This window comes from Panicum virgatum, chromosome 9N, assembly GCF_016808335.1.
Source record: "Panicum virgatum strain AP13 chromosome 9N, P.virgatum_v5, whole genome shotgun sequence".
Taxonomy (NCBI): Eukaryota; Viridiplantae; Streptophyta; class Magnoliopsida; order Poales; family Poaceae; genus Panicum; species Panicum virgatum.
The window spans coordinates 56701036-56761983 of record NC_053153.1 but is presented as its reverse complement, the minus strand read 5'-3'; the positions used below and the strand labels follow the sequence as shown (position 1 = coordinate 56761983).

Genomic DNA, 60948 nt, shown 5'->3' with positions numbered 1-60948 from the left:
TTTATTCACATGTCTTCAGCCGCCGAATGTTGCAATAACCTTCGGGTACCTCCGGGAGTTTGGGCCATGAAGGTTCCATCAACGATCGACCAGCCGTCATCCTCGTTCCCGGTCGTGGGCTCTGTTCCCAAAAGTCTTGATCTTCGAGTTTGTGCTTCCGGGTGGTTGTTTGACACCTTCGGCGCGGCGGAAGCGGTACCCTTCGGACCGAAGGCCTTGATGTTTGCGCTTGCGCTCCTGGGCAGCCATCTGTTACCTTCGGCCTTCAGAAGGTGACATCCTTCGGCTTGAAGGTCATGGTTTTTGAGCTTGCGCTTCTCAGTGTTCGTCCGATACCTTCGAGTATGCTTGGCTCCATTTCGTAATGGCCCTGCAAACAGGTTAGGGAGCATTTCTGAGGGAGGGGGCTTGACCCGAAGGTCCAATCCCCAACACAGGGCATGAGTGCATCGCCTGCACGTACGCAATGTCCATGCATGCAACCATGAAAAAGAAGGCTACCGGACAAGTGGAGCCACCTAGCTAGCGGAATGGGAGGGAGGAGCAATAATAAACAAGAGCCAAATCTACAATGCTGAAATTACAACCGATCGTAACCTTCTTCTTCCACCGATCAGTTTTTTCTACCCACCTGCGCGAGACCCACACTGTCTCTCCGCCTCCCCCTCTCCCTTCCCCTTCACTTTTTCCTTTCTGCATCTGGATCTCATCCCACGCGCCCGCGGCTCCCTTCCCCTTCCCCCTTCCTCTCTCCCCTCCCCTACTCTGCTCCATGGCGGCCAGCGAACGGAGGCGCGGTGGGGCCGGCTGGCCGGCGGCAGGAAGCGGGGCCGGCAGCGGGAAGCGCGGCGCTGCGGGGCCGGCGTTCGCCCCTAGCGCCGCCCGCTCCCAGATCCAGTTTTTTTTCTTTTTTTCATGCAAATTTTTTTTACGCCCTTGTTTTTTTTCCCTTTTTTCTTTTTTTATGCAATTTTTTTAAAAAAGCTGTTTCTGCCAAACTTTTTTTAGAATGAAATTTTTTCCTTCAAATTTCTGCCAAAAACTTTCTATCCTTCCAATCTTCGAGAGATAGAAAAAAAACTTTTTTGCAAAAAGTTTTTCTTGAATTTTTTTCTGCCCTTCAAATCTCCCTTGAAAAATTTTCTATTTCTCGAAAAATTTTCCTAAATTTTTTTAATCGCAAAACGACAAAAACCTTACTAAAAAAGGAAAAAACCCACTGTCGGAAGATCGACCGTAAGGAACTGTCCTTACGGTCGACCGTAAACTAGGTAGACCGAACCAAATCAAAACAAGAACTAACATACGACCAGATAGAGAGAGATCCGTGGAGGCGTGGCCCAAACCAAGAATAACCACTTGCTCAATAGAACCGTAAACTGATCTCTTCAAGGATGCAAATGGAAATATAATAGTGGGAGCATGCATGTACTGCATCACGCCCAGGGGCGGATCTAAAGGGGGGCTGAGGGGGCTCCAGCCCCTCTACTGCCCAAAACTCCATGGAGCCCCCACCGTCCCCCACCGTCCCTCTAAAATTTTGGAGGAAGGGAGGGAGTAAGAAAAAAGAAGGGTCACCAGCCCCCTGCCTTCCATTGCTTCGCCACTTATCACGCCTGACCCAAACTGGTTCTTTCCGCTGCGGGGCCATGGAGTGGCGGCTGTGGGCGCCGGCGCCGGCGCTGGTCTGCGGCGGCAAGCGGGGCAAGGGCGAGTGGCTGTGCCGGGCCGCAGCGGCCTGTGACGGCGCGTCGAGTGCGGCTCCGCGACGGCCGCCACCTGGCCTACGAGGAGTCTGGCGTGCCAAGGGAGGCCGCGCGCTACCGGATCGTCTTCTCGCACGGCTTCACGGGGTCCCGCCTCGACAGCCTCCGCGCCTCACATGTCAGTCAGTGGCACTGGCCTTCTTCTTCCACCTACGACTACGACTCGACAGGGAATTGCGTTGCCCTGTTCATCTCTGCATTTAGAACACCAAGCTCCAGCATCCAGGGCAATTCGGCATCCCAATCATCATCACGAACTAGCTGTCCTCTGAAACAAATGATATAAAAATGAAACGCGTGGTAGCTGTCCCTTTTTTTTGAAAGATCCAGGAAAGCTTCCCGGTATTAATTAATAAGGAGTAGCAATACAGACGCCACAGGCACCAAAGTTAACCTAGGTCGAACTGACATAGGCTGGAGTATTGGAATAGCCCCACAACAAAAAAAAAGGAAGAAAAACGTTTACAGATTACTCGATTATGCGGCGATCAACTAGAAAGGCCAAGTGTTTAGCACCAGCCGATGTCCACAGCCTTGAAGTCTCCTTCATTTCATCGATGATTCTTGCTGGCGACTTCACTTCGTCATTGAAAACTCGACAATTGCGTTCGCACCAGAGGCTCCAGCTGACCAAAATCGCCAAAGAACGCCCTTCGCTTCAGGACTGTTGGAGTTACCCACAAGATCAAAGAACCAGCCTGCTAGATCATCCGTAACCCTCCAATTTGTCGGGTTCATCGCTGGCCAGGAGCACCTAGAACTGATGCTGCTCCAAATGATACGAGAGGTCGGACATTCAGAAAATAAGTGCATAGTAGTTTCCAGGCTCCTCCAACAAAGTTGACAGAAATAGCAGTTGGGCCATTCCCTTAGGAGCAATCGATCAGCAGTCCACACCCGATTTTGCAGCATGATCCACATAAAGAACTTGCATTTGGACGGAGCCCATACCTTCCAGACCATCTTCGGAAAGCTGTAAGTGCATTTGGCCCCCTAAGTGAGTTTTAATGATAATAACACTCACAATTAAGGAGCTAACATGTTTATGAAGCTATGAGCAGGATCTAAAATCATTGAAATAAGAAACAGCAATTAACGACGCCGTATTTGCTAAAGAGACGGTGGATGAGCTTCAACGAGGATCTTTTATAATTTTTATATTTCGAAGTTGAGTATAGGATCATTGTACTATTAAGAGCGACGCGGAAAGGTAGTGTGGAGATGCTGAAGTGCTTAGAAGAACTAACAAAAATCTTTCGAATCACAACACACACTCCAAAAATTGCATGGGTCGGAAGTTCCGACCCCCCTCGGGTGTTCACTATTACTTTCGTGAAAACCCTCTCGGCCAGCAGAAATTCACTTTGTCGGAAGTTCCGACGTGGGGTTGGAAGTTTTGACCCCCCCCCCCCCCTCCCTCGGAACTTCTGTGTTAGTTCCAGCAAAGGGCTCTCGGGCAAATTCCTGTCTAACAGATTGGAAGTTCCGACCTAGTGTCGGAAGTTCCGATAAGTGCATAGAACGCCCAATAACGGCTAGTTTTGGGGGCTCGGGTATTTATACCCCCTCAACCCCCCTTTCATTTGTTGTTGCTTCTCCCGACTTGAACACACTCTTGAGCCTTCATAACCTCTCTGCATTCCCTCCAAGAGCAAATCCTTGAGTTGATTCAAGCTAGGGCTTGGATAAGAGCAAGATTCAAGTGTGAGCTTGAGCTTTGACTTGTGATAGCAGCCATCACCATCTTGAGCGCACTAAGAGCATCTCCATTCTTTCGATTCGTGTTTGTTACTTTTGGAGCTTGGTCCTAGACGGTTCGGCGTCGCCCGTGGAGCGTCCTCTCGTGTGTGAGCGCCCCGGGAAGTTTGTATCACCCCGTCCTTTGTGGACAAAAGCTAGTAAATACTCAATCCTCCTAAGTGGTTGATTGGGTGAGGAAAAGAGTTATAGGGCAACCCGGCTCTGTGTGAGCTCCTCAACGGAGACATAGCTTCCTTTGTGGGAGTGAACTTAGGGAACAAATCTTGTGTCACTTGTTCTTCATATTCATATCTTGTTATAGTTGACTTTTATACTTGTTTTGTCCCGATCTACGTTTGTGTAGCGTTTCTTTGTTCAAGATCACTTGCAGGTTGCTCTAGAACACATTTGTGAACCTCTAGTTCAAACACAATCCCAAGTTTCTCTAAAAACTTTTGAATTCGTTCAAATTATTATCCTTCTCGGAACTTTCTACATAGGGTCGAAAGTTCCAACAGACTAATCCGCTGCGACGAATTTTCAGATTTTTCAAGTTCACCTATTCACCCCCTCTCTCTTCCCACCTCTAGGCATCACCAAGGTCCTTTCAAAAACGATACAGCAAGCCCCCCTCAAACTGCATCTCGTAGGCTGATCCCACGGAGTACTCGCCTGTAGCGGTTCTGGTCCAAATTATGGAATCTTCCTCTGGACTGCTGATGTCAAAATGGATTGCACCAATCTGCTCCCATAAGCGAACAAATTCATCCAAAAGAGGGACTGTCAGGTCATAAGCAACATCCCGTATCCATTGTTCGTTGTGGAGAGCTTCAGCCACTTTCCTGTTCTTTCTTTTGCTGTGTTGAAAAAGCAACGGGAAGAGTAGTGCCCGGGGTCTTTCCATTTAACCAACTTGACCACCAGAAACTTGTTGTCCGACCATTGTTTAATGTGCCACGTGTAGTTTTTGCAAAGAGGGCGACATCCACTTCATCAACTGGAAGATCCATGCCCACCCAGGGTCGTTCTGGGAATTCCCACTGGAACCAAAGCCGGCGTAATCTTAGTGCATGGCCGAAAATTTCCAGGTTTGTAATCCCAAGGCCTCCTCTCTTGATTGGCCGTTGCAACCTTGCCCGACTCACTTTACACTTGCCTCCATGAAGCTGCTGGTTCCCGGCCCAAAGAAAGCGACGCCTAACCTTGTCGAAACTTTTGATGAACTTCTTTGGAGGTTTGATCACCGTTAGCAGATAGACCGGTAAGGAACTGAGTACTGAACGAACTAGTACCCTGCACCCTTCCGGGTTCAGAAGTTTGCACTGCCAGCCAGCCAACTTCGCCAGGGCTTTGTCCAGAATCGGTTGGATATGGACCAGACGAAGCCTGCCAAGAACACTTGGTAGTCCAAGGTAGGTGATCGGGAAACCAACACGCTGCCCAAGAAAAGCAGATAAGACCTGGTCCAGGTCTATGTCTTGACACTGGATGGAAGCCGCCGAGCTTTTCTCCAGGTTAATCCGCAGTCCAGTTGCGTCCCCAAAGGACCTCATAATCTGGATGACCGTCTCCATCTCTTCTTTGACTGGGTTCAAGAAGATCACAACATCATCAGCATACAGCGACAAGCGGAGCTTAGCATGCTGTCCCCTAAGCGCAGAGAGAGAACCATTTTCCATTGCCAATTGGAAAAGCTGCTGAAGGGTGTCAATGGCGAGGATAAACAGATATGGTGATAGTGGATTACCCTGACGGAGTCCGCGCCGGTGCTGAATTATTGGGCCAACCAATTCCTCCATCTTGAGGGGAAACCTCGATGCTCTAGTAGTTCGAAAATGTATTCCCAAGAAACCGAGTCAAAAGCCTTAGAGATGTCCAGCTTGATAAGTAAAGCCGGCGTCTTTGTACGGTGGTAAGCTCTGGCCAAATTTCGTACATAGAGGAAATTGTCCTGTATGCATCTTTTTTGATAAAAGCACTTTGACAGTTTGAGATCAGCTTGTCTATCCTTGGAGCCAGCCTCAGGGCCAGTACTTTCATCACAAGCTTTGCAAACGAGTGTATCAGACTAAGAGCAGCTCCAACGGGCGTTGGTTTGCCGTCGGTTTGGAGGTAAATTTGCAACAACAAAAAAATCCCTCCTATCACCTGCAGACGGCCGCACCGTCGCGTGGGGAGGCGACGGCTCAAGCGCGAGCTCCAAGGAATCACCAGCAGGAGTGCACGAGTTGTAGCTCCATTCCCAAGCAGTCGTCGGCAGAGACGGATCCGCTGCGAGTGGGGGATTTTTGGCGCGTGCCATGGTAGTAGAGAAGGAGAAAGCGGGGTAGGAGGAAGCCGGCTGCCGCGCCGTCGCCTGCGTCACGCAGTTGCCGCGGAAGGCAGGTACGCCGGCGCCAGGCCGGAAATTCGTCCTGGCGGCGCTGGGTCGTAGAGGCACATCGCGGGTGGATTCCATCCCTGTTGATGCGTTGCCGCCGTCAAGCTTCCCCGCCGCCCCAGCCAGCACCGATGGCTAGTTCGCCGCACATATGATACATAGCTACACAACATCCTACACAAACGGTATTCATGGTCATTAAACAACCAAATAAACAGCAGTTGTCTGTGGGTTGGAGAAGCTGTCTGCTAAGCTGTATGTGTTGCTAATTCCCAAAACTTACCGACGGCATATATCTGTGGGTTGGAGATGCCCTAATAGGACGGTAGTGCTTTACCGAAACAGCAAGTTCTTTCTTGGGTAGGAGAATAATAGATGCTGTGTTCAGCTTAGGCAGTAGCTGTCCTCTAAACGCGCAGAAATTGGAGTGCACACGAACTAGCTGTCCCAGCTGGGCTTTGAGTTGTCAATCCGGTCGGCCACCTGATTACAGATCAACGGCCGAGATTAGGGATGCTCGGACCGGGTTCCTATGTAGTAGAATCGTTTTGTTTCGTCAACGGCCATGAAATTTCACTCTGGTGACAGCATGTACGCTGAAACGTTCCAATGATCACGTCCGTTAAACATAAACGTTCATTTCATTAATGTGATGACTATCAGAAGAACGTCACCAACAAGAACAGGTCGAAATGACCAACAATGTTTGGCTTTATTTTGTTCTTTTCTTTTCTATTTTCACTGTGCTGGGCCTAACAGCCATGACCAATCGATGCTCAGGAAGTGGCCGAGGGAGCTGGGCGTGTACATGGTGGGCTTCGACCGCGCCGGCTACGGCGAAAGCGACCCCAACCCGGCTCGCTCCGTGCGCTCCGTGGCGCTGACCGTCCAATTTAATATTATTTTAGATAAATTGTCGGTCATTATCATAAATATGAGAGTTAACACGCGCTCGTCCGAGAGCATGTCATGTATTAACCCACATCTAAAGACACAAACAACTGACACGTCATTTTACCAAAATAATATCAAATCTGATAGTCCCGGTACATGTTTGCCACATGCCCAGGATTGAACACACGTACCGTTTACAATAAATAGACCACCAATGAACCATAAAGAGTAATTTTAGTCATTACAAGAATTCAACATTAAGAATTACAAGTTCATGACAAGGATAGTTCAAATCTGAAATTAAAGGTTCCAATTACAAGGCTTGGGCTCACGATTGATATAAAAAAGATAAGAAACTAAACTTTAGTGTTTCAACATGCTCTCACATACGCAACGGATAAATTGATAAAAGCATAACAAGCAATAGCATCTTGCTCAAGGGCACCATTGCGGCCACATCAACCGAACACAACTTCCGGCTCACCTGCTACTTAGTTTTAAAATAAAAGCAAGATGAGTACAAAAGCTACTCGCAAGACTTACGCAATTATAGAATCAAGGATCATGTAAGAGGCTCAAATGAGACTTTAAGGTTAAGTTGTTACTGTATAAGCATAAGCTCTCTAGACTATCACCTAGCAAAATTAATTAATGTTATCCGAAACCCCAAAAATTTTAGTTAATTACGAGTATAAAATACAACATATAATTGATTATAGACATGACATGAATCCAAAGTCAACAATACCGAAACTCTCTACGAAGAATTCGACGAACCAAGAGTTTGCTCATATCCAATAGCGCGGCAATTCGAATTGATTATAACCTTGCAAGGGTGTACTACTTTACCCACACGACATAAGGACCATGCGACTCACCCAACCGGCCAAAGTTGGATAAGGGGGTACTCGCGTCAACCGTTCCCAATAAGGCTCAACCGTTCAGGGTACGCCCAGCTTGCGCGTGGAGTAACTTAGGTCCACCGAGGACACCACTAAACCTATCAACATAGCCCACCGGGAACACCCCTAAGCCTTCCTACATAGCCCCTTGGCCACACATCTGGGACTGGACCTCAATGATCAAGTCAAAGAAGGTAAATGGCTCATTCGTACCATTATATTGGATATGTGGTAGCACAGAAAGTTGCACAAGGCTGATAGCATCCACGGACGGTCCTTAATCGATCCAAGCGGACTATGCCCATGTGATTTCTTTCTTTAGACCCTACCTTTCCGCTCAAATCTCGATACTTCCATTCTGCCATAACCAAGATGTACATGTGCGATCAAGGATAACCGATAAGTGTGATGACTCTACGCCATTCTTTCTTTTTCTACAAAGTGGTACAAAATATTCTAAGCATGGCTAAGCATCTAATCAAGTTAAGTATTCAATTAACTATCATGTGACAAGGACAAGGGTAAAATAAACTCAAGAAAGAGTAATGCATAAAAGTAGGTACAAAAATGCAATAAATAATATAATATATAAAACACAATAATACCAAGTGAGATAGTTAAATTACATCAATTTAAATAGGCACAAGGAATCATGCTTAGCTGTTTGTCTTGGTTAGCTTCGGGCTCAACCACAAACTCGACGTCGGGCTCGATTTCGGCGACTTCGGTGGGATCAACGGGTTCGCTCTCCGATGGTTAAGTCACTATAATGCATGAATGAATGCATGTATTAGAATGATGTCATGATCGTGCATGAAATGTAATGTCATGAATAAAAAATAGTACCACATGTGATGATGCACAACACAAACATAAACAACACCAATCATGCACATATAGCACTTAAATAAGAACACCATAAGTAAGAATTGAAAAACAAATTCTAACAGCAATAATAAATCATGAAATAAATTTAGAGCACAGAGAACACCAAGATATACTCCTGAGAGTTAGATTTGCAGCAAGAACATTTTTCTATAATTACTTATGAATATTACAAGTTTCAGCTACTCTAATCAAGATAAATAAAAAAAGACATACAAACTTAGTTTAACAAACCTAAGAAAATTACTACAGATATTAGACATGAGTAAAAAGCTAACAAAACTTCACTATTTTATCATTTTTCAGCAAATATATATGCAATAAACAAGGTTTCAGATATAGAACAAGAAAACACATTAAAACCCTACTAAACAGTAAGGATGCATGACAACAAGTGGTACCAATGGAAAGATAATTTCATAAGGAGTCGGCAATGGAGATGGGGAGGATGGGGAGGGGGGCTAGGGTTTCGAAGCAAGGGGCCGACCACGCTTAGGAAGGAGGAAGGAGGCGAGCGGCGTGGCGCCCAGTTGCCCGCGGCCACGCTGGACCAGCCAGCGGCCGACGGCGTGCGCACCGCCCCTGCTGCCCAATCCATGGGCGAGCAGGCACGGGAGAGGCGGGTGGAGGGGATGACGGATGGGCCCGGGTGCAAGGAGAAGGGTGGAAGTTCAAAATCGAATTCAATGTCTTCGCGGGCTAAAAAATTCACAAAAATTTTACTAAAACTAGATAAAATCACAAAGAACATTTTCAAAGAAGAACCACTCTAAAATATTTTGTAGATTGGTCGCAGTAAAATAAACAAGACAGCTGTTTTTCAAATCTTCCAAGAATTTTATGGCTCGGTTCAAAGGCGATAAAATTCCAAAAAAATATTTTAAATTCGACACTAGAAATCTAGTATTTAAATAAAATTTTTGGAGCCACAGTTGTATTGAAAAAATTTAAACTTCCTTCACAAGCATTCACTTCAAGCAAGCACAAATATTAAATAAATATATGCAACACATGCACATGATGCTCCATTATGCACTAATGATGCTCATGATGTTCTTGATTATTTTATAAGCATGTTTATAAAATTTGGGTCGTGACAATGGAGGAGCTGGCCGACGCGCTGGGCCTCGGCGGCAGGTTCCACGTGGTCGGCTTCTCCCTCGGCTGCCACGCCGTGTGGGGCGCGCTCAGGTACATCCCGCACAGGCTGGCGGGCGCCGCGATGCTGGCGCCCGTGGTCAGCTACTGGTGGCCCGGGTTCTCGGCGGCCATGGCGGCGGAGGGCCGGAGGCGTACGCCCGGCAGGCGCGCGGCGACCAGTGGGCGCTCCGCGTGTCGCACCACGCCCCCGGGATCCTCCACTGGTGGATGGACCAGCGGTGGCTGCATGCCCACCTCCACCGTCGTCGGCAACACCACGCACCTCCCCCAACAAGCGCGACGCCGAGGTCCGCCGCGCCCTCGCCGCCGACGGCACGCTCTGGAGGAAGCGCGCGGGAGATGGCGACGCAGCAGGGGATCCACGAGTCCTACTACCGGGACATGACGGTCATGTTCGGCAAGTGGGAGTTCGACCCCATGGGCCTGCCGGAGCCGCCGTGCCCCGTGCACCTGTGGCAGGGCGACGAGGACGGCCTCGTGCCGGACGTGCTGCAGCGCCACGTCGCCGGGAAGCTCGGCTGGGTCAACTACGATAGTACCACGAGCTCCCCGGCACCGGGCACTTCCTCTCCGCCGTCCCCGGCCTCGGGGACACCGTGCTCCGGACACTTTTCGGCTGAGCCGTGGCGGCATCAACGAAGTACAGCGGAGTTGGTAGTAGCTTAGCGGGTTATGCAAAGTAGTACAGAACACTGAAAAGATGGTCATGATACATGGGGACACGAGATTTTGCTCTTTCTTTTTGATTTGTAAAAGGAAATTTTGCTGCTAGGAAGCCCCTGAAATTTGGAGACAGAAAGTGATGTTCTACCATTCTATTTCAGTTTTTTAATTCTCCGTGTCTACATTCTTGTGTTTAGGATGTACTATGAGTTAACCATTGAGTTAGCGGTACATGGTGGGTTGTTAGATTATGAAAAGCTATAAAATAGTGTGATGGAGCTGGTGGATTCTCGTGTAAGCAGGGTTGTACTCTTCTCTTAATGAAAAACGTGCTCAGCCAGTCTCGAAAAAAAATAGGCTTGTATTCTTATAATTAACGAGATGGCCCGCGCAAATAGCGTGGTTGGCTAGTTTTTATTCCAGTATTTGTAATTTTTTAGTTCAAAGTCAATAGATGCATATATATTAGTTTAATCATCCAACTATAAATTTTTTATCCTAATAGTGCGGCGTCGATAAGAACTATTATTTATATTTTTTTTCATCGTCATATTCTATAACATATCTTTATGGAATATGAATTTAAGAAAAGTTACCTTATAAAAATACATTTAAAGTTTTATGTATTTTTATTAAGAATATATTTGTTTATTTTTGGACTAGCTATGTACATTTTTGTTTGAGAGTTTTAGCTATGACGGTAAGTTTATTTATTTATTTTTTTGAGAAAAAATCTACGTAAATGATTCAGTGTGTATGACCAAAACTATTAAATATAAATAAATTTGAGTTTACATTGAAACATTAGTGAGTAGTGGGGAAATCCTCTTTAGTTCTTATCATATCAAAATCTTTTTCTTTTCCTTTCCTTTATTCTTCGATCCCTACTTACTACAGCCCTATATATGCATGTTTCCATATTATATGTCACTTACATTACATTTTCTTTCCAGAACGAACCATGTGCCTGAGTCAACAAATTCATTGTAGCTGGCAACGTGTAGTGTTATTTTTTGTACTCCTCTCTCCCTCCCTCTCCCCCTCCATTTGGAACCGTGTGTCAGTATGTACGGTGCCAAGAGCACAGAATATAAAAAGCTGGAGAGTGGAAACATTGAGGCTGCGATTAGTTTATGAAAAAGTTTGCACAGTAACCATCACATCGAATTTTCGGACACATGCATGAAGCATTAAATGCAATTGAAAAAATAACTAATTACATAGTTTAACTGATTATCACGAGACGAATCTTTTAAGCCTAATTAATCCATGATTAGACATTAATTGTCAAATAACAACGAAATGTGCTACAGTACCCAAACCAAACTTTTTCACTAACTAAACACCCCTTGAAGACTATTACATTTGGAACAGAGAGCTCCAGGTATCGGCGACGCTCGTTAGCGCGGTAGGGAAGCAGCATTGCCATAGCCGGCAATCTTCCTAGCAAGTTTTAGTTGTAGCAGCCGGCTGATGCTTGGGGGCGCCCTCCGGAAGAGCACAGCACAATTTGGTTTAAAAAAATACCTGTTTGTTTTAGCTTCAGCTTGTAAAAACCAGAACCCAGAATCTGAAGCTAAAACAAATAAGGCCTACAAGCCCAGTGCGACTTGGGCCTTTGTGACTCGCAAAGAGTGTGGACGTGGAGAACTTTTCAACACGGAACAAGAGTGGATGCATATTTCACCAAAGTCAGTAAAGTTCATACAAAACAACGCTTGCCACGAACTGACTTAAATTTCAGAGGAGGATTCATTCTTTTCGTTGAAGAAATCATTGGTAACATACAGTTCAATGGCCGAATGAAGACTATGCAAAACATGGTCAAGGATTAGTTCAGGGAATCCACATCATAACTGGTAAACTGATAAAGCATGCCATTCTTCAGTACGAAATGTCAACACGTGCGCCACTAACGTAACTGACTCTGTATCCTTAGAATCGAACAGAGTATTTAGTGTTAGGAAGACTAGTCGATGTGAAATCAGAAGAAAACTGACATGAAACTAGGAGCTATCGACCAATGACCATGTCGAAAGAATGATTCCAATACGCAAGCAAGTCACTGAACCCAGGTGCGTGCCATTGTACTTGTACCACAAACCACATCCACCGAACAATGCCCCATTGACGATAATGCTGCACACAACTTCTGAAACAAGTCTTCACCTACCTACCAAGATCACTACCGACCCACAAAAGGCTAGCTGCCTCGCATTGGTCCAGTCTACAGGGTTCCCCAAACAGGTCAGCATTTGGAGTTGGTGAGGAGACTCCAGAAAGGTGCTTTGGCACGAGATGCCAAAGGGATGAAGATTGTTCTCCATTCATACTTCAACACCAACCCCCCAACTCCAAAATTTGAAGTACTACTCCTGAAAAAAAGAGAGGCATGACAGATGATTGAATCCAGAGGAAGCTATGCTCAATAGGTGCTTGGTGTGGCGTCACCCCCTTCACAAAAAGAATCAGAGGATGCAACTTTTGGCAAAACATCATCACATATCTCGTCATGCCCATGTAAATAGTGTTTCCCCAAATTTTTTATCAGGTCCACAGGTTTATGGAAATCTTCACCAACCGCTGGAAAATCCGTAGTCACCGGTATGGCACCTATAGATTGTGATATCATAGGTAGAATCTCTGAAATGACCATAGAGTACTCAGTAAGGACTAGAACTCGTGCAAACTGAATCTTTCTGACTTTCTGAACTAAAAGAAATGTGTAATATCTAATATTACATGGCCCACACACATCTAGTGATAATGAGAATAAACGTGTGCCTGAAACCAATTCTTTTTTTCAGAGCGTTTTCAGGTAAGATTGTGAGAAAACCACTTTGAAAAGGGTGGTAGGTGAGATCTAACTTATTGGCAATTTGGCATGACCAAGAAAGCACATACGCACCAATGAGGTCGATAGCTTACATATATATGTGTGCACTCACACACACACACACACACACACACGTCGGTAGGTTAGTGAAAGGGTTGCCCTCTTCCACCACCGCATTCCGGCAAAGCGTCACCACTGCTCAGCTCGCAGTATATAGCTTAGCCCAAGACCACACGTTTTAAGAACAACCACCCTGCGTCCTCACAAAGCCTCTTCTTGTAGCCTCAGCAACACCACCACGCAACCCAATCCACTCTTCCACATTCAGAGAGCTCCAGCTCCAATGGCCGCCGGTGAAGGCAAGCGCGAGACGCGCACGGCCAGCGCGGCGGCAATGCACGCGTGCGTCGGCGTCCTCCGGCTCATCTGCGTGGCGTGCGCGATCGACCGGCTGTCGGGGACCGGGAGCGCCCCGGCGGCGCTGGCTGCGCTCATGGCGGCGGCGGCGCTGGCGGCGTGGCGGTTCGCGAACGCCGCCCGCCCCCCGCCGCCGACGCCGTGCGGGACGCCCGGGGGCCCGCCGGTGACGGCGCCGAGGGCGCGGATGCGGGACGGGCGGTACCTGGCGTACGCGGAGTCCGGGGTGAGCCGGGACAGGGCGCGCTTCAAGGTGGTCTACTCGCACGGCTTCTCCGGCGGCCGCATGGACTCGCCCCGCGCCTCCCAGGTTGGTGGTCACCTCACGTACGCTTCATGCTTCCCAACTTTTTCCTTTTCCATTTCTTGGAAAGGAATGGCTCGCGCACGACACACGGTGCACGGCCACATGCGCGTACGTGCTTCCGGCCGTGGCAACCACTGCCCCGATAGCGCACCGGCACCGGAGCACGTTGGTGGCCCGCACCAACTCCACCACCAACCCCGTGCACGGTGCGCGCGCTTGCGTTTCGTCCATGAAGGCAACGTTCACCGACGACGATGCGAGTTTTTTTCCGGCCGGCTGACGGCTGCGATGTATCCCGTGCCGGCGTAGCGGTCGCTCACCAAACTTCCGTCTAAATAAAGCAACACGACTCGAAAACGACAATCCCACGCCGTATTTTGAGAGAGTTATTTTCTTAGTCTAAAAAAAGTTGTGCTTAGTTTTTTTTTGCCCTTTTTCTCTTAAACTTGGCTATTTGGTCTTAAAACAATTTAGTAATTTATTCATAATAATATTTACTTTTCAGTAGCTTAAATGATATGTTAGTGATTTTTGCTGGATCCAGCATGTTTAGATATGACTCCAGTGAATTTTTCATAGTTTTACCGTGTTCCTATAATTTAAAAACTGAAAATAAATTTATAAATGCCTAGAAATTATTTTACTAGTGGGGAAAATATCAAAAAATTATGAAAAATTCCTTTATATTATAGTTTTTCTTGTTAAAATTCTAAATTGATGTATTTGAATATAATTAGACTTTAGACTTAACTGCAGGTAACGGAAAGGAAACTAAATGAAACTTGTTATGGAGGCTAAATAGCTAAGTTCAAGAGAAAAAAAGCCAAAAAAAACTAAGCACAACTTTTTTTAGAGCCAAGAAAATAATTGTCTGGTTTTCCTACCTGAAGCGCGTCGTGTGAACGGCGGCCAATCATGTCCAGGGGTTCACCTCACGCCGGCGTTGAAATCGCGGCGCACCTGACGGCGAAACTGATCGAGCTGCCGAACGATGGGCTGACACGTACCCACGTTACGTGCAGGAGCTGCTGGAGGAGCTGGGGGTGTACATGGTGGCGTTCGACCGCGCCGGGTACGGCGAGAGCGACCCGGACCCGCGGCGGTCGCTCCGGAGCGCGGCGCTGGACGTGGAGGACCTCGCCGACGCGCTGGGCCTCGGCGACAGGTTCCACCTCGTCTGCTCCTCCCTCGGCAGCCACGCCGGGTGGGCGGCCATCAGGTACATCCCGCACCGGCTGGCCGGGGTGGCCATGATGGCGCCGGTGGTCAACTACCGCTGGCGCGGGCTGCCGCGGGGGCTGGCCCGGCAGCTCTACCGGAAGCAGCCGGCGGGCGACCGGTGGTCGCTCCGCGTCGCCTACTACGCGCCGTGGCTGCTGCACTGGTGGATGAGCCAGCCATGGCTGCCCACCTCCACCGTCATCGACGGCTCCGGGACCTTCCCCAACGAGCTCGACGAGAAGAACCGCGTCATGGCGCTCTCCAACGGGATGTTCCACCAGGTTCGTTCGCTCATCCGGTTGCCTGGCGCATCTCTTTTCAGGAGCTAGCCGTGCTTATTTACAGTGAGTGACGTCATGTGTTTCTTCACCCCGCGTGCAGAGGGCGAGGCTGGCGACGCAGCAGGGGATCCAGGAGTCTTTCTACCGCGACATGGCGGTCATGTTCGGGAGGTGGCCAGAGTTCGAGCCGACGGACCTCGAGGAGCCGCCGTTCCCGGTGCACGTGTTCCAGGGCGACGAGGACGGCGTCGTGCCGGTGCAGCTGCAGCGCCACATATGCCGGAGGCTCGGCTGGGTCAACTACCACGAGCTCCCCGGCGTGGGGCACTTCTTGTCGGCGGTGCCAGGGCTCGGCAACAGGATCGTCAGCACGCTCCTGGCGGCGCCGTCGCCGGCGTAACAGCTCGAGGACGGCAGCGTCTTTCGCATCTTGCATGTGCTAGTATATGACTGATCTGCTGTAGGTACAAGTGTAGAAGCAAAGGCTGAAGGCATTTCCTGTGAGCTCAGGCACAGGTTTAGCCTCTACTGTATTTGCACAAAGAAACTGAAGAGCAGAATGGGGCTTTTTATATATCATGAGAAGGGTATTTGACTCGGTGTACATAAATATATCATCATCTGAATCAGAAAAATAATTTCATCCAGCTTCTGTAATTTACATACAGCTACAAAGAACAGTAACTGACTAGAAACTTTGAAGCTATCTAGATTCACAGGCACATGACCACTTGTAACAAAATTGTTACAGTACAGTACACACGCTACGGCAGCAAAGGCTGCAGGATCTCACCAAACAAGAAAATGTTGGCTGCAAATAGGAAAGGAACACAGCTGGGGAGGAAAAATAGCCGGTGCCCGTCTCCCACATTGAGCTGCTACGAATCCAAATATATTCACAACCAGAAATAAAGAATCATGTGTTGATCTCGGCATCACACTGCTGCTCCCTGTGACAGCTTCTTCGACTCCAGAACATGCCTGAGCAGCTGGTCCGGTCGAGATCCTCTCCCCTCTTGTCCAGCTCCATACTAGCACTGTGGGAGGGGCGTGGAGATTGGTCCTCGGAATCCTGTGCTTCTGTAGCACCACATGGATCATCATCGCTGCACCTGCAGGTTGGGAGGGCGGACGACGGGAATGGGCTGCAGGTGATTGGACAGACTAGCTCCGAAGAGACAGCTGCCACCCGGTTGCGCCTGATTTCAGCTCTGGAGACAGTGGCTGGCGAGTCCATAGATCGGGTGTTTATTATGCATGGGTTACAGAATGTGAGGGCTGAACTTGATTTAAGCCCTTCCGTTGGTGTGCTTGGCAACTTATTGAATGACATTATTCCATTCCGACAGAGGGGGCATGGGATCGATCCAGGTGGTCCTGTGAACTCGACACGGATGTTGCTGGTTGAGCAAAGGTAGAGAGCACATTTGATGCAGAACTCATGACTGCAACCTGAACAGACAGAAAATAATGTCAGCATACCAGCATGATACATTACACATTGAGACATACCGTACCATGATGTACATTACCACGTGTTCAGCTAAAATCCTATCCAGAAAGCACTTTACCGAATAAAGGTTGCATATACAAGTGCCATCAGTGTTTCGGTATTTAACTTTCATCTATAGCTTTATGTTACTGTTCTTTAACATTTCACAAAAGCACAACTAGTAATAGTGTCATGTTAACATATTGAAGAACCCTCTCTAAGTAAAATTTAAGCATCTAATGTTATAATGGGCTCACCTTCAGCAGCAACAGAACAAGACCTTTCCAGACAAACTGAACAGAGATCACTATCATCCACTGAGGGTACGCTATACTGCAGCCCAAATTCTCTGCAAATGCACATTAAATAAAATATATAAACAAACGTTCAAGGCACATTAAATTCTAATCATTTGAATAACTCTTTTTAACACCAAACACCATTAGTGGTAACGCTATTGGTGAAAAAAGAAAAACACCAAACACATCCAAGGAGGAATTGCAAAGCCAGCTTAAGTAGGTGAAATTGCATAGTCAGAAGTAACTAAGTTTCAATCTAGCGGTTTAACTCCAAGTCTCCAACATACTTAATTTCAGATTATTGGAAACAAACATGATAAAAAAAATTGGAGTATGAGATCTGACTATAGATGACAAAAGAGAGGCAGATTCTACTCCTTTCCAACAATCCAACCGAAAAGAGACCATAATTCAGTTGTTGCCTTAGTAGAAGTAACAATCTCAGGAAAGATTGCAATTCTACTAGAGATGTAAACCGGCCCAATTGTTTGCAAATATCGTTTCCACTATATACAGAATGAAACTGCTTTCATTGCATCCTCCTTTACTTTCCAAAAAACAAAGGGTATACGTTAACATATCAAAAGCCTTCTAGCATAGCGATAGTTCATATATCAAAAGCCAGCACTCATTGTTGTCTATGAAAGTAAGAAGTGTCGTTATACTTTACTTCCAGCAAAAGAAAACAAGTTGTGGGTTATTGAGCACCAACCTGGCTATATTAAGTATGCTCATGAGTGGCAAGGCAAGATAACTGGACGGTTGAAATATAGGGACAATAGAGTGTGAATTTGGAGAAAGTAATGGCTCCAAAGAGCGCCGTCCAAATATCCTAGCAACATCCATGGGAAGCCACCTACAAACAGGATAATGTTAAAACAAATTACGATTACTCAGAAGACTAAAAGAGTTTGACCAATAGCTACAATGGTAAGATTACGACCACTGAAAATTACCCGAAAGGGAAAAACAGCTTACCCATTACAGTTGAGTGTCAACCTGCTAGCACCCTTTGATATTAATAGCTGCAGCAACAGCATTATCAAATATCAGAACAAGTAAATTCCTCAAGAGACAACTAGAATTGAAAAAAAGCTACTTGTTGAAAAGGTGATGATGCTTTTTGATATTGAATTACCTCACAGCACTCCAGCTTCCCCCCACCGGCTGCATAATGCAATGGCGTACTGCCAGCTCCTGCTCCACCAGTGCATTGTTAATACCTCATTTGAATGAAGAAATATAGCATTGTATATTGTGCTCTATGAGGTAAGAAGTAAGAACAAACACTTGCCTATCAAATTTGCAGTAGTGCCATAGGGGAATGTGACGGCTGAGACATTAGCACCCAAATCAATCAACAACTGCATGCAATCTAAATGACCATTCAATGCCGCCATGTGAAGTGCTGTTACACCACCATCAGCAGGCTTGTTTATGTACCTCACACGAGCACTAAAACAAGCATGATGTTAATGGCTAGTTCTTTGAAACAGTAACTGCTATTCATCGGAAATACATACGGTTCATTAAACTTCTGCCCCAATGAAGAATTGGGACTGCTCCCGCTGTTTGTCTGACAATCACCATCCGCTACCGAAGTGGCAATATCCTCCAAGGCCACACTAGGGACAAAATCTGCAAGCAAAAGCCTTACACACCGAACAAACCCATCATGTGCTGCAAAATGCAATGCCGTTCGGCCACTCAAGTAATCTGCCCTGGTAACCTGAAACAACAAAAAAAAAAACAGGAAACAGTCGGCAACCAGCTTGTGTTAAAGCAGAAAGGTAATAGACAGAAAAGCTATATTACAAAATGCCATACATTGCATCTGAAGAGAAGAAGCATCTGAACCACCTCCCAGTGCCCATGCCGACATGCGTGCATCAATGCAGTCTTTGATCCATCCATCCAAACAAATGAAACAAATCAACAAAGTATTCGGTACAGATAGAAACTGAAGAAATGAACAGAAACGTAATGCATATGCCACGTGCAGGAGTGTCAGAACAACGAAATCTAATCCAATCTTGATTCAGCTCTGAAGCATAAGGCGACAATTATATAGAAAGGGTCGAGTCTTCTCACGCCATATCACTATATGAGCAGAGTACATAAGTAATCCCCTAAAAAATGAATCTCCATATCACTATCTATTTGCATGCTGTAAGAGTTGCCAAATTCATGACTTGTACACGCAGATCTTAGCAGTCGGTCGGTTTGCAATAACAAAGATAGTAGAAGCACAAGGATCAAAACTTTTGAACCCAGAGAGCGCACAAAGATCTACCTGGCCGCAGTAGTTGCGCGCGTTAACGTCAGCACCTTTCTCCAACAGCATCGTGACAATCTGCACGGGAAACCACAATTTGTGATCCAAATCGAAGGAGAAACACCCAGAAGACGGAAGAACCCGCACGCACATCGAGGTGGCCCTTGGCGGCGGCGAAGTGGAGCGGGGTGTTGAGGCTGCCGAAGGTGGAGTAGCGCGCGAGCGCCGGGCTGAGCTCCAGCAGCATCCGCGCCTCGATGGCGTCCCCGTCGCGCGCCGCCGACACGAGCCGCTCGCCAGAGGCCGAGCACCCCAGCGAGTTGCCCATCGCCGGCGCCGGCGAGGCGGGCCCTCCGCACCCACTCGGCGCGCAGGCAGAGGGCGGAAGCGCGCGCGCCCGTGGCTGCTCGCCGAAGCGCCCGCCGCCGGCGATGGACGCTTCTGCAATCTGCGGGAATTGCGGGGGCTGGTGGGGTTGGGTGGGTGGTCTTCGCGTCGTCTGGCTGGGGTCTCAAAATTTCGCAGCTCCGGAGGAAAGGGAAGTGGACATGGAACTATGGAAGGCCTTTATTAACTTTTTTTCCCTTCCTAATTATCGCATTTATTATTCTCTTGGTTTCGATTTCTTTATTCACTTTGGATTTAACAGCACATTTCTTTCTTTTCTTTTTTTGCTTGGCTCACTACTCAAGTAGGAGTAGGAGTGAGTAAAGCATGTGTTGGATGTGATCATGTGAGCTGCGATTGTGCTTAGTGGCTGACACAAGTTGATTTGCATAATAGCACTCACGTGCCCCCAACGCTTAGTGGCTCACTGCTTTTTTTTTCTTCTTTCGCCTTTTTGTTTTCGGTGGTACAAGAAGTGGGTGTGTTCTTATCTGGGAGTAGAAAAGATGAGCCGCAAAAGTCCTTTTCATTATGAGTTCAGTTCAACGGAACTTCTTTCTCCGCATGCTGCCATCCTCGGCTAATGCTCTGTCAAATCAGTAAACGAAACAGTTTACATGCAGCCATTTTATTTTGTTTAACTGTTTTTGAACTACAATATGTGTATTTATAGGGGAGAATGTTCGTAGGTTGTGAGTAACTGAGTTATACTGCGTAATCGTTAAAAAAATATAGTACGCACTTGCATACTTGGACTTGAGATCATGAATTTTGGGATCAAATTCTGTTTCTTCCACGGTAAACAAAACAACCAATTCACCCGCAAAAAAAAAACAAAACAACCAATTACAACATATGAAAGGAGAATGGAAAGGGGAAAGGGAAAGGAGAAATCCAGAACGGGGTCAGTGAGGTTGGCGAGTGGGGCCTGCGTGGCGTGTTTGCGTTTCTGCAGGTCACAGCACAGGTTTTGATATGGACGGTGGGTCCGCCGTCCGCCGGAAATGGGGGGCCAGCCGCCGACGAGCGAGAGGGTACAGGAGGGGAGACAAATTTTTTGGTCGCGCCATGGTTTTGTCACGGAGGCCGGTGGACGACGGCACCTGCTGCCGGACGAGCGCTCGGGTCCAAAGATGACACGAAATTCTAATCGATTTTCTTGGTGGTGTAAGCGTGCCTGCTAAACAAGAGTCGCCGTCGCTGATGGATACTAGCTCTGGAGCAGGCGCCCCATCATGCGTTTTGTTTAAGGAGAGCCGAGCGACCCGTTGCATCACGCCGATAGGCACCGCGCCCACCGCTGGCCCGCGTCTTTCAGGCGAGTTCGGCACAGCGCATCAGCACTTCTTCACCAGATCGCAGCGCAGGTCGCAGCTCGTGTGGTCTCCATGGGCGGTGGTTGACCAGACGGGAACTCAGGCCCTTGATCTGGGGCGCATGTCCGGTGAAAAAAAAAACACGCTGCACCTGCAAATTTGACACATGCGGTTAGATTACCGTATAATCTAGCAGGAGGAAATATCTAGCACTCGCGTGTCAACGTGCCACATTTTAAACTGAACTTGTGTGGAAACACCTTGTAATGCCCCGTGGCTGCCGGTGAGTCGCCGTCGACGTGAGATACACAGACAAGTCGGAATCGAGGGAGGAGGACCAGGCGGCGGACCCTGGCCTCACGAGCTATGTTTTATTAAGCAAAACGTTCGCGTTTCCTCTTTACAAGCCAGCAGGATTATATCCCCAATGCCCACACACACTGACCACATGGTCCCACGCACACAGACGACTACCCTGCACGTTTCACGCCTTCACGTTTACACCTTCGTCTTCCTCGTTGGACCCGTGGTCACAACATCTTCCCCCTCCTGGAGAACGAGCATGTCCCCATGCGAGCGCTGTCGGAAAACGCTACTGAAGCACATGATAATCTTCCTAGGTAGCCAACGCTTCAGGTAATTTGGTCCACTTGATCAAGACTTGGGGCACCGCACGATTACCCTTCTTCACCAGGCGACGATCAAGTATAGCTTCAGGAACAACATCAGACCCATCCAGATGGACTTCTTGTGGAAGGTCAGAGAACACCGGTGTATGATCTGGAGTGTAAGCTTTTAACTGCGACACATGTAAAGTAGGGTGAAGTAAACTAGAATCAGGTAAATTCAGAGTATAGGCGGCCTGACCAATCTTCTGGAGAATCGTGAAAGGTCCATAGTACTTCATGGACAACTTGGGAAATGGTCGATTGACTACGGAGGACTTGGCATATGGTTGCAATTTAAGAAGCACTCGATCACCCACTTGGAAGGAAGTGTCAGTTCTCAACCGATCTGCTGAAAGCTTCATACGAGCCTGAGCCTTGTCCAAGTGATCCTTTAACAATTCAGCAAGCAGAGGTGGAGTGTCTGAAGCCACAGCAACTGGAACTCCCACAAACGGATCATAACCATATAAAGCTTTGAATGGGGAACAGCCCAGCGCTACATGATGAGTAGAATTATACCAGAACTCGGCCTGTGATAACCAGGACTTCCATTTAGCCGGCGAATCACCCACTGAACACCTCAAATACATTTCTAGACACTGATTAACCCTTTCAGTCTGTCCATCCGTTTGAGGATGATATGCCGTGCTGAGATTCAGATTGACACCCAAAAGCTTGAATAACTCCTTCCAAACGTGACTGGTGAACACCTTGTCACGATCTGAAACCATAGAGCGAGGTAAACCATGTAATTTAACCACTATATCAAAGAGCAACCGAGCTACTGAGATGGCAGTGTAAGGATGCTTCAGGGGTAAGAAGTGAGCATATTTAGTGAAACGGTCTACCACCACCAAGATCACACTATAACCCTCTGACTTGGGCAACCCTTCAATGAAATCAAGTGAGATATCCTGCCAGGCCCCTGCTGGAATTGGTAAAGGCTGGAGCAGTCCTTGTGGATGAGTATGGAGATGTTTAGCCTGTTGGCATGTCAGACACTGTGAAATGAATGTTACCACATCTTGCTTAAGACCCTTTCAAGAAAACATTTTCTTAATCCTATGATAAGTAGCTTGCTGGCCTGAATGACCTCCCACTGCACTAGAATGAAAGGCAGCAATAATTTTTGTTTGAATAGATGAATTATCTCCCACCCAAATCCTGCCCTTGTGTCTGATCAGAATTTGCTGCAAGCTGTATCCCTGCTCATTAGGACTATGCACAGCCAATTGCGCTAGCAGCTCTTGTGCTCTGGCATTAGTCACATAAGAATTGATCACAGCCTATATCCATTGTGGTTGGACTTGACTCACTGCTTGCAAGGCCAACATATGCCCCACTCTGGACAAAGCATCAGCAGCTAGATTATCCTGTCCCTTTTTGTAGACCACCTTAAATTGAAGACCCATGAGCCTAGTCATAGCCTTCCTCTGCATTTCTGAATGGAGATTCTGTTCAGTGAGATAAGATAGACTTTTATGGTCTGTTTTGATCACAAATTCCCCTCTCTGCAAATATTGCCTCCACTTTTCTACAGCCATGATAAGTGCCCGAAATTCCTTTTCATATATGGATAAGTGCTTATGTGACTTCCCCAAAGCTTTACTCAGAAAAGCTACTGGTTGCCCATGCTGCATAAGTACTGCTCCAATTCCAATATCAGAACCATCAGTTTCGACCTCAAAAGACTCCTGTAAATTGGGAAGTGCCAACACAGGTGTAGTAACCATGGCATGTTTCAATATATCAAAGGCCTGCTGAGCTTCCTCAGACCAACAGAACTGCTTCTTTCTCAATAACCGAGTTAAGGGCTTGGCAATCAGTCCATAGTGTTTGACAAAACGATGGTAGTAGCCAGTGAGGCCAAGAAAACCTCTCAAGTCAGTCACTGACTGAGGTACTGGCCAATGTACCATAGCAGCTGTCTTTGTAGGGTCAGTAGCCACACCTGCTCCTGAGATAATATGACCGATATACTCCAGCTGGAGCTGAGCAAAAGAACACTTAGTCATTTTCATATAGAGCTAATGCTCCTTCAGCTTATCTAAGACCTGTCTGAGATGAGCCACATGAGTATCCAAGGAGGGATTGTACACCAAAATATCATCTAAAAACACCATCACAAACTTCCAGAGAAAAGGATGCAACACCTCATTCATCAGACACTGAAACGTAGCAGGTGCATTGGTCAAGCCAAATGGCATGACTCTGAACTGGTAGTGGCCCTGGTGTGTTTTAAACGCTGTCTTGTGCTCATCCTCGGGCTTCATCCTCACTTGGTGGTACCCAGAACGCATGTCCAACTTTGTGAAGTACTTGCTACCTGCTAACTCTTCCAATATCTCCTCCGTGATAGGCATGGGAAACCGATTTTTGATTGTTAACTCATTCAACCTTCTGTAATCAACACAGAAACGCCAACTTCCATCTTTCTTTTGAATCAGAAGGACTGGTGAAGCAAAAGGGCTAGAGCTTGGCACTACAAGACCAGCCTGGAGCATGTCTCTGACTTGTTTCTCTATTTCATCTTTGTGGTGGGGAGAATATCTATAAGGTTTAGAATTCACAGGAACAGCATTGGGCAGCAATGGAATAGTGTGGTCATAAATCCTACTGGGTGGTAACTGTTTGGGAATGTCAAACACATCAGCATACTGGTGTAGTGGGTCTTCAATTGCCTTAGAAATCTCCTGATCAAGATTAACTGGCTGCTAGTGAACAATTGCAAAGGCCCAAATGTCATTTCCTTTCCACCATTTCACTAACTGGTCTGCAGACAGCTCCTGCACACCAGGAACTGCAGGCTTGACTCCTGTCAGAGACACAGGCTGCCCTTTATAGGAAAATTCCAATATCTTATCTGCCCAATGACAAGTCATTGGACTAAGAGGTTTCAGCCAGTCATACCCTAGGATAGCATCAAAAGTAGTGATATCCAACACTCTCATATCAGCATGCAAAGTATGTCCATTACACCACCAAGCCATATTAGGAACCCATAAGTCAGAAACCAGAATTTGACCATTGGCTAGTCTAACCTGCTGAGGTGTAGTAGGAACAGGTTGAATACCCACTTTGTCCAAGAAAGCAGCACTAACAAAACTATGAGAACTCCCAGTATCAACCAATGTCAACATAACTTTGTTCTGTACTAATGCCCTAAGGTGCATGGCTTCACCATGAGGAGTTCCAGCAAGAGCATTCAGAGAGAGCTGGCAAAATTCAGAAGCCAGAGAATCTTCGAGCTCCAATTGGGCAACCACCTCTTCAGATAAGGGCATATCCAAAGAATTAGAAACTAAAGCATTCACCTGAGCTTTGGCGCGTTGGGCACAGACTGCTGCATGATTTGGGTCATACTTGTCACCACAATAGTAACACAGATTGTTTGCCTTGCGATAATTCAAACTTTGCCTTTCTTTCCACATGGAAGACTGTTGAAATCCTGATTTCCCTTCTCCTTTCTGACCACCAGAGGTGAACTTGGAAGAGGCAGTCGATTTTGACCAGTTATGCTTCCCTTTTTCCAATACTTGTTGCTGAACCTTTGCTAAGAGAATAGCCTGATCCACATCCTTGGGTACTTGAGCACGTACTCCAGCACTGATATCCAACATAAGCCCTTTGACAAACTGAGACACAAAGAAGGTGTCATCAAAACTTGAATTATGCATAGTAATTTCAAACTGAAGATTCTCAAAGGCTGCAGCATAATCCTCCACAGAGTCTGTTTGTTTAAGTTCCAACAATTCACTCATAGCATCCCTGTAGTTAAGGATGGATTCGGATGTCTGAACATCCGAATTATCCGTATTCGTATCCGCTTAAAACGTAAATATGAATATCCGTATCCGTATTCGAATTTAATATGGATGTCATATGGATGCATCCGAATTCGATTTTAAGAACTTTTCTCTATCCGATTCCGTATTCGTATTCGAAGAATATCCGATCACATCCGTATCCATCCGTATCCGCAAAGAAAAAATGACTAGTGAGACAATCTTAAACTTATCTTTATACCTATTACTTAATGATGTACACTATTTAAATTATTTAGAAAGCTAGATAACTAATAATATATTTATTAAAATTAATAATGATATAAAAATTAACTTTAACTATTTAATATATTTATTTCATGATTAAAATTATTTAATACGAGTCAAATTAATTATTTATTTAATGATAAAATCTTTTTTTATATATCGTAATTATTAAGTATTTAAATATTTATTTATTTTACATTTATAATTAGTATTATATATTTAATATAAAAGCTATGCATAGATAATTATATTCTTTTTTTATTAGCTATCTCCTAATCCTTTACTCCCTACTTGTATAATGATTTTGATCTGCTATAAAATTATTGAAAAAATAAATATACTTATGATAGCTCTATGTTTCAAATCGAGAAGGTATCCGGATTCGTATCCGGATTCGAACTATCCGTTTTGTATTCGTATCCGATGAGATCCGCATTCGTATTCGTATCCGGATTAAAATGTGGTAAAAGGTGACATCCGGATCCGATTTCATCCGTATCCGATCCGAATCCATCCTTACCTGTAGTCATTAGCCCCAAACTTTTTTTCCACAGCAACAATAAAAGTTGGCCAATCCCCTAAACCATTCTTCTTCTTGTACACTTGCAGCCACTTTGCAGCGTTACCATCCATATTCAGGGCAGCCGCAGTCGTCCAAAAAGCTTCATCGATGTTGCACAGCTCAAAGTAATCCAAACATTTGGACTTCCAGATACAAGGATTAGTTCCATCAAAAGTAGGACATGACATCTTAGGCGTAACATGACGATGACCAGAGAATTGCGCCGGCTCACGTCTCATGCAATTACCAAAAGGTGGAGCACGCTGATGTGGCCCAGTAGGAGGCGGACGGAAAGAGCGAAATCCACGGTCAGGTAAGCCCTGGGACAGAGTAGGACTAGGTGGTGGTTCCTCGTGGTCGGGTATTGGCGGCTGATTCAGAGTGATGCGCGCCACTGCCTCCCCGGTTAACTCGATCTGTTTGGCTAGGATCTGCTGGTCTTTCAAAATCTGCTCCATAACCCTATTCCCCAAGTTCATCTGTGATTCTAGGCGATCCTGATTGACTCCAATAGACTCCACTCTAGCGAAAAGCAAGTCGAAATTCTCATGTACCTGGGTCCAGCGATCATCCTCCTGCTGAAAACGATCATCCATCTTGGCGAGGATAAACTGGGTCTGCACGGAAGGCTTAGGGGGCGCCGTGGCGACTGCACCTCAAACCCGGAGACACTGCTCGATTTGATGAAACCCCACCCTCCGGGGCCCGAACACCGTCGATCCAAGCCGAAGGAGTACCGCAGTCGCAACCGGAACCCACGAACAGCGACGAAATGTTCGCCGCCGCGCCGAACTGCAGAACAAAGGACCCGATCCCGGTCTAATCCTAAGCGGCGCGAGAGCGGAGTGGTCGACGGAGCTGGGCAGCTAACCGTCGATTTGCGGTGGCCGCCGCCGACTGGGAGTCGGTGGGCGGGGCGAGGACGCCAGAATCGGAGCGATTCGCGGCAGAGCTGGTCGGCGACGTCGGTGTGACGCAGCGAACCGAATCGGGATCGAACAAAAGGGAACGGAGCGCGCTGAGGATACTGAATCTGATACCACTTGTAATGCCCCGTGGCCGCCGGCGAGTCGCCGTCGACGTGAGATACACAGACAAGTCGGAATCGAGGGAGGAGGACCAGGCTGCGGACCCTGGCCTCACGAGCTCTGTTTCATTAAGCAAAACGTTCACGTTTCCTCTTTACAAGCCAGCGGGATTATATCCCCAATGCCCACACACACACTGACCACATGGTCCCATGCACACAGACGACTACCCTGCAAGTTTCACGCCTTCACGTTTACACCTTCGTTTTCCTCGTTGGACCCGTGGTCACAACATCTGCAAAAAGACATGTTTTTTGACTGCTGTTGGTGAGGTTCGGTTCAGCTACTGATTTGACCCTGGATTCCAGATCGGTGAGACGGTGACCGGAAAGTTGTGCAAACAAACATTTCTCCTTTTTTTCCCCTTTGCGTCACTAGATAGGAAGAAAAAAAGGGTCATACTAGCTCATAAACAGGGCACATGCAAGTAGACTATGCTGCTGTTTTAAAAGGATGTCAGCTCGTCGACACCAGATCTGGTCACGCTGCACCTGGAGCGATGCAGCGCGTATTCATGCTGCATTGGCGGCCATAAACGCAACTGTCGGCAACTAGCAGTTCAGGTCAAAGGTATCAATCATGTGGCTTGGAAGATCCAGAGACCTTCAGGAAACGGAAGAAACGGATACAGATGGGATCATGGAGCCGGTACACTTGTACGACCTTGTCAGCTTACGCGGGTCCATCCACTTGTTGGGAGCATAAAAGATGTTATCGCCAAGACATCGGTGGCATGGAAAGAGTGACGTGCGGTAATCAAAACCGACATTCTGGGATTCCCAGCTAGGGAAGCAAGCACTCTGAATTCTCTTGTTCAGCATGAACCTGGTAATACAACAGCCTAAGTTATCATACACATCTGGGGGCACAGGATGAAATGCCAAAGATACGAGCCGATTCCGCCATGGGCACCAAGCAAGCATTAGGTTTGCCTCCTCTAGGCTCGCTGGTGCGCCCGATTTGAGGAACTTTCGGCCCTCTTTACATCTAGCAAGGCGTTGGCTAGCTATACCACTACTCCATATCGGTCCATAGCATGCCCTGCGCATCTCGGAAGAACCAACAGAGAAATTTCTAGCCGGTCCACCCCTTCACCTCCTCATGTGCTCAGGAATAATGCGATGGACAAGTTCAGCTGGGAGCCCTTCAAGTTCTGCATCCCACAGTTCCAGATGTGGTGGTTAGCGAGAAGGATGTTTCATTACTACTATCAAATGCACTGAAATCTTACCAGCTGCTGTGAAGTCGAACAATGGTGGCAGTGGCCGCCCATTTGGCAAGCAGACTTTGGGGTCTCGCAGCTCATCAAAGAAAGGATGGGCACAAGCATCAACCTGAAAGTATGATAAAAATATGTTTAATCAGAATGTACCTGAATTTTAGAAGTCCTTTTTTCCCAAAAATGGAAGGATCATTGACTCATTTCGTAATGATATGAATGTGATTGCGCAAATATACTACTGCTTCAGATAACTATTGGCATATAGCAGAAATAACTTGTTTAGCTGAAGGGAAAGTAAAGCTTAGTATCAAATACAACTATACTAATTTGACTTTACTAAGTAGTACAGTTGAGATCTCAAATTAGTTCTTACAGCTGTGCAGCGCAGGTTTGGTGAGTACTGAAGTAACCTTGACACGAGGTCAACAGCTTCAGGTGGCATGCGCTTACCAAAAAGCTACATGAAAACAAACTTAAGTAAGCTGGTCAACTGACTACAGCTGAAATGCGATACCATAGAGACAAGAGATCCACTAACCTTGTGCCAGGGATGGGCTTTTATCTGAGGGAACTTGAACTCAGAGTAGTTAGGGTTCATGCACCTGATTTCCTCTCTTGTTGGAGTACCCAAAATCTTTAATAGGAACCCGAAAAATAGAATATTCAGCTACATAGTAATGTCAGCAGATTTCGTGACATAATCCGATAGCAGATACAAACCTTTATTATCTCCACCAGTTGATCAACACCACTTTCACCAGGAAACAAAGGCTGCCATTGGGGTGCAAAACAGGCATAAAAAAATTGTCAGAAGATTCAAGAAAGAGGATCTCAATTGACAGTAAGCTGATTGACATCCCTGGTGTCCACAAAGCCCAAAACTTTATTTTGTAGTTTAATTTGTAATCTTTAACTAGAAAAAATGAGGCCAAAAGATTCTACAATTGCAAATAAAAATCATTGGCATAATTAACTGGAAGAAAAGTGAACTTGTAGAATTGAGATTCTATACCTGACCAATCATAAGCTCAGCTACCACACAGCCAACTGACCAGATATCAATTGCAGTAGTATACTCCGTAGCTCCAAATATTAGTTCAGGAGCCCTATAATACCGTGAGCAAATGTATGATATGTTAGGTTCACCGGGGACCTGAAATGGAGTTCTTTACTTTAATAAATCCATGAAGATATTCAGCATGATCGTGAAGACACTAAAAGAGAGGAGCTTACCAATTTCTTAGCACTCCCAAAATCGCAAATCTTAAGTTGATGTGTATGAGGATTGACCTGGAAGGTTAACCAAGTTGCAGTAAGAAACATGTTCAGCAGTTTGCATAGAACAGAACAAAAAGAAAAATACTCCAAAGATGTAATCAGACACATTTTGCATGAGAAAACCTGCAAATATGCCCTTACATTATCATGTTTGTATTCACAGGCATTAAAAGCAGGATGACATCCTAATGGTCAAAAAATGGAATAGCAGAGTACTTGCAACACTGCAACCACTCAGACTGACACAAGAAAAAGTGTATCAAGGAACGTACCAGTAGATTTTGAGGTTTAATATCACGATGACACACACCAACAACGCGATGAATGTAAGCAAGTGCACGGCACATCTGCACGTGATGGAATAACAGACCATTCCTTAGCATTCATTCCATAACAGCAAATGAACCTAATCTGTTGGGAGAAAAATCTGATAGGTGAAACGGAACATCTTCACAAACCTGATATGCATATAACTTAACATATATTAAGGGCACTCGCTGGTTCATCCGATTGTAGTATTTGGCAACACGATAAACCGTCTCAGATACAAATTCAAGCACAAGGTTGAGGTAAACTTCTCCCCTTTGAGTTGTTGAAAAGAAGTGATGCTTCAGCTGAACTACATTAGGGTGGTCAAGTAACTGCATAGTTTGGAGCTCTCTATTCTTGTACCGCTTATCTTGTAACACCTTTTTTATTGCCACTGTCTCACCAGTTTCCAAGCATTTTGCCTGTTATACTAGAAGTGTTCAATGACTTTGCCCCCAGCATTGTGATCTTCCATGTATACAAAGTAACTAAGTATTCCATGAGGCCAAATGATGGCAAATGACATACCTGGAAAACTACACCAAATGAACCAGTACCAACAACCCGTTCTGCCATGTATGAGACCTTCTGTAAGACCATTAAAAACAGCATCAATGATTCAAAGTTCGAGTTTGAAAAAATGATGTTAAATAAAAAGGAATAGTAGGACAATACATTCAGAGGCATATTTTGTCAAAGCAGAGTTTGCAGCCATCACATAAGTATGTCCAATAACAATACACAAAAGTAGTATAGTGCTAGTGCAATGTCCTCCACACGGGAGGTTGAAAAAAATAATTGTGGCCCTGTTTACATAGCCTGCAGGAATTTTCAAAGCAGGCCCTGTTTAGCGGATGGTTACTGTAGCATCGCTGTTGCAAATCATACTATCATAGATTAAGTAGGCTCATTAGATTCGTCTCGCGATTTACAGCCCATCCATGCAAAAAGTTTTGTAAATAGACTTCATTTAGTACTCCATGCATGTGTCGAAACATTCGATGTGACGTTTTTTTTGCATTTACGGGGTTTATGGGGTGGGAACTAAACAGGGCCGTAATCTATTTCACTGGTATTCAGCGCTCTTTTTAGATAAAGGAACAAAATACGCGGTACTCAATGCTGGAACATATAGTTAATACATCACCTGCTTTGGCTTCCCATTATGACCTCCTATTGTTGTCACAATGATCTGCCCTGTCTCAGTTCCATTTCCATCAAGAGTAACCCCTTCGATTTCCTATTGTCAGAGAACACAAGGCATGAGTACCAAAGTAAAGATGGCATGAGCTTGAAAAGCTATTGGATCAATGAATTGAAATAACCTTATCATTGTGGCCATCAGCTTTATCATCACTGATCGTCATATCATTCATTTCTTTTGGAAGAAGATCTGTTCCTGGTTCTTCAGTTTTAACAGGCTTCATGCTAGTGGATGTGCTTGCCTCAGCATCCCTATTGGATGATGACGATGATTCTTGGTCTATTCGCATAGGTTTGTCCTCAATTAAGTGTGGTTCGATAACAATATCTCCTGCTCCATCCTGCTCAAACTTTGGCCTTTTGGAGCCAGAGTCACCACCCTAACAATATTAATGCAAATTTCCAAAGCAATCGTCAGCAGATGGCAGATAACCAATGGGAAACTGGGTATTTCTTTGTAATTCTTTAGCATTTATATGGAAGGGAAAAAACGAAAAATCCCCTCAAATTTAACAATCCCCCATTTCGCATGTCCTTTTTTTTGGTGAAAGGGGGCCATTTCCACGTTAATCCATAAAGTAAAACATTTCTGAGTGAATGATTTTTTTTTTAGCCTACGAACTAACTAAAAACATTTCCTTATCTGATTAGTAACAAAGTTTGGATGAATAGGCCACCATCCATTTTTAAATGGACCTACGAGGGCTCCCATTGCTAACACATTACAGTCAAAACCGCATCTATTAGACCAACTGGAGAAATAAATACTTCAGCAGAAACAAACAAGATGTCGCCTTTAAAGCGCAAGGAGCCCAATGCCAAATCGACCAAAGCAAAATAAAACCTTGCCACCTGATGAGGCAATCGGCCGTGCAACCCATTTCAAAGATGAGGCAGCCGCGACAAGCAAAAGAACGGAACGAACCACGCTGATGCTGCAAGGGACGATCGGATGAATGCCAAAGGAACGAAACCGAACATTCGCATAGCATCACTAAACACCCAATGCGGGTACCCAGGCCACGAATCACGGTGGGGGGAGGGCTGGGAGGTCGAGCTCTCACCGGATCGGACACGGACGAGCGGCCGGACGCGATGCTCTTCAGCCGCCGCATCATATGCATCCTCCTCCCTCACCGGGGCGCCGGCCGACGCAGCCCGACCCCGACCCCAAACCCTAGCCTCGCCTTACCCCGCCTCCGTCGTCCCCGTCGCCCGGCTCCTCCTCCTCCTCTCCTCCGCCCTCGCGATGCCGCCTCGCCGCTGCCGGAGGTGGCGATCTGGGGAGGGGCGGCCCGAGGCGTAAGGCCCTGGAAGCTTCGCGAAGCTTCGGGGTCGTCGTCGCGGGGAGCCGGGGAAGAGGCCTTCGGTGAAAAAAAAAAATTTGGGATTGGGAGGCGGAGCAAGGGGAGGGGACGGGGAGGTTCGCTCGCTGCACCACTAGATTTCTCGGTGCTTTTTTTAGCTTTGTGACTGGCGCTCTCTCTCCTCCGGTTGTTGGTGATGGTCGCCAAAACGGCAAAGTTGGGAAATCTTGCATTCGGCCCCCTGGACTTCTTCGGTATCATTGTATCAGGCTTGATTTTCAAATAGTTTTATTTGGGTTGATTGTGTATCACATACTTCCATTTATTCAAACAGTCGTTGGTTGTTTGTGTATTACCCACTTTTTCTTAGATGACATTTGTGAGTGCATTAAAAAATAAAAAATAAAACCACATCAATGCTTTGTTTCAAACTCAACTAGACAGTGTACGGTCTACCATATGTAAGTTATCCATGAGGGAGAGAAAACATTGACATACCCAAATCTCCTCGGCATCCATGTGGTCCATCACTCCTGCAGGCCTTCGCGAACACTTCCTCATGTCGTATTTTGCAGAATTATTTTACATATATTTTTAGGAAAGAAGTTTTACCTACGACTTTGCCCTCTAACTAAAATATCCTTTATAGCTTATGATCTTGTACTCAACCATAACCAGCTTGGGTATAGCCTTATATGTCCAGCTTGTTATGCTTTATATAGGTTGAGATTATACTAGTCTTGGCATTATTCTAGATTAATGTTAGAGTTATCTCAGTATTGAATGATGGCAAGATGCTAAATAATGTGTCCTTTGTTTTCGCATAATATTAATTCAAAGAAGGTAATGTATGCTATAATACGCATAGTCTATTCTAAGACTGTCGATGGTAGAGTTAACGCATTATAAGAATGCCCGAGATGCTGCAACGGTTACAACTTATTACATTATTTTTACGGTATTGGTTTGGGTGTTATTAATAATAAATCTAAACTTAGCTGATGATGCTACGCCATTATTAATTGTGCCGTTGGTAATATAGCACACTATGAAAAATAATAGCGCATACCATGGAAGTGTACTAAAATCATTTTAATAGTTTGGTAGAAGATTTAATTCATACCAAAGCAATCGATTGTATACTATAGCAATATGGAAAGATATGATAATATATTCAACATTTTATTTTCCTGTCAATAAGATTCAGATCGGGTCGATGTAACTGGTGGGATTCACTCTAAGATGGCTTACAGTTATGGTAGGCTTATACTAGTTCAGTAGTGATTCATACACTATTCATCTTGTGTTATACGTAATGTCCAATGGCAACTTGCCCGTGGCGTTTAGAGCAAGTATTATAAAAGGCTAAGAGCTGGTTGGGATTCTACGTGGAAGAGAGAGAAAAGATGAGAGAGAAAAGAGCAGGCGACTGGTGAGACGGCCGCTGAGCGGGCGAAGAGGGTTGCTGCGCCTACTATTAGCTGGTATTCTTTGCTCTGCACTACTTGAATGTAGGGTCCACCGCTGGACGCCTTCTTGCAGCCCGCGGTGGCCGCATGCCATTAGCCATGCTCTTACCATTTTGAACCATACTCAGCCGTTGCTTCTTTGTGTGGTTCGAGGAGAAAACAACACGCTAAGGCCCTGTTTGGTTGCGCATGTTAAAATTTTTGAAAAGTCATCTTTCTATATTTGAAATACTAAACATAGACTAATCACAAAAATAATTACAGAACTTGTCTGTAAATCGCGAGACGAATCTAATGAGCCTAATTAATCCGTTATTAGAGGTTATTTACTGTAGCAATACTGTAGCAATTTAGCATCTAATTACAGCCTAATTAGGTTCATTAGATTCGTCTCGTGATTTACAGGTAGCAGTCGCAATGCGTTTTTTATTTCGTCTAGATTTAAGTCTCCATGCAGGTGCTGGAAAAAAATTTTGGAATTTTGATTTTTGCATCTAAACACGGGCTAAATCAAATTGCGAATGGTTGGGCTTTCAAAACTAGACAAGGACCACGGGCAATTGCTCAAGGCTGCAGGGTGCAAAGTGCAAAAGAGACCCTGCTGGAATTTTTGGGCACAGGCGAGGCGAGTCCGGCAGTCAAAGCTCCCGGGTGCGAGCCCAATGATTGCCACCACCGCCGGGCTGCGCGCGCCGGTCCCCTCCCGCTCCCCGGCCGCCCGATCCCCCGGCCCACCCGATCGGGCGGCTGCGCGGGGCCAGGGCGCACTGGCGCGGCTGCCACCCTCCCGGGGTATCCGGGCCGCGGTCTCCCGCCGGTCGCTCGCGATCTGGGGCTCCTCCGCCTGGGAGCGCGCTCGTGGCGAGCACTCCGCGAGTCTCGCCACGCGCCCGGCCCGACGAAACCGTCTCATCTCAGGACAGTTAACAGTCAGTTACGAAGACTGAAAATTTGAAAATTGTGACGGTAGAGTATCACGGTAATAACACTTTTCTTACATTTTATGATATTTCTTTTTTTCATGATATTTCTTTTTTTTCTTCTCATACTATTATTATATGTTAACAAATTTAATGTCTATAATATTTTTATGATCCTCCTACTGAGATTGACCTCATCCGCCGATTTTTTTTTTAAGGCGAGGTGACGCCAATTTTAGCCGCACCTGTACCAACCGTAACCGTAGGATGGTAAACTGGTAGTGGTGCAGTAGAGCCACCGAAATGTTTTTTTTAAAACGAAGCCACCGAAATGTTGGTTGGACACTTGGACTTACCGGGGTGGCTGCCTAGCTCTAGCTCGCCTACAACCAGAGTATCCGAAAGTAGAGAGCCGTGTGTGAATATGCGAATATGCCTGCCCGACACTACGAATCTAAGGTCGTATTTAGTTTTAACGCAAAAAAATTTGCGATGGAATCTTACTAATTTGAAGTACTAAATGAAGTCTATTTACAAAACTTTTTGCACAGATGGGTTGTAAATCGCAAGACGAATCTAATGATGCTAATTAATCCATGATTAATCTATAATTAGCGGATAGTTACTGTAGCATTATTGTTGCAAATCATGAATTAAGTAGGCTCGTTAGATTCGTCTCGCGATTTACAGTCCATCCATACAAAAAGTTTTATAAATAGACTTCATTTAGTACTCCATATATGTGTCAAAACATTCGATGTAATGGTTTTTTTTGCATTTACGAGGTTTACGAGGAAAGATCTAAACAGAGCCTAAAGCAACTCTAGATCGTAGTCTTCTATTAATAACGAAAATCGGTTTTATTTTCACTAGGGAGAACCGTATGTTGTTTTGTTGTGGATTTTGTTGTCCACGCGGTTCCGGAGATGCAAGAGCATAGGGTCCGTCTCGGGCCTTCCACGGCGAAGCCCCATGCTGAGGTGCCAGCAGGAGTGCTGAAAAAAAAAGGTTCAAAGCCGTCGCTGGCGCGGGTTCCGGACTCGTGAGACTATCACTCGTTATACTCTAAATATATCTTTAAAAAAAATATTCTTATCTAGTCATCAAAATTCTCTCCTCTATATACAGTTTCTCCGCATCTATTCACCTCTATATCTCTACTCCATACCAACTACAAGTAAATGGATCCACGTGTCAAAATTATTTTCTTTTTTTACCCTCCCCATTTCTCTCTCTCCCCCGTCCTCCCCCTCCACCAGGCCTCCGCCTCCCTGTTTCTGGTCGGCGGCGCTGCCCGCTCTCCCCGGCCTCTCGCGGGCGCCCGTGCACCCTCTGCTTTGCGGGCACGGCCGATGCCCGCGCAGGCGAACGGCGGCGGCGACAAGAGCAAGGAGGGGCGTGGCGGCCCCGGCCTCCCTTCTATCTCCTGCATGCGGTGGCGCCTCCCTCCTCCGCCCATGCTCTGCTCTCCAGCAGCGCTGCCCCTGCTCGAGTTCCACCCCCTGCTCCCATGGGCCAGGGCGCCCGGATCCAGGCGCACCTCCGCCTCCCATGGCGCCACCCTGCTCCCCTGGTCGCGGCACGACGGGGCAGCCCGCGCGCGGCGCAGGGCGGAGCGGCCGCGGCGCGGCGAGGCGGCCCGAGCTCGGCCCTCGCCGGCGGCGGCCTCCTCTCCCTCTTCCTCCCACCTCTCTCCTTCCTGGCCACGACGGTCGGCGCATGGGGCGGATCGAGGCGACGACGCGCGTCCTCGCCTCGGCGAGCTCCCGCCGATGGATCTGGTCTCCGGCAAGGCGGGCGGGCGGCCTCCGGCGTGGCGCGACGGGCGGCTCTCTGGCGGGCCTTGCGGCGGTGCGAAGGCCATGGCGGCCTCGGGCTCTGGCCATGGCAGCGGCCAGATCCGTGCGGGCCTAGGGCGGTGCCGGAGGCGGAGAACCACGGCGTCAGCCATGGCGGCGGCAAGCGGCGTGGAGGAGGGCCACGGCAGGCGGGCTCGAGGGCGGGGCACCGGCGGACGGCGGAGGTCCAGTGGGTGGTTGGGGATGGCGCTTGTGTGCGGGCCCGCGCCACGCGGGCAGGTACCGGAGCTCCTCTATTCCGCTCGGAATGGTGGATGGACTGTTCGTCCGCAATGCTCGCGTACGGGGTAGCGTTCCCCGCTACGCGCGGTTTTTCCTGTATATTGGTCCGGAAAGATGGCGTACCAGGCTGTTTACAGGACCCAGTGCGGAGAGCCTGAAAGCGCGGACGGAACAGCGCATCCGGCAATCATTAGGCTAGGGAGCCGCGGAAACTTTGATTTTCCAGTGGGAGGACGACGGGATGCGCAGGACGTGCAGCGGTGGTAACTGCAGGAGCGCGGCCACTGATCGTGACGAGACTTTTGCTCCATTCGAGCGCCAGTGAAAACTAACGCGTGCACTGAACCTTCCACACCGATGTCGCTGGAAAACACTAAGGCCCTTCCCAAATTTTTTCAAAATTTCCCGTCACATCAAATTTTTGGACACATGCATAAAATATTAAATGTAGTTTTAAAAAATAAATAATTGTACAGTTTAGCTGAAAATAATAAGATGAATTTTTTTAGCCTAATTAATACATAATTGGACACTAATTATCAAATAAAAACGAAAATATTACAGTAGCCAAATCTAAAAAATTTCAAGAACTAAACACACCCTAAAAAAGCCTCCCCCACGTTCTCCCTGCTCCGCCCCTCTCGCGGGCGGTCGCCGCCGCGGCCGCGTATCACGGGTCTTTTCGCCGCAACCGCCTCCGTTGATAGCTCTGCCTTCGTAGCGTGGCTGCTTCAGTGTGGTCGGTCAAATCGGCTCCAGTCACTCGGACCTGACGTCAGTCGGTCACCGCATCACCACACCAGTCAACTTCGCCTTGTGGTCTTTTGTGCCTCCACGAAAATAAGCTGGACCACCAAAAAAAAAAGGAAAATAAGCCGGGCCGCGCGGAAACAACGCGGGTTTGGGCCACCACGAAAATTACGAGGCTTGCTCGAAAAAAAAACAATTACGAGGCCAGGAATGTGGGCCGCCGCTTCTGCGCTTTCGCCCTCTCTCCTAGCCTAGGCTCAAACAGAGGTGCAGGCTGGGCCCAACGCGCGTCGTCCACCTCGCCGTGCGGCCGTACCAACTGTTACCACATGAGGTGGTTGGTTCGCACCGCTCTCGGAAGCGCGTTACGGCGTGCCTGAACGGGTAGACCCGCAGAGCCGCCGACAAGCTGGGCGCACGCCACGGCCAGCCTCGCTCCGCACGTTCCTTCTCGCCTGCCTGTCTGCCTGCCAACAGCTAGCCAACTCGCGAATCCACCAGCAGGCCGTGCGCTGCGCCTGCGCTTTACGCGTCCGCGCCACACGCGCCGGAAGCAACGCACGTAACTGCCAGAACGCCGCCCACCGCCGCCGCCGCCGCCATTTATTCACACGCCTTGGCGCCTTCCACGGCTCCACTACCACCACGGCACCACCACCTCCACCACCACGTCGCAGCCGTTTCTCTGCAGCAAGCCAGCAACCCACCGCTAACCCCCGCCGCTTCTCTCCAGCAACCCACCGCATCCCGGCCCGCGCGGCAGCAGCAGCAGCCAGCGTCGCCCCCCGCGTTACGACCGCCATGGCCGCCGCGCGCTACGACGTGGAGCAGGGCGGGAGGGGCGGGGAGGGGAAGTACCCGCCGCCGCCGGAGCAGATGTACCCGCAGCGGGAGGGGGAGAGGGAGTGGGTGCCCTGGTTCGTGCCGGTCGTCGTGGCCGCCAACATCGCTCTCTTCGCCGTCGTCATGTACGTCAACAACTGCCCCGCCCACGCCGCCTCGACTCGCCGCGGCGGCGGCGGCGGCGGCGGCGCCTGCGTCGCGCGCGGGTTCCTCCACCGCTTCGCCTTCCAGCCGCTCAGCGAGAACCCGCTCCTCGGCCCATCGTCGGCGGCGTAAGTGTCACAGCGCCTTTGAGCCCCAGCTTTCTTCAGTTTCGTATCTCCATTATTCAGTTATTGCTTATGGTTGCCTCGATTCGGCCAAATCTGAAGCTTCTTCCATGGCTATCGATCAATCTACTAGATATAGATAGAACCACAGATCGTAACTAATTGATAGATCGAAGATTTCTTACCACGAGTGCCTCGTGGCAAATCATAACTGACTCTATCCTATCTCGGAATCTCTGTTTGTCTTGCCAGCTTTTATCACTGATATACGATATACGATTTGTTTTTCGGACATGTATTGTTCTTGAGATTGATGGGGGGTGGTGGACGATTTCTGACGCCAAAATACTTCCTTTTCCCGCAGGCTGCAGAAGCTGGGAGCACTTGTGTGGGACAAAGTTGTGCACGAGCACCAGGGTTGGAGGCTCCTGACGTGCATCTGGCTGCACGCCGGCGTTGTCCACCTGCTAGCCAATATGCTCAGCCTCGTGCTCGTCGGACTCAAACTCGAGCAACAATTTGGATATCGTACGCACTGCTATACGAACTACTCGTCCCAATATATGCCTATCTGAATCTGAATCTGAACAGGCATTCCCGTTTTCCTTGCAGTGAGAATCGGTGTCATCTACATTGTTTCTGGCGTTGGAGGCAGCGTGCTTTCATCTCTGTTCATCAGGAACAACATCTCTGTTGGCGCTTCTGGAGCCCTCTTTGGACTCCTTGGAGCCATGCTGTCGGAGCTCTTCACCAACTGGACAATCTACTCAAACAAGGTGCATTTCATTTCTTCCCTACTTATCATCCTGCAAGGGGATCAAATTATCAATGTACTGAATGCAGTTTCGAAATTGAATGTAATCTGCAGGCTGCAGCCCTGGTGACCCTCTTGGTCGTTATCGCCATCAACCTCGCCATCGGCATCCTCCCGCACGTCGACAACTTTGCGCACATCGGAGGATTCCTCACTGGTTTCCTCCTGGGATTCATCTTCCTGATGCGCCCGCATTACGGTTGGATGCAGCGCTATGTCCGGCCCTCGGACATCAAGTACACCACCAGGAAGTACCTGCCCTATCAATGGGTTCTGTTGGCCGTAGCTTCGGTCCTCGCTGTCCTCGGGTAAGCATCACATCACATGCTGGTGCCGCCTCTTTCTTGGACCTAACATGGTAGTACTTGCTATATCTTAAGTGTGCTATAATGCTAACCTAATGAACTCTGCCAGCTTTCACTTTCGCCACCCAAAATAAAAATGGGCACTGTCATCAGTTAGGTCGGTTTGAATGATTTTGAACTCATGTTTACGGTGCCTAACCTGCGCAGATTCGCCGTTGGGATGGGGATGCTTTTCAAGGGAGTGAACGCGAACGACCACTGCCAGTGGTGCCACTACCTCAGCTGCGTCCCGACATCTAGATGGAGCTGTGGGAAGTGAAGGTTGGTGCTTGAGACACCTTTCGACTGAAACCAGGAGATGGCGCCATGAGAACATTTTCGGGCAAGCATTTCGATGAATAGATAGATAGATAGATACAGCTCATACTGTTGTGGTGTACAGAGTATCATCAGAACCCGATTGATCAATCAACGATTCATTTATTTATTCAGCTATATTTGAAATGGAAATGACTTTAATCTGAATCGCCCTCCTGCTTTGTAATTTGTGTTCGCAGTAGTGTTGGCTACACTTGAACCAGAAACGATTTTCCGCTGATCACCGTGGTGTGCAATAGTACGCTTTTATATTCAGTCATTCAATAAAAAAACAATCAGGTGTGGCGACCAGATGACGGTCTGATGTAGGGAATGGAGTTGAAATTACTTTATTTTTGCATGGGAAAGTAGGCCGAACAAAGTAAGTAAAATATAGAAAGATTCTGAAATTCAAAATTCTATTGAGGGCGTGTTTTGTCCGTGAAATTTTTTGGATTTGGCTACTGTAGCAATTTCGTTTTTATTTAATAATTAATGTCCAATCATAGACTAATTAAATTCAAAAGATTCATCTCATCATTAACAGTTAAATTATATAATTAGTTATTTTTTTAAATTACATTTAATATGTATGTGTTCAAAAATTCGATGTGACGGTGAATCTTGGAAATTTTTGGGAACTAAACTGGGCCTGAATGATGTTTCAACAGAATGGGTTTCTGAGGGCAACCACGAACACGGTCACCACTGCATTTCAAGATTCTCCATGTGCTCGGTAGAAACGGGATTTCCTCTGTCACACTCTCGCTCGACCTCCCAGAGGTCTAGGCGTGCAGCTACTGAAGGTCCGGACTCCGGAGTCAGGTCCTGCAGCTACTGAAGGGAAGGACGACTGCTCGTGATCGTGGAGCAGCCAGGCGAGCAGCAGGTCCCGTTGCAGGTCACGAAAAGTGCGCTGCGCGGGAGCGGAGTGGGCGCATACTTTCGTGCCCAAAGCCTCAGAGAGCACGAGGGAGAGGACGCCGCGCGGTACCTACTTCGCTGTCGCTGAGGTCGCTGAGGTCGTGGATTGACGCGCGATGTGTGTCTATGCGAAAAATATTAACTTGAAAAATGATGAAATATAAATTTATTATCTTATTGTACTCAATCTAATATTAAATTTAGATATTTTATGTTATCATAATAGTCATCTAAGCACTGTATAACTTTTTTCTTAGATATTCGTTGGCTTTTAGGTATTAGTAAAAATAGCTGACAGATTAACGTACTATAAAAAGATAAAATTAGTGGTGAAAGAATAATACAATCCTATTTTTTGAATTTATGTACGGGAAATAAATTACAAAAAATATTAGAGCTTTCATAGATGAACGTGGTGTACAAAATTATTGTTTTCATATATAGGTAAAGACAAATTTATTTCATATTTTCTATACGAAATCGTCGATAATTTTTTCAAATGATAGAGGTACTTAATAGTACCGTGGGTCCACTAAGTAGGCCACACTAAATATGCATGGGTCTCAAATGATGTGGGTCCCACTAAGTGGCCCCCAAAGTGTGGGTCCCACTAAATGTGTGCGGGCCCACCTAACATTGCGCGGGTCCCATGTGGGGCCCATCTAAATAGCATGCGGGTCCCACGTGGGGCCTCAAGTCATGTGGGAGCTCCAATTCTTCCCGGCGTGGAATGCAGCGCTCTGGGTCGGGAAGAGGACGTGTGGCTCCATCTTGGGTTCGGTGCAGACATGGCAAACGACCGGACGTGGAGCCCGTGTAGTTCCCAAACACAAAAATTTCTGGGTGTCGCGTCAATGTTTAACCAGATGTTGGGAGGGTTTTTTGAATACTAATTAAAAAACTAATTTCAGAACTCACTTGGAAACCGCGAGACGAATCTTTTAAGGCCTTTGACGCATCATTAGCACATATGGGTTACTGTAGCACTTATGGCTAATCATGCACTAATTAGGCTCAAAAAATTTGTCTCGTCGTGTACATCTAAACTGTGTAATTAGTTTTATTATTTAATTATATTTAGTGCTTCATACATGTGTTCACAGGGGAGTTGAAAATTTTTGGTAACTAAACGGGCTCGGGGAGGAAGCCCACAGACCAAAGGCCAAGGGCCCAGCAGGGAGGGATGTGGGCTCAGCTATTTCGCTGCGGTTTCTCAAAAAAAAAAAAGCTATTTCGCTGCGCCTATTGAGCTCAACAACTCGTAAGGTTCTGGATTTTTCCAAAAAAAAGTTTAACCTCAACAACTTGTTGAACACACACGACTCAGCAACTTGTTGATTCCTCTCAAAAAGAAAAAAGCCAACTTATTGCACATACACAAGGTTGCTGGCCACCAGAAACAGTCCGCCTGGAGCCCATTCCTCTCGGCCATCGACCGCAATCAGCCCATCACAGCGGCGAGAATGCAAGGCAGACAGGTTTCAACGATGGGCAGTTCGTTATAGAATTCCAAATGGGCCAGTCAGACGACGGGCACACCAAGGAGCGCGAGGACGTTATAGAATTCCAAATGGGCCAGTCACGATGGGCAGTTCGAAGGAAGACACTAAGGGTCTCCTTGGATTGGTGCCAAAATTTTGGCTAGTCAAATGTTGGGCAAAAAAATTGTCCATATTTTGGTAGGAAAAATGTGAGAGGTGGACATATTTTGACAACCATCCAAATAATGGCCAAAATTTTGGCTTGCCAAAACTTTGGCATGCCAAAATTTTGGTATCAATCCAAGCAGCCCCTAAAAAGCACGACACTAGCCCAGCCCTAGGCACGATCCATCGGGCCGCGGGCTGGCCCGGCACGATCGGGTGTTAGTGCCTGGGCCGCCACTCCGGCCTATAGTGCCAGCCCGTAGCACGGCACGATAATGGGCGGCCCGATAGCGACCCGATTTATTCCTTGGCACAGTAGCACACCTCCCCTTCTCTCTTCTCCTCCCACATATAAGATCATCAAACCCTAATTCCCCCACCCAACCCCAGCCGCCCTTCCCTCTCCTCCAACCTTCCAACCCCGCGCCGGCTGTCGCCAACCCCGGCTAGCGCCCGCACCGGTCGCCGCCCGCCGCGGCCGCCTCCGTCGCCTCCGCCGCCGACGCCCGGCCGCTGCTGACCCGCCCGCCCTGGCCGCCTCCGCCCCGGCCTTCACGCGCCCGATGGGCCAGTTGGGCCGCCGTGCCGGCCCGACCCTATAAAAAGGCCTTAGTGCCGGGCCTGGGCCGCCAGTTCAGCTCGATGGCCCGATGGGCACGACACTATCAGGCCTGATGGCCTGATAGTGCCGGGCCGCTTCGGGCCGGGCCACATCGGGCTAGTGCCGGGCCGCCCATTTGGAAATCTATACTCAGTGTTGGCACAGGAGCCTCCGCGCCGCGCTACTGTTTTGCCATCACGAGGAGGACCCAGTGAGACGGAAGCCGCCGCGCGGGGGCTCGACCCGGCCATCGCGCTCAATCCACAGCGCAGCGCTCGCGCCGGCCGAGGCCCGTTGCCCGGCGCGTAGGCCGCCCCGCCCCGGCCGCCGGTAGGGGCCAGATCCGCCCCTACTGCTCCGCCACCTTCCCCTGCTCCTCCTTGGCCGCCACGGACGCCGAAGCCGCACCGGAGGAGCCCCTGCTGGCCCCTCACCTGCTGGAGCCCCTGCTCGCGCCGGATTTGGCACCACGACGGCCATCGGGGAAGAAGAGGGAGGGGGTACCGGCGCAGAGCTTGCCCCGCGGTAGAGGGAGGCCTGCCGCGGAGGGAGGCCACCGAGCTCGGCCATGGCCTCCGCCGCGCGCCAAGAGCGGCGGCTGAGCTCGCTCCGGTCGCCAGCGGGCGATGGCTGCGGCGTTCCGGTCGGGGGTAGTGGCCGGCCGGAGAGGCCGGGAAGGCCGGGCAGGAGGCCCGAGCTCGAGGTGGGGAGGAGGGGCGGCGAATAATGGCGGCGGTAGAGGGAGAGAGAGAGGGACGAGATGGGGGGAGGGAGCCCGGGAGTTAAAAAAGGAATATAATATAATTTGTGAGTCTCACTTAGGTAGTTGGTATAGAGAGAGATATATAGTATGGATGGGTGCGGCAAAACTGGATGTAGTGGAAAACCTTGATGACTAGAACATAATATTCTTTTTAGAGATTAATATAGAGGATGACGAGTGCGGATAGTCTTACCGCACAAGCTCCCTGCAAAACGCATACAGTGGTGGTTTTGGCACTAATCTTTGGCTCTTCTACTCCTTTTCACCATTTTGGTACAACAAAAATGCCATAACTACCTTTCAAAAAAAAACGTCACAACTCACAACTAAAAACTCAGAAGTCTCTTGGCTGACCACGTCACTGCTTCTCCTGGCTTTAGCGCTCTCTTGGTTTGGTCGCCCACTAAAATGCAGAGCTGCCGTCCGGTTACACGCACCGACCATACTAAAAATGAGAATCGGAAACGCTCCTCGGGTTAGATCAACTAAATTCCAACGAGTCTCTATCGCTGCAACCGCAAGGGAAATTTTCTTACAGACCCCCAAGATTAAATCAAACTATAAACAGCACATCAAAAGGAACTCGAATGTAAATTCACAACCCCCTGAACAGAACAGACGACCATACGTCCGGGTCGACAGGACCCGAGAGCGGCTCCGACCGCCCGACGTCCAGAGCGGCGCGCGCCGGGGCCCCGGCGCCCTGCAGGACGCACGGCGTCGACCTACCCGCCGACGGCGCCAGCGTCCGCGGACCGGAGGCCGCTGCCGCCGACGCGCGCCGCCGAAGCCACGCCGCGGCGCCCCGTTCTGCCGGGCGCGGCGCCGCGCAGCGCCCGCCGTGCCCTCGTGCTCGCCGCCGTCGCCGACACGGATAGCCCGGCGTCCTCGGCGGCGTGGCGCGCCTCGAAGTCGAGCGGCCCGTCGGAGTCTCCCCCGCACGACGACGCTGCGCCGACAGCGACGGCCGCGGCCGGGCTCAGAGCCAGGACCCTGCCGTCCGCGGCGCCGCGGCTGTTGTGCCATACCCCCAGGCAGTAGGACGCGGAGCAGAGCGTCGCGGCGAGGAGGAGGGCCAGGAGGTCGACGCGCGTGGGCGTAGCGCAACGCCTGCCGCCGCGCCCGCTCGGCGAGGCGTCGTCCGCCATGGCCGGCCGCTGGCGAGGGGAGGAGGTGGGGACGAGGCAGAGGAAACGGGAGAGAAACTGTCTCGCCGTGGCGATACGCGTGGGCGGTGCAAGTGACGGCGCGTTCGAGGCATGGCGGTGTAATAAACATAGAACCTTGAGGATATACTTTTTTTAGGGGAACCTTGAGGATATATTAGTATACCGTATACGGTGTTTTTTTATAAGAACCGTATACGGTGTTGGCTCGAGTTAAGCGAGGTGCTCAAGGGCGGAACCAGAAAGTTGATTTTTTCATTATTAGAGGGGGCCAACCATACAAATTTATATAAAAATTTAATAAAAATTTAAATTTCTAATGCAAATTTGAGAACCATCGGGGGGGCAAGCCCCTGTCCGCCCCCTGTCTCCGCCCCTGGAGTTGCTACGTCTATTTCTTGCGAGTTGCTGACTTTTAGGCTCAGGAATGATGAAAGCAACATTTTTTTAATAAGATTGGTGGGTTTTGGCTATAATCATTTCTTGGAATTTTACGTGTTCCTGCGGTTTAATAGATTTGGAACACTGTTTAATAGATTTGCATATCGAGATCAATGCTCACGTCAACTCTCCAACTGTACAGAAATAGGGGGAATGATAAGCCACTTTTCCGAGTGCACATCCACCATTGTGAAAAATGAATTCCTAGTAGTTGACTCTTTTTTACCATGTAAATTATATCAATTTTGTTCCATGCACCAGGATCATTTGAAATTTTGAATCCTAGCTCCACCCCTGGATTCTTATCCATTGCTTGAGAGCTTGTGAAGTGAACGAGGATATGCTTTTTTTTTTAAAGTGAAACGAGGATATGCATATGCTCATATGCTGATATGCATCCTTCGCCGATGGCTCCCGACCAGCACCAACAACAACAAGACGTTTGCAAATGCCAAATGGCGGGCGTGCGCGCGCACGGAACTGCCACGTTGACAGCCAATTTTGATAGTTCAGAGGCTGACCGGTCTGACCGGTTGGGCCGACCGGTCAGACCGGTCTGTCCAGTTCTAATCCGAGTAGACTTCGTTTTATTTTGAAAATTCTTATATAAATCGACTCGGAGAGGGATACGATTTACTCGGCCTATAAATATAAAGGCTAAGGCCGATTGAGGTATTCCCATTCGAATCAAATCAAAATATTGTATTACTTTTCGTCTCTCAAACCCTAGCCTTTTCCAACCCTAGATTGCTTTCTTCCTTCGTCTCGACGGCGTTTGAAGACGTTCTGAGTGGCCTGCCGACCTCAGAGCAACCCTAGCCGCGCAAGCTCCGACGGGGTCCCTCCCGAGCTCGCGTTTCTAGGTCTTCGCGGTTCTCTGCTCCACACCGGTCAGATCGGTCTGCGGAACCGGTTAGACCGGTCCGCCAGAGCATCGCTGGTTCAGATTGTTTTGACGATCTCCCACGCGTTCTAGCGCATTCGAGTGTGTTGGCGCGATTCTGTGTCAACACACTTTTTGGCGACTCCGCTGGGGAAAGATTAATCTGGTTTTAAAACCGATCTAATATACTCCTTAAAGAAGATGGACTCTTCAGAGATCGACAAGAAAAACATCATCACGGCTACAATGGAGGAGCTCACCGAAGAGGAGCGCAAGGCCTTCCTTCTTGTGGAGGAGCACGTCAAGGCACAATTCTTGAAGGGCTTCAAGAAGGATCGTGGTGGCCTCGTCAAGAGGGTGGAGGAGTTCGTACTGCCGTCTCTCAAGCTTAGCAAGGATAAGATTGAAGAAATCCCCAATGTAAGCCTCTGTCCCTCTAATATGTTTGATAGAATGTCATCCATAATGGATCAAAAGATTGTTGCTGCACAAGCTGCTGCGGGTGACATTTTGATTAAATTAAGTAGTGATGTTGATGCGCTTAAAGGTAAACAACCCATGTCAGATCCTAACTCATTAGATCCGAGTTCGGCTACACCTGAGTTCACATCTCAACCACTCTATGGTATGCCGCCGAACTCGTTCTCAGGGCAAACCCCGCCACCGTCAACCGTGCACACAGCACCAGCCGGACCGGTCCCACAGACCGGTCGGACCGGTTACTCAGTACCGTCGCCGACGCCTTTCGAGACAATTCCAGGTTCGGCTGCCCCTAGCCGAACTAATGAATTGTCACTGTACAAACCACCTCGCACTACTACTGTAGCAGGAGGGCCACGAGGATCTGGACCTAACCAAGGACCGATCCCGACTTCTTTACAGACGATGGCGCATGGAAATTCTAATGCACATTGTTTTTCTGAGTTTTATACCAGCCAGCATTATCAGGCCGATCTCCTTAAGTTCAAAGAGGATCTGATAAATGCGATTAAAAGTAAGCTTATGGTGGATATGAGTACTACACGTTTATATCAAAAACCTTATCCCGCTGAGTTTGATTTTACTCATTTTTCTGCTGGTTGGTGTATTCCTGAGTTTACTAAATTTAATGGTGATGATTCTCGTACAACTTGGGAACACGTTAGTCAATATGTCTTGCAACTAGGAGAAGCCGGTTGCAATGATGCTTTGCGTGTGCGTTTATTTTCTTTATCTTTGACTGAAACGGCTTTCTCTTGGTTTTCCTCGCTTGCTCCTAATTCTACTCGCAATTGGGCTCAATTGGAGCATAAGTTTCATGATCACTTCTTTAGTGGGGAAACCGAAGCAAAATTATTGGACTTAACATCGATTAAGCAAGGACGTGATGAATCTTCTTCGGATTATTTCAAACGATTTAAAGAAATTAAAAATCGGTGTTTTAGTTTGACAATTTCTGAAAAGGATTTGGCGGATTTGGCATTTAATGGTTTACGTTCATATTTGAAAGAGAAACTCGAGGGCTTTGAATATCATAATGTGAATTTTTTGCAAGTCAAAGTCATGGGTTTAGAGTTTAAACTTAAAAATGCCAAAGATACTTTCAAGCCTCATCGGTCCAACACATATATTCGTGATCATGATTCGGATACTTCGGACGATGATAGCAAGGAAGTATACGCTGCTGAATTTGTTCAAAGGCTGACCGGTCTGACCGGTTGGGCCGACCGGTCAGACCGGTCTGTCCAGTTGTAATCCGAGTAGGCTTCATTTTATTTTGGAAATTCTTGTATAAACCGACTTGGAGAGGGGTACGACTTCCCCGGCCTATAAATATAAAGGCTAAGGCCGATTGAGGTATTCCCAAACGAATCAAATCAAAATATCGCATTACTTTTCGTCTCTCGAACCCTAGCCTTTTCCAACCCTAGATTGCTTTCTTCTTTCGTCTCGACGGCGTTTGAAGATGTTCTGAGTGGTCTGCCGACCTCAGAGCAATCCTAGACGCGCAAGCTTTGACGGGGTCCCTCCCGAGCTCGCGTTTCTAGGTTTTCGCGGTTCTCTGCTCCACACCAGTCAGACCGGTCTGCGGAACCGGTCAGACCGGTCCGCCAGGGCATCGCTGGTTCAGATCGTTTTGACGATCTCCCGCGCGTTCTAGCGCATTCGAGTGTGTTGGAGCGATTCTGTGTCAACATGCCCCATCTTCACCTGTACGTTGACTCGATTTGTTGGTCAACTTGCGTGAGTCTGTTTGGTTTATGGGACTTTTGTATAAATTTTTGGAACTTTAGAAGCTAAAGAACCAAACAGTAGAGACTTTTTGGGGCTAAAGAATGAGAAGACCCTCTTGAGGAGCTGTTTAGGACTAAAAGACCTACTATTCCACCCCTACCCCTGGTTTTCGCCTCTTGGATGCATGCAGATTAGAGATAATATGATACTTTGTGTATTCATTTAATAACCTTTAGTCCCTTTTAATACCTAGGACTAAAGATTTTAGTCCATGGAGTAAAATTAGTCTAGAAATTTTTGGCAACCAAACACTACCTACCTCGGTGCGTCGGTTGCGAGTAGTCGGGCCCATACGTAGTAGTAGCTTAACTGAGAGCAGACCTCTACGCATAGTAGCTTAAGAGATTTAGACTAAGAGCATATCTAAGAGCTCTTATATAAAATTAGCTAAACATAGAAATTTGAAGGCTAGGCAAAAGATATATAGTTTCAAAAACTTAGGGCTAAACCAACAATCACTCTAAATTATTCATATGTTACTTTACTGGTGGGCTCCACATTTCACCCTCCTGATATAGTTATCTTCATCTTTCCCCCCACCTCTGGCTCCAGCTCGCGTCCAGCAGGCCCCTCCGCCTCGCATCCAGCCGCCTCGATCTCCGACGTCGCCGCGCGTGTGCCCGTGAGGCCGTGGGCAAGCGGCGAGCCGGGGCTGCTACGCATCCCATGCCCCGCGGCCGCTTTCCGCTGCCATCTTGGCGCGCTCGCCGGAGCGGGCGACAGCGATGGTGGGCTCGGCACTCTAGAGGAACTCTCTCCCATGGCGACACGGCGGAGGGGCCGTCGGAGGGGCCTGCGTGTCGGAGCCGCGAAGGCTGTGGCGGAGGGGACTGAGGGAGTGCCGTGGCGGTGCGGAGCAGGCGGTAGGGGCAGCGTGGAGCTCCGAGCGAGGGGCGGCGCGCGAGACCGGTGGCAGTGGTGTGGAGCAAGCGGTGGGGGCGGCGCGGAGCTCCGGGCGGGAGCAGGCATGGCGCGCAGGACCGCCGGCGGCGGTGTGGTCGTGTGGAGCAGGCGACGGAGAACGGCGCAGAGCTGCGGGATTGGAGCGAGGGGGCGGGAAGGAGGAGCGAGCGCGCGGGAACGACGGGGCGAGCGCGTGCGGGCAGGCATGGTTAACGCTAGGCAAAGATGACCAGCGGCGCCCCTGGATAGAAGATCAGAATAGAAGACGGAATAGGTAGCCTTTATGTTGGATGACGATTTTTTTATCTCTATTTTCTTTTTTAGCTAACTCCTGTAAGACACAAGAGCTCGTGAAGATATTCTAATGGTCTGCAGCAGCAAGCTCTATGTATCAGAATTTTATCTCAGAACTCCATCGCTCTTCTTCTGTTCTTCAGTCGTGACACAGGCGCGGATCGATTCGGAGCGCCTCGAACGCGCGCACTACTACCGCAAGGCATCACCATAACGCTGATCGATGGTGCCAGTAATGGTGATACTGGCACCATTGCAGGAAAAAAAACAGTGGAGCAGCATGTTCCCGTCAGAACTCTCGTCGTACGGGGATCCCAGCACAAACAGAAAACAGCTCACAAGAAAAATGACATGTTTCTGTACAAGGCACCGAAAGATCTTGCTGGTTCTGCAGGCTGATGCGTCGCCTACTCGATCAATGTGGTGACCGCACGAGGTTGTCGAGATCAACTTCCGTTGACAAGGTCACTGGCCGTCCTCGCCTGCAGTCCTTTCTTGATTTGGTCGCCTACTAATGCGCAAAGCTGTCGTCCCATGTCTCCCACGCTCACACCACAAATCCACAATGCCGGGAGGGGGATGTATTCTGAATGCTGTGCAGTTAGAGCAAACAGGGAGAGCAAATGGACTGACATATTAAGATTTAGTCGATGGACATTAAAAATCAGTCTCCAGCAAAAAAGTAAATGGACTATTATTTTAATAGGCCTTCCAAATTTCTCCCCACACACCCCCAATTTAGTGACCCTCTATTTGGGGAGCCAACTGTGGGTCCTATTTTTTTTTCATTTCCTTCCTCTCTGCGTTCTCTCGATCCCGATCCCGCCGGCTGCGCTCCATCCCGCCGCCACTCGTCCACCTCTGGTCTGCCTCCTCCTCCCCGGCTCCGGCTCCGGCTCCGGCTCCGGCCCGCCGCCCCCTCCCTAGCAGGCCGAGGCGCGCCCCCAGCACGCCGGTGGGCCCGCGCACTGCCGGACACGAATCCGACGGAGGAGGCGAGGCCATCGCCGCCGCCGCTGCACGGTGGCGCGCCGATCGAGTGGTACACGGGTCGTGGCTCCTCCGTTGGCAGGCGTTGCTGGTTCTTCTGGTGGCCCTTCCACTGTCGGTGAAGCTGGAGCACCTGGCTGTGCCTGTTGGCGTGCTCCGATGGCTCGAAGGTGGGGCTCGCCGGCGGCCGGTACTCTAGCAGCAGCCGCCCCTGCCTGTACCGCGCGCCGCACGAGTTGCACAGCGTGCTGCGGCCCATCGGGCCCTCCCACCACTGCGGCGGCGACGACGACCCGCAGTGCAGGCGCCCGGGCTCCCAGATCGGGCCGGCCGGCGACGAGTCTGACGCCGGGCTCTTCGGCGGCGGCTCGGCGACCGTCCTCACGGTCACCGGCGGGGTCCGGTGCACCTGCTCCGGCAGCGCCCCGACCGCCTTGAGCTGGACCCCGCAGGCGTTGCAGAGCGTGCCCGACCCCATCGGCCCGACCTCCACTGCGGCGTCTCGGTCGCTCCGCACTGCAGGCACCTCCTCGCCCTCTTGGCCGGCCTCTCCATGGCTGGTGCGGGGGTATGGGGGTCGGGGACTCGGGGGGCCTTGCCTCCTCCGTCGGATTCGTGGCTGAACGCTGTGGGGGCCGGGCGCGGAGGCGGGGGCGGCTGTGCGCCTGCGCGGGACGGTGGCGTCAATGCAGGAGACAGTGACGGGCAAAGGCAGCGCTGCCGCCGGGAGCGAGAGGATGTATCCGAGGCCCCCCTCCCGCTCCCCTTCCCTGCCACCGCCGGCCAAGTCGTCGGTCGCCATGCTCGCTGCAGATCGCCCGGTTCTTGGGCCTAATCCAGGCGCCTGCGCAGCTAGACAAAAATGCTATCTTTAGCAGGCTCCCGAGCTGAAAGATTAGGAGAGATGCGATTGCGAACCCATCACTACCAACCACCGAAAGTAAAGGTAAATTAATGAATCGCACCGTCGCCATGGCCGGCGGACTGACACCCTGCGGACGAGACGGCGGCGGGTTAGGGAGCGAGCAAGCGGCGACCGCGGCGAGAGGGGTGGAATGACAGGTGGGACCCAGATGTCAGTTGGAAAATGAAATCCCAATTTACTCAGGCTGCTGGAGTAGAGACCCATATTTGACTATTTGAGTGAGTAAAATTTAGAAGTGGGTTTCTAAATGGGCATTTGCTCACCCGAATTTAGCAGCCCTACTGGAGTTGCTCTTAGATGAACTAATGTCCAACAAGTCCATATAACTGCAAAGAAAATTTTCCTATAGATCCTCCTAATCATCCATCAATGACCTAACGCGAACAAAAAGAGGACTAAACGGCAGCTTTGAATTCCGAATGGGTGAAACGACTATCATGTCATCGGGATTGTTACCAGAGCCGCGAACTCCCAATGGGCTCCGAGACGGGCGTGCGCAGAAGCCGAGACGACCCGGAGAACTGTACGTGCGAACGGAGCCGGCGCTTGTTCCCGTTGCCATCGACGTGGGCTCATATATTCACTCTGTTCGGCTGTACTACTTTTAACTGCTGTCGGCTGTTGGGCTGCTTCTGCCTGGGCTGAGCAGCTCAAGCCGTTCGGCTGGTCCACAGTAGCCGTTCGGCTGGCCTACACATCTGTTCGGCTGGGCAATTGCCCAAAAATAGCAGACTCGGTTGCCGTCCGCCTCGCTCTGCTGCCTAGGCTGGAGCACGGCTGCAATCAGCAGCAGCCCTGCTGCTCTACTGCCTTGGCTGGAAGAGCCGCAGCCTAGAGTAGCCGAGAGCAGCCGAGAATAGTACAACCGAACGGAGTGATTGCCGGCGAGAGCAGCTGAGAATAGTACAGCCGAGAGCTGCTCAACCGTGGGCTTGATTTTGGCCTGTTTCCGTATTTACGGGAAAATACGGAAATGGTACGGGAAGCGGGAAGGGGTGTATCCTGCCCGTATTTGCGAGATCCCGTTTTTAGCCGAGATAATCCCGAATTAATCATGTATTTATAAAATCTAGAAAAAAATAATAGGCACATCATATATCTTTTCATATTCCTCAACATCAATACATGTACTTCACAATTTATTCATAGGAAACAAGAAACATTGATTATATTTTTGAAAAATAGCTTGTGTAAAGGAGTGTTTAGTGTTATATTCATGCAAAGTGAATGGTGATTAAACAATAATGCTTTCCAGTAGATTTTCCGGTTCCCACTCGTTTCCGTAACAGTTATATCCCGTTTCCGCTCCCGTACCCGGCTATTCCACTTCCGCTCCCGTTTTCTGTAATAAAAAATGGAAACGGAAATGGTTGAGGAGTTTTCCCGCCCGTTTCCGTCCGTTTTCATCTCTATATTTGAGTGAGTAAAATTTAGAAGTGGGCTTCTAAATGGGCATTTGCTCACCCAAATTTAGCAGCCCTACTGGAGTTGCTCTTAGATGAACTAATGTCCAACAAGTCCATATAACTGCAAAGAAAATTTTCCTATAGATCCTCCTAATCATCCATCAATGACCTAACGGGAACGAAAATAGGACTAAACGACAGCTTTGAATTCCGAATGGGGGAAACGACAATCATGTCATTGGGATTGTTACCAGAGCTGCGAACTCACGATGGGCTCCGAGACCATCGTGCACAGAGGCCGGGACGACCCGGAGAACCTGTACGTGCGAACGGAGCCGGCTCTTGTTGCCGTTGCCATCGATGGGGGCTCATCTATTCACAATGTTCGGCTGTACTACTTCTAGCTGCTCTCGGCTGTTGGGCTGCTTCTGCCTGGGCTGAGCAGTTCAAGCCGTTCGGCTGGCCTACACATCTGTTCGGCTGGGCAACTGCCCAAAAATAGCAGACTCGGTCGTCGTCCGACTCATTCTGCTGCCTTGGCTGGAAGAGCCGCAGCCTAGAGCAGCCGAGAATAGTACAGCCGAACGGAGTGATTGCCGGCGAGAGCAGCCGAGAATAGTACAGCCGAGAGCTGCTCAACCGTGGGCTTGATTTTGGCCCGTTTCTGTATTTACGGGAAAATACGGAAATGATACAGGAAGCGGGAAGGGGTGTATCCCGCCCGTATTTGCGGGATCCCGTTTTTAGCCGGGATAATCCCGTATTTATAAAATCCAGAAAAAAATAATAGGCACATCATATATCCTCTCATATATTCCTCAACATCAATACATGTACTTCATGATTTATTCATAGGAAACAAGAAACATTGATCATATTTTAGAAAAATAGCTTGTGTAAAGGAGTGTTTAGTGTTATATTCATGCAAAGTGAATGGTGATTAAACAATAATGCTTTCCGGTAGATTTTCCGGTTCCCGCACGTTTCCGTAACTGTTATATCCCGTTTCCGCTCCTGTACACGGCTATTCCGCTTCTGCTCCCATTTTCCGTAATAAAGAATGGAAACGGAAATGGTTGAGGAGTTTTCCTGCCCGTTCCCATCCGTTTTCATCCCTATATTTGTGTGAGTAAAATTTATAAGTGGGCTTCTAAATGGGCATTTGCTCATCCAAATTTAGCAGCCCTACTGGAGTTGCTCTTAGATGAACTAATGTCCAACAAGTCCATATAACTGCAAAGAAAATTTTCCTATAGATCCTCCTAATCATCCATCAATGACCTAACGGGAACGAAAAGAGGACTAAACTGCAGCTATGAATTCCGAATGGGTGAAACGACGATAATGTCATCGGGATTGTTACCAGAGCCGCGAACTCACGATGGGCTCCGAGACCAGCGTGCGCAGAGGCCGGGACAACCCGGAGAACCTGTACATGCGAACGGAGCCGGCGCTTGTTCCCGTTGCCATCGACGTGGGCTCATCTATTCACTCTATTCGGCTGTACTACTTTTAGCTGCTCTCGGCTGTTGGGCTGCTTCTGCCTGGGCTGAGCAGTTCAAGTCGTTCGGCTGGTCCACAGTAGCCGTTTGGCTGGCCTACACATCTGTTCGGCTGGGCAACTGTCCAAAAATAGCAGACTTGGTCGCCGTCCGCCTTGCTCTACTGCCTTGGCTAGAGCACGGCTGCAATCAGACGCGGCCCTGCTGCTCTGCTTCCTTGGCTGGAAGAGCCGGGGCCTAGAGCAACCGAGAGCAGCCGAGAATAGTATAGCCGAACAGAGTGATTGCCGGCGAGAGCAGCCAAGAATAGTACAGCCGAGAGCTGCTCAACCGTGGGCTTGATTTTGGCCTTAGTCTTAACAGGGAATTGATCCGGGAATCGGCTTTTGCTTATTCTTATGCCTCTATTCTGGTTAAGGTTTGGTTGTTTATTACGCTCGCTAGGCCTAACTACGTGTAGGATGTTCCGATCTAGCAGTGAAGCTTTTACCGTCATGGATTAGATTAGCTAGATTCAATTGAAGCAGCTTTACAGTTATTTGCTTTATCCATTATCATCTGGATATGCAGATCTAATCTAACACCAGGACTCGATCGGCTCTTTAAAGCTGATGCAAGAGTCGTCCCGGGGAGCCGACCACGGCTCAGACTAATATTTACACGTGTTTGTGTATGCAGGCAAATTGTTGCAAGCACGTCCGCACCTTCTTGATCAGGTATAGGTCAGGTGGCACGCTCTGCGTCTTAGAAAGCCGCGGCGTGTGCCAGGATTGCGGGCCGTTGACGAGGGAGCAGTGCCTGCCAGAGCCCCGGCGACCTCCCAGCTCTTTGTGTTGCCTGTCGCTACTCGCCGGTGGGTTTTGACCGACAACACATTCTGGCACGCTCGGCGGGACACTCATCAGCAACAACGCCCGCCGCCGAGATGACAGGACCTCAGGACCAAGCACCAATTCCGTTGACCTGTCCGTACCATCAGAGGAGCGCACCAGAGCCCTGCGCCAGGAGATGAACTACATGGTGGCTCACGCGCTTCATCAGCACTCAGAAAGCCTGATGAATGAGCTCGAGCGTGTGGCACATAGTGTCGTCTAGGAGGTGATCAAGAACCAGTACTCCTCATCAGGACCAATCCTAGGGAGTCACAGGGGAGAAGCCTTGCTCCACTCTAGGCCACCAGTATCGTACTCGCTCACGGCCCTAGGATCGCAAGGTTCGCCGATCTACGTCGTTTACAAGATCGGCGGTGACCCTGGAGAAGGCCAGCTCCTGAGCAAGCCTCCTAAGGAGATCCCGCACGGCTACATGTGCATGTGCATACCTGATATCATCAACCCAACGTGTGCGGGACGGCTGGCGAATACGGGACCTTCAGGGACAGATGCGGAGAAGCAGGCATGGCTAGCGAAGTACGCTACCGGGCCGAGTGCTGAGTCCTCGGCCCCAGGAGTTCTGAGTGTGGAGCAGGTCAGTGCAATATTAAGGGACCAGTTCGGCATCCTGCCCAAGAGAAAGACGTTTGGCTATTCTAAGCCATATCCAAGTGATTACGACTTGATCCTGTTGCCACCCAAGTATTGGCTCCCGGAGTTCACCAAGTTCAGCGGGTCAGAAGGGGCCAGCTCTATCGAGAATGTGAGCCGATACCTAACGCAGCTCGGGATGATCTCAATGTCGGATCCTCTAAGGGTCCGTTTCTTCTCTTAGTCTCTCACGGGTTCAGCCTTTGGGTGGTATACGTCACTGCCCCCAGATTCGATCCGGACTTGGAGGCAGCTGGAAGATCAGTTCCACACCCAGTATCACTCAGAGGCTTCTGAAGCCGGGATTGCCGACCTCGCCCAGGTCAAGTAGAAGCGAGGGGAAAGTGTGTCGGAGTACGTGCAGTGCTTCAAAGAAGTTAAGAATCGATGCTACTCATCACGCATCATAGAGAAGGAGGCAGTCGATTTGGCAGTTTTGGGCTCGCTAAGCCGATCAAGGATCTGGCATTTCAGTTGGAATTCACTTCTCTGGCGCACATGGTGCAGAAGCTCACGGCGTATGAACACTATCACCCTGATCTGTACCAGGAAAGATTCAAGCATCATGTGAATGTGACCCAAGCAGATGATTCTGATGATTCTGGCAGGGAACAAGAAGTGGCTGTGGCAGAATGGACCCGGGGCAAACCCCGTCCCGTGCAAGTGGGTCAAATAGAAGGGGCTTGTGAAGGGCTTTGACTTTGACGTGGCCAAGGCAGAGCAGATATTCGATCTACTGCTTAAAGAAAAGCAATTGAAGCTCCCAGAGAATCACAAGCTGCCAGCGACGCAAGAGCTGCAGGGGAGACTGTACTGCAAGTGGCACCACTCGTTCACCCATGCCACGAATGACTGCAAGTAGCTGCGTCGCCAAATCCAATCAGCTATCGAGCAAGGCCGATTAATTCTGGCCCAACACACGATGAAGGTGGATAGTCAACCATTCCCACAAGCTAACGTGGTGGAGCTGTCAGATTTTAGACCTGAGGGCCAGAACTTGGCGTTCCAGATTAACATGGCGGGACCCATGCGCCGCCGTGACGAGCAGAGGAAAGAGGCCGCTTCTGGCAAACGGCCCCAGGATGAAGACAAGCCGGAGTAACAACATGTTACTGAAGAACAAGTGCGTCACATCCGCAATCAACTCCCAGCTTCCAATCGGCTTCTTGAAAAATACCAGTATCAATACAAGTTGCTCTGCCGATATGAATCGGAAGAGGAGGAGTATGAGCACCGTACAGGGAGGACGCTGGGGAGGCGCCAGGATATATGCGACCACTAGCATTGCCCGTTCTTCAGGTACTGTTGGAATTCTGGCATGAGCCGATTGCCTACTATCGATGATTGCTTGGAGTGCAGGCCTCGGGGGCGCCAGCCAGTCGAGACGTCGGTGTTCCAGCGCTTGGGGCCCAAAGCACGTAACAACAACCATATTGAGTGGCCATCCAGGGATGATCTTGAGCTAGAAGGGGGAGATAAGTATCATCGTCCACGATGGTGTCCTGACGGGCTCAGCCGCTCACAGAAGCGAAGAGCGCAGCGCTGACGCAATCTCGAGGAGGCAGAATCAAGGTACCTCGACGTGCTGAGGAAAGCACATCAGGATCTCGTGGAGCAAGTCAGGCACCCGCGAAGGGTGGAAAGGCGCCCTCCAAGGAGGGAGTGGCGCCCCAAGCAGCCAAGAGCCGATGAAAAGCCATCGGCTGATGTGAATATGATGTTCGTGCTCCCGACGGAGTTTCGGGAGCCCCAACCGGAGGAATTGGCCGTCGCGCAGCTGGATCTTGGCCCACAGCCAATCATCTTCGAGAAGCCTATGGAGAAAAGCTATAAGCACCTGAAGGGATTATATCTCAAGGGCCTCATCAACGGCAAGCCTGTGAACAGAATGTTGGTCGACATTGGCGCCACGGCCAATCTGATGCCGTACTCAGCGCTGCGCCGATTGGGTCGTTCTGCTGTTGATCATATCAAGACCAACGTGATGCTCAATGATTTCAACGGCCAGCCATCGGAGGCATAGGGCGTCCTCAATGTGGAGTTGACAGTTGGCCGCAAGACCATCCCAACCTCGTTCTTCATCTTCAACAGTAAGAGTACGTACACAGTGCTGCTTGGGAGGGATTCAATTCACGCCAATTGTTGTGTTCCTTCCACGATGCACCAGTGTTTTGTCCAATGGGATGGCGACGAAGTGGAGGTGGTCCATGCAGATGACTCCAGTGAGGTTTCGCTCATAGACAGGAACGCCTGGGACGTAGAAGTGCAAGAGCCGATCTCAGGGATCGCGCTGGAAGACTGTGATCGGATCAAAGAGATAAAAAACGGATTGAGGCTGGTCTTATCCACTGGCCTCACAGAATAAATACATCCTGGCACGCTACGGAGCCTACCAGGTTTAGAGAGGCCGGTCTCGGCGATCGGCCCCAAAAAATAGTCAATCCTTGTTTAGAGTCCAAATTGTTGCATTGCGGACAGATTTTAGCCTGCTCTGGCAGTTGGTTAATTAATGAGCATTCAATTTCGAGGGGTAATATAGAGACGGCCGGCCCGTGCGGTCGGCCGAAAATTTTCTGTTGTCATCTCCCCGTGTTTGCTGTCGACGTGGCAGATGATGACGAGTCGCCTGCGTCCACAGTCGATTTTACAGGCGACTGGCAAGTTGGGGTACGGGTTTACATCAGCTGACGATTTGGAGGAAGTTGATATCGGTCCCGGGGATAAGCCGCGACCAACATTTATCAGCAAGAAACTAGACCCGAGCCTGCGTGAGCCGATGATAGCACTGTTGAAGGAATACCGGGATTGTTTCGTGTGGGATTATACTGAAATGCCTGGTCTGGATAGAAGCATCGTCGAACATCGGCTCCCGCTCAAGAAAGGATTTCGGCCGTTTCAACAACGAGCAAGGTAGATGAAGGCTGAAGTCCTGGAGGAGGTCAAGAAAGAGGTGCAAAAGATGTTGGACGCAGGGTTCATCAGGCCATGTAGGTATGTAGAATGGATCTCCAGTGTGGTCCCTGCACAGAAGAAGGATGGCCGATGGAGAGTCTGCGTGGATTTCAGAGACCTCAACAGAGCGACGCCAACGGACGAATATCCGATGCCCGTGGCAGAAACATTGATCAACGCCGCTGCTGGTCACAAAATTCTGAGCTCTATGGATGGTAACGCCGGCTACAACCGGATCTTCATGGTCCTAGAGGATATAAGCAAGACCGCGTTCAGAGTACCAGGCGCGGTCGGCTTGTTCGAGTACTTGGTTATGACCTTTGGATTGAAAAATGCCGGTGCAACGTATCAACGCGCCATGAATTATATTTTTCATGATCTCATCGGCAAGCTGGTAGAAATCTACATTGATAATGTCGTGGTCAAGTCCACGTCGGCTGGGGGGCATCTGGAAGATTTGCGTAAGGTTTTGGAGCGGACTCGGAAGTTTGGGTTCAAAATGAACCCGAAGAAATGTGCCTTTGGCGTATCGGCCGGTCAGTTCTTAGGATTCCTGGTACATGAGTGAGGAATCGAGATCGGCTTGAAGAGTCAAGAAGCGGTAAAGACAATGAAGCCGCCTACTACGAAGAAGGAGTTACAGAAGCTCATCGGCAAAATCAACATTGTCAGACGATTTATCTCCAATATGTCTGGGCGTATCGAGCCGTTCATGGGTCTGGTGAAGGTCATGTCCGAGGATGAGTTTCACTGGGAGGCAGAACAACAGCAGGCTCTTGATGAAATCAAGGAATATTTGTCGAAGCCTCCAGTATTGGTTCCGCCTCAACAGGACAGGCCTTTCTACGTGTACCTGTTCGTGGGTGACACTTCTATCGCCTTGGTTCTGATTCAGAAGCATGACAATCAGGAGAGGGTTGTCTTCTACCTCAGCAGGTGCATGTTGGACGCCGAGACCAGGTATCCTGAGATTGAAAAGCTTTGCCTTTGTTTATTCTTTATGTGTACAAAGCTTCGACATATTTTGCTCTCGGCG

General features: G+C 48.8%; 6 protein-coding genes and 2 pseudogenes across 6 annotated transcripts; 3 read left to right on the top strand and 5 right to left on the bottom strand.

The window, feature by feature from the left end:
* Positions 1 to 4113: 4113 nt before the first annotated feature.
* Positions 4114 to 5305, bottom strand: LOC120689153. The gene is made up of 2 exons (XM_039971477.1): positions 4799 to 5305; positions 4114 to 4248 (listed from the first exon to the last, which is right to left on the bottom strand). The coding sequence occupies exons 1-2, from the start codon at positions 5303 to 5305 to the stop codon at positions 4114 to 4116; spliced, it is 642 nt and encodes a 213-aa protein (XP_039827411.1).
* A 1374-nt stretch (positions 5306 to 6679) lies between these two features.
* Positions 6680 to 10575, top strand: LOC120692830 (annotated as a pseudogene).
* Positions 10576 to 13353: 2778 nt separating this feature from the next.
* LOC120688506 lies at positions 13354 to 16100 on the top strand. Its single transcript, XM_039970852.1, has 3 exons — positions 13354 to 13954; positions 14974 to 15453; positions 15554 to 16100. The coding sequence occupies exons 1-3, from the start codon at positions 13571 to 13573 to the stop codon at positions 15851 to 15853; spliced, it is 1164 nt and encodes a 387-aa protein (XP_039826786.1). The 5' UTR covers positions 13354 to 13570; the 3' UTR covers positions 15854 to 16100.
* On the bottom strand, positions 16002 to 20050 carry LOC120688505 (probable E3 ubiquitin-protein ligase XBOS33). The gene is made up of 10 exons (XM_039970851.1): positions 19671 to 20050; positions 19538 to 19597; positions 19072 to 19143; positions 18768 to 18973; positions 18539 to 18699; positions 18383 to 18441; positions 18223 to 18269; positions 17957 to 18100; positions 17203 to 17294; positions 16002 to 16905 (listed from the first exon to the last, which is right to left on the bottom strand). The coding sequence occupies exons 1-10, from the start codon at positions 19845 to 19847 to the stop codon at positions 16370 to 16372; spliced, it is 1554 nt and encodes a 517-aa protein (XP_039826785.1). The 5' UTR covers positions 19848 to 20050; the 3' UTR covers positions 16002 to 16369.
* Positions 20051 to 28340: 8290 nt separating this feature from the next.
* LOC120690237 (shaggy-related protein kinase alpha-like) lies at positions 28341 to 33084 on the bottom strand. Its single transcript, XM_039972820.1, has 13 exons — positions 32669 to 33084; positions 31727 to 31984; positions 31549 to 31641; positions 30930 to 30989; positions 30551 to 30823; positions 30365 to 30439; positions 30048 to 30104; positions 29827 to 29967; positions 29535 to 29585; positions 29353 to 29448; positions 29188 to 29271; positions 28824 to 28926; positions 28341 to 28745 (listed from the first exon to the last, which is right to left on the bottom strand). Exons 1-13 carry the CDS (start codon positions 32726 to 32728, stop codon positions 28684 to 28686), a joined length of 1413 nt encoding a protein of 470 aa, XP_039828754.1. The 5' UTR covers positions 32729 to 33084; the 3' UTR covers positions 28341 to 28683.
* A 5661-nt stretch (positions 33085 to 38745) lies between these two features.
* On the top strand, positions 38746 to 40884 carry LOC120690239 (RHOMBOID-like protein 2). Its single transcript, XM_039972821.1, has 5 exons — positions 38746 to 39246; positions 39608 to 39771; positions 39856 to 40019; positions 40112 to 40365; positions 40570 to 40884. Exons 1-5 carry the CDS (start codon positions 38933 to 38935, stop codon positions 40679 to 40681), a joined length of 1008 nt encoding a protein of 335 aa, XP_039828755.1. The 5' UTR covers positions 38746 to 38932; the 3' UTR covers positions 40682 to 40884.
* A 4245-nt stretch (positions 40885 to 45129) lies between these two features.
* On the bottom strand, positions 45130 to 45937 carry LOC120691482. The gene has a single exon (XM_039974555.1). It carries the CDS (start codon positions 45799 to 45801, stop codon positions 45379 to 45381), a length of 423 nt encoding a protein of 140 aa, XP_039830489.1. The 5' UTR covers positions 45802 to 45937; the 3' UTR covers positions 45130 to 45378.
* A 5292-nt stretch (positions 45938 to 51229) lies between these two features.
* Positions 51230 to 52634, bottom strand: LOC120687744 (annotated as a pseudogene).
* Positions 52635 to 60948: the final 8314 nt, after the last annotated feature.

Bases quoted from the DNA above. Each gene is read 5' to 3' on its own strand.
- LOC120688505 (XM_039970851.1), bottom strand. From the start codon at position 19,847: ATGGGCAACTCGCTGGGGTGCTCGGCCTCTGGCGAGCGGCTCGTGTCG. The intron at 19,598-19,670 runs GTGCGTGCGGGT...TTTCCCGTGCAG, and splicing joins CCGCCAAGGGCCACCTCGAT to ATTGTCACGATGCTGTTGGA. The intron at 18,101-18,222 runs GTAAGCTGTTTT...TCCTGTTTGTAG, and splicing joins TTGACACTCAACTGTAATGG to GTGGCTTCCCATGGATGTTG.
- LOC120688506 (XM_039970852.1), top strand. From the start codon at position 13,571: ATGGCCGCCGGTGAAGGCAAGCGCGAGACGCGCACGGCCAGCGCGGCG. The intron at 13,955-14,973 runs GTTGGTGGTCAC...CGTTACGTGCAG, and splicing joins ACTCGCCCCGCGCCTCCCAG to GAGCTGCTGGAGGAGCTGGG. The intron at 15,454-15,553 runs GTTCGTTCGCTC...CCCCGCGTGCAG, and splicing joins CCAACGGGATGTTCCACCAG to AGGGCGAGGCTGGCGACGCA.
- LOC120690237 (XM_039972820.1), bottom strand. From the start codon at position 32,728: ATGCATATGATGCGGCGGCTGAAGAGCATCGCGTCCGGCCGCTCGTCC. The intron at 31,642-31,726 runs GTTATTTCAATT...CTCTGACAATAG, and splicing joins CTGATGGCCACAATGATAAG to GAAATCGAAGGGGTTACTCT. The intron at 29,272-29,352 runs GTTAGTGGATCT...GTTTTCATGTAG, and splicing joins AAGCCCATCCCTGGCACAAG to CTTTTTGGTAAGCGCATGCC.
- LOC120690239 (XM_039972821.1), top strand. From the start codon at position 38,933: ATGGCCGCCGCGCGCTACGACGTGGAGCAGGGCGGGAGGGGCGGGGAG. The intron at 39,772-39,855 runs GTACGCACTGCT...TTTTCCTTGCAG, and splicing joins CGAGCAACAATTTGGATATC to TGAGAATCGGTGTCATCTAC. The intron at 40,020-40,111 runs GTGCATTTCATT...TGTAATCTGCAG, and splicing joins GGACAATCTACTCAAACAAG to GCTGCAGCCCTGGTGACCCT.
- LOC120689153 (XM_039971477.1), bottom strand. From the start codon at position 5,305: ATGGAGGAATTGGTTGGCCCAATAATTCAGCACCGGCGCGGACTCCGT. The intron at 4,249-4,798 runs GTACTAGTTCGT...TTATGGGAGCAG, and splicing joins TGAACCCGGAAGGGTGCAGG to ATTGGTGCAATCCATTTTGA.
- LOC120691482 (XM_039974555.1), bottom strand. From the start codon at position 45,801: ATGGCGGACGACGCCTCGCCGAGCGGGCGCGGCGGCAGGCGTTGCGCT.